This window comes from Haliotis rubra, unplaced genomic scaffold (genome assembly GCF_003918875.1).
Source record: "Haliotis rubra isolate DU_JTF1 unplaced genomic scaffold, ASM391887v1 Scf636, whole genome shotgun sequence".
Classification (NCBI taxonomy): domain Eukaryota; kingdom Metazoa; phylum Mollusca; class Gastropoda; order Lepetellida; family Haliotidae; genus Haliotis; species Haliotis rubra.
In genome coordinates this window covers 253,280-325,368 of record NW_025767342.1, presented here as the reverse complement: position 1 = coordinate 325,368, position 72,089 = coordinate 253,280, and the positions used below count along the sequence as shown (strand labels likewise).

General features: G+C 42.4%; 1 protein-coding gene and 2 long non-coding RNA genes across 3 annotated transcripts; all 3 read right to left on the bottom strand.

Moving 5' to 3' along the window:
• Positions 1–35,143: 35,143 nt before the first annotated feature.
• Positions 35,144–43,793, bottom strand: LOC124256703. The gene is made up of 3 exons (XR_006893049.1): positions 43,577–43,793; positions 43,114–43,140; positions 35,144–35,346 (listed from the first exon to the last, which is right to left on the bottom strand). It is a non-coding gene; the product is annotated as an uncharacterized LOC124256703 (long non-coding RNA).
• A 4,812-nt stretch (positions 43,794–48,605) lies between these two features.
• LOC124256698 (zinc finger protein 239-like) lies at positions 48,606–49,791 on the bottom strand. Its single transcript, XM_046690669.1, has one exon. It carries the CDS (start codon positions 49,783–49,785, stop codon positions 48,757–48,759), a length of 1,029 nt encoding a protein of 342 aa, XP_046546625.1. The 5' UTR covers positions 49,786–49,791; the 3' UTR covers positions 48,606–48,756.
• Positions 49,792–51,600: 1,809 nt separating this feature from the next.
• LOC124256702 lies at positions 51,601–55,621 on the bottom strand. The gene is made up of 4 exons (XR_006893048.1): positions 55,564–55,621; positions 53,618–53,674; positions 52,733–52,789; positions 51,601–51,611 (listed from the first exon to the last, which is right to left on the bottom strand). It is a non-coding gene; the product is annotated as an uncharacterized LOC124256702 (long non-coding RNA).
• Between the last annotated feature and the right edge of the window lie 16,468 nt (positions 55,622–72,089).

Below are 72,089 nucleotides of genomic sequence, written 5' to 3'. Positions count from 1 at the left end.
ACCAATTTAGGGAATCGAACCCGTGACGTGCGAACGCTTTAACAACTAGGCTACCCCATCACCCAGCTAAACGAATAGAAGGACTGACATTTTCAAGCGCTCTGTGAATTGCCTTCGTGACATATTCTGCAGTTTTACACATTGACCGTGACATCTGCAGCTGGCACATCTCTGACTCATACAGGGAAGTGAAAACCACAAAGGTTCAGATCACATGCGATCTATTCACGTTTCATGACCAATGAGCTGGAAACATGACTGACATGGGACATATCCGTGCATGCCTGTACATTCCTTCCCGTATGACTGTACAAACTCACATTTCAGAAATAGTGAGTAAGTTGGGTTTTACGCAGCTTCTAGCAATATTCCTGCAATATCACCACCCAATCCGGTTAGTCGCTTCTTACGACAAGCATGGGTTGCTGAAGACCAATTCTAACGGGTACTTCTTAACAAGGACTTTTAAAGCAAACACAGGTGTTACAATTTTCTAACTCAGCTCATAAGTGAATTAGCGGGTTTATTGTAACTTTTAGCAATATTCCATCAACATCACGGCGGGGGACACAAGAAATGGGCTTCACACATTGTACCAATTTAGGGAATCGAACCCGTGACGTGCGAACGCTTTAACAACTAGGCTACCCTCCATCCCCATTTCAGATATAGAACACATGATCCAACATATGAAACATGTGTTATCATCACACTCTTATTACATCTATGTATGATCCTTTGTTGGTTTGTCACAGACGCATGGTTTCGTATGCAAAGGCATGGAAAGTACACACTGTTCAGCATAATGCGTCTGTCTACCTGGGTTGCACGGCCGTGGTTGACCACTGCAATGGTTCTCACAAAATGTTTGTATGCAGGAGTATAGAAGATCAATATTGCAACATAGAGGAATCGTGTGCTCACAATGCTCAGCTGTCGTGTAGGGTTAAATCAATGAGACAAGTTTAATAAATTAATTTCGTCCAGACTGTAATATTAGAATTGAATCAAAGTTAAACCACCTGGTGGGTTATAATTCACACCAATACCCCCGTCTACGAACGCGTGCGTGGGCGAGAGAGAAAGTTCACTTACGTGTCTACTGATCTTTCAGTACATCGGTGTACTGTGTTTCAGTGTATTTATGTACAAGGTTTCAGGCTCTTCGTGCACTATGTCGCAGTCAATTGACCTAGGCGCCTTTGTACAAAATAACCTTAGCACTAAGACTACCTAAAGTCTATGTTAAAGTACGGGAGTTACGATCACCTTAGAGCTAAGACTACCTGAAGTGTGTGTTAAGGTATGGGAGTTACGGTCACCTTAGCGCTAAGACTACCTGGAGTGTGTGTTAAGGTATGGGAGTTACGGTCACCTTAGTGCTAAGATCGCTTTGTACAACGGCACCCTCGGCTGACACTGCTACACAAATCATTAACACAGCACATTTTCGTGATCAAACCAGTCTTTACTGTGAGAGGCTAGTCTGGCTGTGCTCAGACATCGTCCTGGGATATTTTCCAAAGGGTGACAGAACGTCCGCGGTTGTAGTGATGTTAACTACTACACAAGAGCACTTGTGGATGTAGCTTGGAATGTAGTTTTGGTTCTTGGCGCAAATGTAGGTGAGAATGTTCGTCTGATTGTGGCTGGGGATGCGGGGTCTATTTTTGGCTGTAGTTATTAAGAATGTAGTAGTTGGTTGAAGCTGTGAACGTAACAGTGATGTTCATGACGGTTGAAGAAATGAAGGCATGTTGTAGAGGTTGAAACTGAATGTTATCAGCCATTGTCACCTTGGATGTATACTAAGGGGTAAACTCATCTCTATCAGTCTGCATCATCACCTTCCTAGATATCCCAGTCCACAACATCGTCTTCCTACTTCTCCCAGTTCACATCATCACCTTCCTAGCTATCCCAATACACAACATCGCCTTCCTACTTCTCCCAGTTCACATCATCACCTTCCTAGCTATCCCAATACACAACATCGCCTTCCTACTCCCAGTTCACATCATCACCTTCCTAGCTATCCCAGTCCACAACATCGTCTTCCTACTTCTCCCAGTTCACACCATCATCTTCCTAGCTATCCCAGTCCACATATCATCACCTTCCTAGCTATCGTAGTCTACATCATCACCTTCCTAGCTATCCCAGTCCACATCATCACCTTCCTAGCTATCCCACTCTACATCATCACCTTCAAAGCTATCCCAGTCTACATCGTCACCTTTCTAGCTATCCCAGTCCAAATCATCACCTTACTAGATATCCCAGTCTACATCGTTACCTTCCTAGCTATCCCAGTCTACATCGTCACCTTCCTAGCTATCCCAGTCTACATCATCACCTTCCTAGCTATCCCAGTCTACATCATCACCTTTCTAGCTATCCCAGTCTACATCATCACCTTCCTAGCTATCCCAGTCTACATCATCACCTTCCTAGCTATCCCAGTCTACATCATCACCTTCCTAGCTATCCCAGTCTACATCATCACCTTCCTAGCTCTCCCAGTCTACATCGTCACCTTCCTAGCTATCCCAGTCTACATCGTCACCTTCCTAGCTATCCCAGTCTACATCATCACCTTTCTAGCTATCCCAGTCTACATCATCACCTTCCTAGCAATCCCAGTCTACATCGTCACCTTCCTAGCTATCCCAGTCTACATCATCACCTTCCTAGCTATCACAGTCCACATCATCACCTTTCTAGCTATCCCAGTCTACATCATCACCTTCATAGCTATCCCAGTCTACATCGTCACCTTCCTAGCTATCCCAGTCTACATCATCACCTTCCTAGCTATCCCAGTCCATACCATCACCTTCCCAGCTATGCCAGTCTACATCATCACCTTCCTAGCTCTCCGAGTCTACATCGTCACCTTCCTAGCTATCCCAGTCTACATCATCACCTTTCTAGCTCTCCCAGTCCACATCATCACCTTCCTAGCTATCCCAGTCTACATCATCACCTTCCTAGATATCCCAGTCTATATCATCACCTTCCTAGCTATCCCAGTTCACATCATCACCTTTCTAGCTATCCCAGTCTACATCATCACCTTCCTAGCTATCCCAGTCTACATCGTCACCTTCCTAGCTATCCCAGTCTACATCATCACCTTTCTAGCTCTCCCAGTCCACATCGTCACCTTCCTAGCAATCCCAGTCCACATCATCACCTTCTTAGCTATCCCAGTCTATATCATCACCTTCCTAGCTATCCCAGTTCACATCATCACCTTTCTAGCTATCCCAGTCTACATCATCACCTTCCTAGCTATCCCAGTCTACATCATCACCTTCCTAGCTATCCCAGTCTACATCATCACCTTCCTAGCAATCCCTGTCCACATCATCACCTTCTTAGCTATCCCAGTCTACATCGTCACCTTCCTAGCTGTAGCAGTCCACATCATCACCTTCCTAGCTATCCCACTCTACATCATCACCTTCCTAGCTATTACACTCTACATCATCACATTCCTAGCTATCCCAGTCCACATCATCACCATCCTAGCTCTAGCAGTCTACATCATCACCATCCTAGCTCTAGCAGTCCACATCATCACCTTCCTAGCAATCCCTGTCCACATCATCACCTTCCTAGCTATCCCAGTCTACATCATCACCTTCATAGCTATCCCACTCTACATCATCACCTTCATAGCTATCCCAGTTCACATCATCACCTTCCTAGCTATCCCAGTCCATCCCATCACCTTCCCAGCTATCCCAGTCTACATCGTCACCTTCCTAGCTATCCCAGTCTACATCGTCACCTTCCTAGCTGTAGCAGTCCACATCATCACCTTCCTAGCTATCCCACTCTACATCATCACCTTCCTAGCTATCCCAGTCTACATCATCACCTTCCTAGCTATCCCAGTCCACATCATCACCATCCTAGCTATCCCAGTCTACATTGTCACCTTCCTAGCTCTCCCAGTTCACATCATCACCTTCCTAGCTATCCCAGTCTACATCATCACCTTCCTAGCTATCCCAGTCCACATAATCACCTTCCTAGCTCTAGCAGTCCACATCACCACCTTCCTAGCAATCCCAGTCCACATCATCACCTTCCTAGCTATCCCAGTCCACATAATCACCTTCCTAGCTGTAGCAGTCCACATCATCACCTTCCTAGCTATCCCAGTCTACATCATCACCTTCCTAGCTCTCCAAGTCCACATCATCACCTTCCTAGCTATCCCAGTCCAAATCATCACCATCCTAGCTCTAGCAGTCCACATCATCACCTTCTTAGCTATCCCAGTCCACATAATCACCTTGTTAGCTCTAGCAGTCCACATCATCAGCTTCCTAGCAATCCCTGTCCACATCATCACCTTCCTAGCTATCCCAGTCTACATCATCACCTTCATAGCTATCCCACTCTACATCATCACTTTCCCAGCTATCCCAGACCACATCATCACCTTCATAGCTATCCCAGTCTACATCGTCACCTTCCTAGCTATCCCAGTCTACATCATCACCTTCATAGCTCTCCAAGTCCACATCATCACCTTCCTAGCTATCCCAGTCGACATCATCACCTACCTAGCTATCCCAGTCCATCCCATCACCTTCCCAGCTATGCCAGTCTACATCATCACCTTCCTAGCTCTCCCAGTCTACATCGTCACCTTCCTAGCTATCCCAGTCTACATCATCACCTTCCTAGCTCTCCCATTCTACAGCATCACCTGCCCAGCTAACCCAGTCTACATCATCACCTTCCTAGCTATCCCAGTCTACATCATCACCTTCCTAGCTCTCCCAGTCCATACCATCACCTTCCCAGCTATCCCAGTCTACATCGTCACCTTCCCAGCTCTCCCAGTCCTTACCATCACCTTCCTAGCTATCCCAGTCTACATCGTCACCTTTCTAGCTCTCCCAGTCTACATCATCACCTTCCCAGCTATCCCAGCCTACATCATCACCTTCTCAACATGAAACAAAAAAACAATGAAATTAATGAAGTTTGTCATGTTGACTGATCTCCGTAAGGAACTCTATACTTCATTAGCATACATGCAAAGTTTCCCATGCCAGTCATTGCTCAGTTGCCGGCCACTCCACCCTAGCTGGAAATCTATTGTGAAAGCTTTTGAAATGGCTGTATATGTGGCTATACACTTAGAGAGCGTATGAATACCTGGCAGCAAGGAGTTGTAGATAACATGGAGTCTGCCCATGGGAACAGATTTCATCATAAAGGAACTACATAGTCATTTGCAGTTTACCATACGTAGACACCGACACCTTGTGATCCCTATTGACCCCAAGCTGACATTGAAGCCGTCATGTGATAGAGCAGCACAGTTTACACATTGCACAAATATAGAGATAAGGTGAAGTGAAATTCGGTTTAACGTCGTGCTTGAGAATATTTCGTTCATATGACGACGTGCATGCGTGTGTATGTGTATTTGCAGCTTCTTGTACTAGCCCAGACTGAAGCTGGTTTTATAGTGCTAGCTCACTGAGATACCATGCCACATACCCCACTCAGACACATTATATGACTCCGAGCCGATCAGTCCTTGTTGTACCCATTAATGCCGAGTGCCAGGCAGGGACCAACAAGTACTATATTTTAACGTCTTTTGGTATGTCTTGGTCGGGGATCGAACCCGCGACCTTCCGCTCTCTGGGCGGGAGCTCTAACCACTACACCACGGCGGCGGTCTCAAATATAGAGATGGGCATGGACACGGACAAAAATGTAATATCTATTGCTCTAAACTCCCAACCAAAAAATTAGTTCCTGTTATATGTGTAAACAGCGGCGGACACAGCTTTTTGAGAATGGGATGGGGTGATGGTGGGGGTGGTATTGGGGGCACAGTTCATTTTCACCCAATTTCAAGAGAGTTTTAATGGTCATTTACTAAACTTTCAGATATCCTCAAACCTATGTACTCGGCTATGGGCGTGCCAGCACACTCGTCCTTCATCTTACCTAGGACCTTTTTATTTACCGTGCTGTGTATGGCATGGTCCTTGGGGTAGTCACTGGTGTCGTACAAATCGAGGTGTTTTTTCATGTCCTCGTACACGTCCTTGGTTCGAATCTCCATCAGCAGGGAATCTGTGTCAGTGTGCAGCACTTCACACCTGTCGTCGTACTGTTTCTTCAGCTCGTTGTAGTAAAAGTCGTACATCAGGTGTTTGGATAAATCGAGGATGCTCATGCCCACGTAAACAGGCCGGTTGAATTTTATGTGGCTTTTCTTCATGTGTAGGGCAACTAGGTCATCAGTGAATATCTTGCTACGGTTGAATGCCGGACTGGCTATCAGCCTCCTGAGCTTGTCTTCCTCATTCGACTGAACCAGCTTCACGGTCACGCGTTTCCTCAGGTTCTCCATAGTCTTACCAAACACCGAGTTGTTCATGAGCTTGTAGAGGTTTTTCTCAAAGTCACTGGTGGCAAGCTTTTTTTAGGTCTGTGTTCATTCTGATGGATGGCTCCATCAATGGGCTCTGGTTGAACACGAGCACCCTGTGTATTTTGGTCAGCCTCATACCCAACGACATGTACAGCTGAAGGTTGCGATAGTGAATGATGTACTTGGTCTTATTCATTAAGTTGGGCACGAGTTTTTCAACGTCTGCCACTCGCCCACCTAACAAGTTATGTTGGTACTCAGACATCCAGTCTGGGTTAACCCTCATACGTTCGGGGGCCAGGGGGTAGCTGTTGTGTGATGTGTTTAATGCCTTGGGGTATTCTAAGTCAACCTCGAGGATATAACCTTTGTTCGAATCGTCAGCGATGCTCATAACATCAACCTCGTGCGATGCCCATTCGAATACCCCTGTGGGTAGATACTGGCTCATGGCCCAGCCGTACAGGTTGTTGGCATCGAGGTAGAGAATATGATTGGTTGGCTTGCTCGGGTCATAGCCCTTCACGTATTGATTATTTGCTTTCGCGTATCATTTGGTTGCCATGGAAATCCCACCTCGCAAGCCTTTCTCAATGAATAGGTGCATGTCGTAATCTGTGAGCGATTCCAACTTAACTCCGGTCTTTTTCAGCAAGGCATCCCACGACAGACCTGGGCTGGTGTAGTACCATGCAGGGTCGAGTTGATACTGCTTGAAACATGTCCGCCTAAACGTCTCAAATACGTCGGCTAACAGCAGTACATCTGTCCTCAAGTACAGGTTGTGGTAGTCACCCAGATTCTTAGAGCCCACTTTATTCCATACGTTAATAGCGTGCGAGTAATCGTCTTGGGATATTGCCGAGTCGGTCAGATTGCTGTAAAATTCTCTGATGGGGGGTAATCTGGTCTCGGCGAACTTGGCCCAGCCATCCATGTACTCATAGGGGTACACACCCTTCCTCATCAGTAGGGGTCTAGTCTCGGCGTCGGTGTATTGATCGATGATAGGGAAGGTATCGTTGGCCTTGACCAGACTGTCGAGTGACGACAGGAGGAACTGAACCGAGTCGATGAACCTCAGGCTGTTTAAGCTGAAGGAGATGTATCTCTCCATGTTGTTGGGGATGCACGTCAGGTTGCCGTCGACTTCCCGCGATGGCATGAATGATCAAGTGTGAGTCGTACCCTCTCAAGTTGTGAAAGACCACGGGAATGTTTATTGTCTTGGGGTTGATTCTGAGCTTGAGGTTGCACGCGCTGTGAGCAGCGCCTCCATACTTACCGGTTACGTGGCAGTGATCTCTCACTGAATCACCGTTAGATGGTGAGTCACGCACGTGGCAGTTAGTGCTACAGGCGTGGGCTAGCCGGTCGGCTTTCAGTGTAGTGATACTTTTCACCTAGTTGGATCATGAATATATTGATAACGCGGCGACCCTCCTCCCCCCAACACTGGGCTGATCCTGTGCACGATCGTTTTGTTGCCTTCATGCCCTAAGACGTTATAAGCTAGATTATTCTGTTTTTCTACTTTAGTGATCTGGGATATGGGGGTTGGTTCATCTATACCATCCCAGTTGAGCCCGTCGTCTTGGGGATAGCTAGAAAGCCTGTCCGAATTAGTGTCAGCTGGAAACAAGGCTGACCTGGTAGCTACCCTCAGGCAATCGTCTCCTCTATTCTTGTCGTTGGTCATGGCATGTTTTTTGCTATAGTAGGGGGGCAAGTCTAGGTATGATCCGCCTCTGAACGGCACGTAGTTAGCTATGTCTAGATAGACATTATCGATTTTATCTACAGCCTACCCGGACCCCAAGTGTGTATAGCGTTCTAGGTATTCTCGTATCTGCTGAAAACTGGTATCGATTGATGCGTCTATGGTCTCTGTGTGAGTCACGATTTCTTGTTTACCTCGGAAGTAAGGCTGAACGTACTCAGTGACCCCAGAGGGGATTCCCCCTACCTGCTTATCGAGTGACATTTTCACTGTGATCTGAAACTTTATACTTCCCAGATTGTTTAGTTCCTGGTTGACTTTATCAGCCATCAGAGGCTTGATATCTGTGATGTCTATGTTCCTATCAACATGCATGCGCCAGCCTCTCAAATAGTTGCCTACAGCGCGCTCAGTGGGTATGAACTGTAGGTCAATAGCTCTATTCTGCCGTAATAGTTCTACAAGCTGTGGCTTCCTCATACGGGAATAACCACCTAAACCCAAATTGCGTACTTCGGCTTTTAATTGTTTTACAGTGGGAGGTTTTGCTACGGGGTCATGTGATGACAATGCGACTAGCCCGGCTCTCCCCAGGTGGGAATAACCCGTGAACCCAAGCTCTTTTGCTCGGACTTTTAATTGTTTTACCGTAGGAGGGACTTGCAGGCCTAGTAGCCGCAACAAGGCTGATTTCCTCATCCTAGAGTAACCAATCACACCCCTCTGGCTTGCGATCTGCTTGAGTTCACGAATAGTAGTCATAGTTGCATACACACCTAAGTATATCAATCTCTAATTGGACCGCCGGCAAGGGAGGTAACTCCTCCAACCTTGATAAAAAATAGTGAGGCGCTCATAAAATCAGAGGGTTATATCCTCTCCGTCACCCCAATCAGCTATACTTAGATGGGCCGTTTCGATCCAGTACTTACACTGGTGGATATAGTATTCCTTGAAGTTGTGTAGGTATTCCTGTATACTTGTAAAACAATTTATCTGGTATTGAGTCGTGATACCCCGCCCGCATGTGAAGGGGAGAGTATACTTAACACCCTCCTTAATCCATGCCACTTCCAATGTGACCTGAAATCTGAAGCGTCCCAATAAGTTCAGTTCATTTTTTAGTATGTTTTTGACCAGAGATTCGATGTACCTGGGCTCAATTTCCACAAACATAGTTATACCTAGGTGTTCACAGTCTCTAATTGGGGACTTATCCTGAGGAGGCACCTACGTTCTTTTATGTAGGCCTTTTTATTCTCGTAGATGAGATGATGTCTGACTACGTTTGCTCCGTGAGCTTTGCATAGGCAGTAGTGCCCTTTAACCCCTATACCACACACAGAACACATGTAGTTAGGGCTTCCCATGTGGAAACAACAGTACCCCTCAGTCCTGCATCTCCTACCACAGGCTTCTTTCTTCCCCATAAGTATGTATTCGCATCGGTACGGAGCAGGTCTCATCTTTGGCATACTTATATGAGTACTTAGCTTTGCTAAGCATTTGCTAAGCTAAAACACCCACGGGTTGATCGGTCTTGAGCACGAGCTTAGCATGTTTAGTTTCAGCTAGCTGTTTCTTCACACGTTCCCTATCATGTTTGCTCATCACATCGTTCTCTCTCAAACACTCCTTGAACGAATCCCTGTCCTTGCAGTGAAATAAGGCCACCCATCGCGTCTGCTCCCTGAGGTCTTTCAACACCGAGTAGAACTTCTGTGTTAGTACCTAGACACTGTGCTTTGCGTGCCAGCCAGAGAAGGCCAGGTATGATAGCATGTCTCTCTTTTTTGTTATCTCACGATTAGAGCTGCAGTCGTCCAGTATGAACAGCGTCGACTCCCCTTTAAATTTCCCGTGACCCAAGGTCTTTCCGTGTACGTTCTATTCATGCTGCAGAGTAGGGCACATGATAACGATGTTGTCGAACACATCCCTGTAGTACCCCTCCAACATATCCAACACGAAAACGGTCTTCCCACAACCAGTCTGCCCACACACTATGGCGCAGTGTGGGTCGCGGGGCAAATCAATAATGGCCTGCACGATCAGCTTGGCACGAATCTCCCATTGTCTATATTAAGTTGCGCGTCCATAATAACGTACAGATATAATTTCAACTTGCCAGCGGGTTGAGCCTTCTTGGTAATCTGGATTGTTATCCCCTCGCTGCCGTTGTCTATGCGGCGACCGCTACCGTGCAGTTTATCGTCATCCGTGGATCGCATGTCCAACCACAGCGCGTACTTGGTGGTCAGGTATTCACCGATCTGCACGGAGGATAGGTCCAGGTCTTTGGTTATGTATGGGTGTTGTTTGATGGCCGGTAGCTTTTTTATCTCATCCCACTGCTGGTATGCCCTCATACCATGACTGAACAGCTGGTTGGGCACGCCCTCGATGGTCACTTCCACCTTTTCAATCTCGGGGTTGAAAAACTTCTCGCTGTCCCTCCGGAACGGCTCGTAATCCTCCACGGGGACGACCAGGATGCCTTTCATCGATCGCGCCGGCACGTTCAGGTTGATATTCCACACAGTGTCGCTCTTATCCCGCACGACTGATCTATGCCTCAGTATGCGATCGTACAGGATGGCCACCTTCCCAGAGTACTGGCTTCGAACCTGCCTGGCCAGCTCCGGGCTAGTGACCATGTCGAACTCCAGAGAGATGTTGTCTATGGTGTAACTGGCCTCATCACCGTTCGGCGTACGCACTACTTTGCTGTAGTCGTTAAACGTTAGCTCGTATTCAAGCCTATCACCCAGCGCGGCCTGGTAAAATGGCGCGTGTCCCGTGAGCAACTCGAAGTCGAGCGGCACGCAGAACCTGTTCCCGTACGCTTGGGCGATGGCCTTTTCACCGTCCGATATCTTGTCTAGCTGGTCTTGCGTGAAGCCATATCCCATGCGCAACCGGGTCGATTTGCTGATACCTTGGTACACGTCATTGACGCGTTCTCCCTCGCTTTTCCAGAGGTCCCCGTAGCAGTGAAACACGTCGCTGTCGTCGATGCTCAGCACCTCGTTACCGCTGATCTTGATGGTGGTTTTCTTGATGATGGCTCGACCTACGTTCCGCACTAGCTCGCGTTTGTCGTTGTCGGAGGTCAGCGTGAGGTTGAACGCCAGTCGAACCGTGCCTGGTACAATGAGGTCATTCTCGCCAAGGTTTGGGAATCTAACCAGCAGCGTTTGGTTCTGGTCTATCTTGCTGGGATTGTTGGTGATGGTCACCGACTGGCGCACGGCTCTGACGCCTAGAGGCTCTCTTGATCTTCGAAAAGGATCTAGTTTTCTACCATACATTGTTATATAAATGAAAATATATAAGTTTTAATACTAAATAATGGCTGAAGGCGGTTATGAGTACATCCCTATGGATGATATGTGGGATGATAGTGCCCAGGCATTCGAGGGGGGTGACACCGTATTCACGCAAGGCAACAAACTCGTGAAGCAGGCCGTTAACGGGTTTGGCTTAAAAGGGGATAAAAATTACGTAGAGCCGTGGGGGCGAGACTATTCCAAGTTTTTTTTGTCGATGGCAAGGGCACGCTGCGATTGAGGGCTCACCCGGAGATCGATCTCATGAATAAGCGCACGAGAGAACCGCTTGCCTTATCAACACTCGGCAGTCGCCATGGGGGTGACTTTATCCGCGATGAACTAGGCTTCATAGATTACGGTGGCGCACGGCCTAAAGCCCTTCCCCAGGAGGCCGTTCAAGATCTGCAAGACGTCAGGGGCGCCACATCGGATCAAGACATGACTGATAACATTGAAAAGCTGTTGGCCACCTACCATAACAAACCCTTACCCGGGTTCGAATTTACCGTTCGGGAACTGCGGGGGCTGGACAAGGCCATGCAAACCATTCGCGGACATCTCGTGAACAACACGGCCAAACTGGACGCGATAGACGACCACATCGCCCATGAAAAGGTCAAACTCGGTGAAACGGAGGACGAGTCTCTGAAAGCCACCATCGAGGAACGAATACGTAATTTGGAAGAGGAAAGGAAGACCCGGCTGGAAACGGCATCCTCCTTCCGAGACCAGCTTCGATCCCAGATCAGCCGTACGCGGGAAACCGTTGATCGAGTCCTCTACCAGGACACCACGTTAGCTGACAGGATCCGAATCCTGTTCCGGGAGCAAGGGATCACCATCGCCAGCATTCTGACTGCATTGGGCTTCATCATATCAACCCTGGTGGTGTCATTGACAGGGGGTACCCCCACGCCTGCCGGCGGCAGTGGCACACCAACACCCACAGGTGGGCGTCAAAGACTGGATAAAAAACACCTGAAATCCCTCGGGGAGGCCCTGGCTAAACTGGCTGGTAAGGCCGCCGAAGCCCTGCCCGGCATCCTGGGTAGCATCGTCTCGTGGCTGCTGAGCGCTCTGGCTAAAACTGCCACGTGGCTCAGTCAAAACCTGTGGGCAGCCATCGTCGCCGTGGCGGGTTTGGTGTACGTAGCGGCTAAGGAATTTTTAACCAAATAAGTCCCAACCCGACCGCTACCCGCCAACCACCAGGGCTGTTTTACGATCGATGTGCTGCTGATTGGACGCCTGTGCACGTGTGGGGGTGACCCCACAGGGGGTGTGGGTTGAACCCTAGGCTCCGGGGGTGGCGCCACTATACCCGTTTCACCGGTCGTGGGTGGTGGGACGTGGGGGGTGTTAACATCGGGGTTGACGCCCAACTTTTGGTCCGCCGTGGCTATGACTATTTCGTTGTTGTAGCCCACCACTTTTTTTACTCTCAGTTGCATATCGCTCGGAGCCATGTACAGCCCCACGTCGAAGACGTAGTCGACTTTCGACCTGGCGTATTCCAACACGTCTTGGTAGCGTTTGATGGCACTCGGGAGATCAACTGGAGAATTGATAGCATCCTCAACGTTAACAACGAACTGTTTCTGAGCGTCGTAAGCAGTCCCCTTACCGAGGATGTTGGAACGCGTTTGCGTCTGCGCACCCAACAGCGCCCACACGTACGTTCGAATCGAGTCGTTCAACCTGATTACACCGGCACGAGTAAACCCTCTCGACGTGTCCAACATGAACTTTTTCCAGTCATCCGCTGCCCCCTGCTCGAACCTCCAGACTCGGTAATCCTTGCTGTTGTCGAAAGCCATGTAACGGTCATCCCACTCGTTCGTTGTGAGGTGATGATACGACTTGTAACCCCATTCTTTCATCTTCTCGCTGGCATCCACGAGGGGCATGTTGTGAACGATGGGGATACCCAACCCGTGGTTCGGTCCCGGCAAACGCCAATCCGTCTTCGGGTTTAGTTCGAATTCGTTGCAAATACGTTCGTAGGCCCGTCTATCGTACTGGTTGTTTACTGCGTTCCATGCCTTGTCCTGTGGGAGCGGGCGCTGATCTCATTGAGGATACGTCTGACCTGGTAGTACACGTGGAACGTGAACACAGACTGACTCAGCGGTCCACGCCGAGTGTCGGTCAATGTCACACCACACCCCGTTGTAGCGCACCACACGGCGAAGTTGAGTTGATTCTGCCAGAACTGCATCGGGTTGTTGAACCAAGCATGAACTACCTTAGCGTTAGTCACCGAAAACCTATACCGGCCGAACACATCTATGAACTGGGCGTCGAAATACATCCCATCAGCGACCACGATCTTCATGTGGGGGAAATCTATGTCCAGTTTAGGGTAAAACACTCCAGGGGAGTACATTTTAAAACTATTATATAATGAGCATATATACTCTAACATGTACATAACACTTCCAGGAATAACGAGCGGCGAGGCCGTTCAGCTGACGCACGCGATCGATAATACGTCGGGTCAACTCGAAGTCGCACTCTGCGATATCACCTACCTACCGCAATGGACTAACATCAACGCCAGCAACAATAAGCTGTTCGTCAGTGGGGCTCGCAGCCAGATAACTGACGGCTACTACAGCGTGTGCTCACTAAGCGACGAGGTCTTCAAGCCCCTGGGAGCCGAACTCAAGATGAACGACTCAAACGGCACAGTGGTGTTAATCAACAACGGAAGAAACTCCTTGAGGCTCGGTCGACCATTGGCGAGGACACTAGGTATGTCGCCTGACGAGATAAAACCAACAACTACCGTCACAGGCATGAAGTTACCCGACCTAGTACCGTACCGAGAGCTGTACATTCATCTCGGCCAGGTGAGCACAACGTACAACATTCAAGGGGGTCACCCTTCCACTATACTGAGAGCAGTGCCGGTGAAAACGGAGAAATACAACGACGGTAGAACCGAGTCGTTTTCACCGCGGCAGTATAAGAGGTTGACTCAGGGCAACATCCCTGAGCTGATAATATCGGTGTTAGATATAAATCATAATCCCGTGAATATAGGATACCTCAGCATAACGCTTCACATAAAATGACCAGCGCACAAGGGCCGGGTTGAAAAAAATGCATCAATGTGGGGATCTCCGACCTCGGGGACACACGCGGATTCGACGCTCCCCGGAGTAGATGGTAAATTGTACGCCTTGCAACTGAAAAACAACATTTACAAACGCGTTGAAGTCCCCTCCGGTGGAGCCCTAGGTGATATAGTAGATACCTCAAGAGCGGTCGTCAACACTCGGTACACCCTAGTCAACACCGGTGATGATAAATGGATAATATACCCATCGTTCGGGGGCAAACTGTTCGACTTAGACGATGTTGAGAGCACTACCGTCGCCCGAAACAAACCATATACGCTCGTCTTCACCGAAGATGACAAGTGGGTGTTGTTACCCGCTAAAGGCGACTGGTTTCTCAATATTAAGCTCGGCTCCCCCTACGTGTTCACGGATAACAAAGACAACTACCTAAACAAAGTCGTGAACAACGGAACCCTGCTCGTGGCTTACGTCCCGACTCAGAGACGTAGCGTAGTCATCAGTTCAGTCGCCAGTATGGCAGCCCACATGCTATCGAGTAAACCGGGAGTGCAAGACGTGACATTGCAGTTGGTGTCTGAATTCGCTGGCGTGGTCCACGTCCTGGCGAGCCTACCGGATAACGCCACTCTGATCATCAAAGTCTACCTAGGGGAACCATACCGGGATGAGGTCAAAATCGTGAAGGGGATCAAACTCGGGTGGGTGAAACGACACCAGTATCACGTTTGCACCGTTTACGTATGGGTGGGTGTCAACTCCAAAACCAGTCTGCAGGGAGTCACCGTGATCGTGGAAGACACAATATCACTAACCAAGATCTTCCTACCCGACAACATACACTTCATGGGGGTGAAGTTAACCCCTGAACTATTATCAGAAAACCAGTTGGAAACTATATCGTAATAGTATTATAACAATGGCTTGGCTTCGCCCCAACATCGCGCTTAATCGCGACATAGGAGACTTAGAAGGGTTCGACTTTCCCATCCGGGGCAACGCCGCGTATGCCCTGTACTTTGACAGATACGTGTATAGGCCGATGCCTATGGTAGACTTAAAGGAACCCAAATGGTTGGTCAACTCGACCCTCACCGCACCTTACATCTCTTTAAACGAACGTGGATATGTCACCGAAATTAGGAACAACGGCTTCATGCTCACGTCTTTCATTCCAAGTTATGATGGGGTGATAAGTTAGTTTCATCCATGGAGTCAGAGCTAAGGGCCGACTCCCCCGATACCATGACTATGGAACCAGGCTCCACACTCATCAAAGACATCTCGCTTACTCCCAGTTTTGATCCCAATATTAATAATTTAAGCCTGCAACTTTTACCCGGTGTGATACTACATTGGCACAAGCATTTCGCAACACTGTGTTGCAGCATCGTCATACGATTAAACCACCAACGGACATTGATGACACCCTTAATAGCAGGGCTGAATGTTAGCATAGATCAGATGGCACCTATTGACTTTTCCCGTATGTTCCTAAACAAGAATCTAAACCTTTTAGGCCTCAAGTACATTGATCAGCTAATAACTGAAGCTCAATAAAAAAATATTTCACCAAATATATTATAGGCACACAGAATGGGTCTATACCCAGTCGTAGAGGAAGTCGCGAAGACACTGGAAACCGTAGACGGGTTCCGCTTGAGACAGTTATGTGATGTAAAACGCCAACTAGAACAAGACCGCGACACACGGAAAGCACTATGTAAAGAAGTACCATAGAGCTTTCAATATCGTGGATGGGGCTTATACTGCCCTTATGACAACCAGCATGGGGCTAGGGGCGGCAGGTGTTGGGTTGTTAGCTACCATCGTGGCCACATCTATAGTTCTAGGCATTGAAATAACAGCTGGGGTGGCAGGGGTGTTAGGGTTGGTGCTTAAGTTTGCATCCCGCAGACTGCATCGTAAGGCATTGAAACATGACGAGATCAGGGTTCTGGCCGAAGTAAAGCTGAACACGGTAAGTGAGCGTATTTCCACGGCACTCAGTGACAGTAAGATCTCAGAAGAGGAGTTTCGTTCAATCCTCTCTGAACTCACAAAATATAACAAAATGAAACAAGAGATTCGATCCAAGTCTCGTAAGTCTGCTATCAGCGAGGACGAGAAAAAAAAGTACATAGAACAGGGGATACAAAAAGCCCGGCAAGCCTTCATTACGAACACCAAAGAGATCATAGGCAATTCACATTAAACTGTTTCATCGAGGTCAACGTGACATAGAGGCACGTGGAGCTATTATAGACAGAGCCCAGCTTTGGATGATGCAATCCCAGGATAGACCCGTTAAACCGAGATACTTCAGCTAAGTCACTGGTAGCTCAGTCAGTTGAGTGGTGCGGCTGTAAGGTATACATGCGGGGGTTAGTATCCCGCTGGTGTCTCAACTTTTTATAAGTCGGGAAATTAACGTGGGCTCAAAAGTAGTAGATGCAATGGTAGCAAAATCTAAGGGCCTGACAAAAACTTTATTTGTGAAATAAGGCTTTGCAGAGGCTTTTGTTGGACTTGATCCAGGACTATCATTGTATATACTACTACTTTAAATGAGTTACCATTACGTTCACTAAAACCTCTCAAGACAATTACCTTACAAGTCTGGTGCATGTTACCAGTAACCTGATTCACTTCTCTTCACTTGATGTACCTTTCTCATGTGAAAAGCTAATAAACATGTATGACCTGGCCTGACAGTTATCTTCCTGTCCCAGTTATTAAATGCAGTGATGGATATGACCAAACATCCTGTGTTCTAAGTAACAAGGCTGTCTGTATCAAACATGCAGTTGATCAGACAAACAACTGTCAGTTGTGTCTTTGTTGAAATACGGGTCACTTAAATGTCAGTTTAAACCAAACGGCCTTGGCATTTATCCCCCAGACTGTTTTTTATTACACTGAATGTGTGTTTTTCAGTTTGGTGGGCAACTCAACGCGATCCATGAATACATGCGACTTGGCTGGATCAGTATGGGAGCTATGAAATGTGTTATGATGGTGTGAGAGTGGAGCGTGGTGGATGTGAGTCTTTAGTAATGCGTTATGGTGGTGTATGTGTGGAGCATGGTGGATGTGAGTTTGAAAGAATGTGTTATGGCGGAGTGTGAGTGGAGCGTGGTAGGTGTGAGTCTGTAGGAATGTGTTATGGTAGTGTGTGTGTATGTGTGCAGCGTGGCGGATGTGAGTCTGCAGGAATGTGTTATGGTGGAGTGTGTGTGGAGCGTGGTGGATGTGAGTCTGTAGGAATGTGTTGTGGTGGTGTATGTGTGGAGCGTTGTGGATGTGAGTTTGAAGGAATGTGTTATGGTGGAGTGTGAGTGGAGCGTGGTAGGTGTGAGTCTGTTGGAATGTGTTATGGTAGTGTGTGTATGTTTGGAGCGTGGCGGATGTGAGTCTGCAGGAATGTGTTATGGTGGAGTGTGTGGAGCATGGTGGATGTGAGTCTGTAGGAATGTGTTATGGTGGTGTATGTGTGGAGCGTGGTGGATGTGAGTTTGAAGGAATGTGTTATGGTGGAGTGTGAGTGGAGCGTGGTAGGTGTGAGTCTGTTGGAATGTGTTATGGTAGTGTGTGTATGTGTGGAGCGTGGCGGATGTGAGTCTGCAGGAATGTGTTATGGTGGTGTGTGAGAGTGGAGCGTGGTAGATGTGAGTCTGTAGGAATGTGTTATGGTGGAGTGTGTGTGGAGCGAGGTGGATGTGAGTCTGTTGGAATGTGTTATGGTGGTGTATGTGTGGAGCGTGGTGGATGTGAGTTTGAAGGAATGTGTTATGGTGGAGTGTGAGTGGAGCGTGGTGGATGTGAGTCTGTAGGAATGTGTTATGGTAGTGTGTGTATGTGTGGAGCGTGGTGGATGTGAGTCTGCAGGAATGTGTTATGGTGGTGTATGTGTGGAGCGTGGTGGATGTGAGTCTGCAGGAATGTGTTATGGTGGTATGTGAGAGTGGAGCGTGGTGGATGCGGGTCTGTAGGAATGTGTTATGGTGGAGTGTGTGTGGAGCGTGGTAGGTGTGAGTCTGTTGGAATGTGTTATGGTAGTTTCTGTATGTGTGGAGCGTGGCGGATGTGAGTCTGCAGGAATGTGTTATGGTGGAGTGTTTGTGGAGCATGGTGGAAGTGAGTCTGCGGGAATGTGTTATGGTGGTCTCTGTGTGTGTGGAGCGTGGTTGATGTGAGTTTGAAGGAATGTGTTATGGTAGTGTGTGTATGTGTGGAGCGTGGTGGATGTGAGACTGCAGGAATGTGTTATGGTGGAGTGTTTGTGGAGCGTGGTGGATGTGAGTCTGCAGGAATGTGTTAAGGTGATCTGGGTGTGTGTGGAGCGTGGTTGATGTGAGTCTGTATTAATGTGTTAGGGTAGTGTGTGTATGTGTGGAGCGTGGTGGATGTGAGTCTGTAGGAATGTGTTATGGTGGAGTGTGTGTGGAGCGTGGGGGGTGCGAGTTTGAAGGAATGTGTTATGGTGGTGTGTGAGAGTGGAGCGTGGTGGATGAGAGTCTGTAGGAATGTGTTATGGTGGTGTGTGAGAGTGGAGGGTGTGAGTCTGTAGGAATATGTTATGGTGGTAAGTGAGATTGGAGCGTGGTGCATGTCGGTCTGTATGAATGTGTTATTGTGGTGTGTGAGAGTGGAGCGTGGTGAATGTGAGTCTGCAGGAATGTGTTATGGTGATATGTGAGAGTGGAGCGTGGTGGATGTGAGTCTGTAGGAATGTGTTATGGTGGAGTATGAGTGGAGCGTGGTGGATGAGAATCTGTAGGAATGTGTTATGGTGGTATGTGAGAGTGGAGCGTGGTTGATGTGAGTTTGAAGGAATGTGTTATGGTGGAGTGTGTGTGGAGCGTGTGTGGAGCGTGGTGGATGTGAGTTTGAAGTAATGTGTTATGGTGGTATGTGAGATTTGAGCGTGGTAGGTGTGAGTCTGCAGGAATGTGTTATGGTGATATGTGAGAGTGGAGCGTGGTGGATGTGAGTCTGTAGGAATGTGTTATGGTGGAGTATGAGTGGAGCGTGGTGGATGAGAATCTGTAGGAATGTGTTATGGTGGTATGTGAGAGTGGAGCGTGGTTGATGTGAGTTTGAAGGAATGTGTTATGGTGGAGTGTGTGTGGAGCGTGTGTGGAGCGTGGTGGATGTGAGTTTGAAGTAATGTGTTATGGTGGTATGTGAGAGTTGAGCGTGGTAGGTGTGAGTCTGTAGTAATGTGTTATGGTATTGTGTGTATGTGTGGAGCATGGTGGATGTGAGTCTGCAGGAATGTGTTATGGTGGTATGTGAGAGTGGAGCGTGGTTGATGCGAGTCTGTAGTAATGTGTTATGATGGAGTGGGTGTGGAGCATGGTGGATGTGAGTCTGTAGGAATGTGTTATGATGGTGTATGTGTGGAGCGTGGTGAATGTGAGTTTGAAGGAATGTGTTATGGTGGAGTGTGAGTGGAGCGTGGTGGATGTGAGTCTGTAGGAATGTGTTATGGTGGTGTATGTGTGGAGCGTGGTGGATGTGAGTCTGTAGGAGTGTGTTATGGTGGTGTATGTGTGGAGTGTGGTTGATGTGAGTCTGCAGGAATGTGTTATGGTTGTATGTGAGAGTGGAGCGTGGTGGATGCGGGTCTGTAGGAATGTGTTATGGTGGAGTGTGTGTGGAGCGTGGTAGGTGTGAGTCTGTTGGAATGTGTTATGGTAGTTTCTGTATGTGTGGAGCGTTGTGGATGTGAGTCTGCAGGAATGTGTTATGGTGGTATGTGAGAGTGGAGTATGGTGGATGTGAGTCTGTAGGAATGTGTTATGGTGGTGTGTGAGAGTGGAGCGTGATTGTTGTGAGTCTGTAGGAATGTGTTATGGTGGTGTATGTGTAGAGCGTGGTGGATGTGAGTTTGAAGGAATGTGTTATGGTGGAGTGTGAGTGGAGCGTGGTAGGTGTGAGTCTGTTGGAATGTGTTATGGTAGTGTGTGTATGTGTGGAGCGTGGTGGATATGAGTCTGCAGGAATGTGTTATGGTGGGGTGTGTTGAGCGTGGTGGATGTGAGTCTGCAGGAATGTGTTATGGTGGTCTGTGTGTGTGTGGAGCGTGGTTGATGTGAGTCTGTATTAATGTGTTAGGGTAGTATGTGTATGTGTGGAGCGTGGTGGATGTGAGTCTGTAGGAATGTGTTATGGTGGAGTGTTTGTGGAGCGTGGTGGATGCGAGTTTGAAGGAATGTGTTATGGTGGTGTGTGAGAGTGGAGCGTGGTGGATGTGAGTCTGTAGGAATGTGTTATGGTGGTGTGTGAGAGTGGAGGGTGTGAGTCTTTAGGAATGTGTTATGGTGGTAAGTGAGATTGGAGCGTGGTGGATGTGGGTCTGTAGGAATGTGTTATTGTGGTGTGTGAGAGTGGAGCGTGGTGGATGTGAGTCTGTAGGAATGTGTTATGGTGGAGTATGAGTGGAGCATGGTGGATGAGAATCTGTAGGAATGTGTTATGGTGGTATGTGAGAGTGGAGCGTTGTTGATGTGAGTTTGAAGGAATGTGTTATGGTGGAGTGTGTGTGGAGCGTGGTGGATGTGAGTTTGAAGTAATGTGTTATGGTGGTATGTGAGAGTGGAGCGTGGTTGATGTGAATTTGAAGGAATGTGTTATGGTGTAGTGTGTGTGGAGCGTGGTGGATGTGAGTTTGAAGTAATGTGTTATGGTGGTATGTGAGAGTGGAGCGTGGTAGGTGTGAGTCTGTAGTAATGTGTTATGGTATTGTGTGTATGTGTGGAGCATGGTGGATGTGAGTCTGCAGGAATGTGTTATAGTGGTATGTGAGAGTGGAGCGTGGTGGATGCGAGTCTGTAGTAATGTGTTAGGGTAGTGTGTGTATGTGTGGAGCGTGGTGGATGTGAGTCTGCAGGAATGTTTTATGGTGGTATGTGAGAGTGGAGCGTGGTGGATGTGAGTCTGAGAATACTGGTGGTAGTCAATCTGTAGGAATGAGAGAGCAGCGACTGTGTATCAAGAGGAATGTGCCGTGACACGTTTGTGGAGTCAGTTCCCTTCTGATCCCTACGGCCGCTTCCGTGGTGTAGTGGTTAGAGAGTCCGCCCGGAGAGCGGAAGGTCGCGGGTTCGATCCTCGACCGCGTCATACCAAAAGACGTTAAAATATTATACTTGTTGGTCCCTGCCTGGCGCTCGGCATTAATGGGTACAACAAGGACTGGTCGGCTCGGGGTCAGTATAATGTTTCCTAGTGGGTTATTCATGCTTCACTGCGGCATGGTATCTCAGTGGGCTAGGACTATAAAACCAGCTTCAGTCTGGACTTGTACAAGAAGCTGCACATACACATACACACGCATGCACGTCGTCATATAAGAGCGAAATATTCTCAAGCACGACGTTAAACCCAATTTCACCTCACCTCACCTCTGATCCCTACACAAGCATCAGCAGGGGGAAATAATTTATGCATGAACTCGATAAAACTTTTGTGAAGGTTGCCCACAAGGACATGCTAAAGGGCCGCATGGCTCATATTTCATGCTGCTCTCTCAAAGGTGTAAAATAAACTTAAAGCTGCTAAGGAAGAAAGACAGCAGGCCAAAGAAGGCCTATGTAAACCTCATTGTAACAATACATTATTCACGTGAATTCATTGCAGTGATGTAAATCATGTCAGAGTCATAAATCATGGACTTGTCAATTCGAGTCTGCAGCTGCATGCTTTCCTCCTTATATCACTTCCTTTGAGATTTTATGGTCCAGTGTGACTGGCTCTTGGTTCAAGTAGGCACGCATCAATGTTTTAACAGGTTACATTGAATGATCAGATCCCACAGTACTGTGTAGGTGAAATGGACTGGGTTGTCTTGGTCTCACCATACACACAATGGAAATATCACGTTTCACTCTGTTGTCAAGGTTTCACCATAATAAGATGAAAAATAACACGTAGCATTGTGTAGACAAGGTTTCACAATACTGAGAACTGGAATAACAGGTTTTACCGTGTAGACAAGGTTTACCAATACTGGGAACTGGAATAACAGGTTTTACCGTGTTGACAAGGTTTCACAATACTGAGAACTGGAATAACAGGTTTTACCGTGTAGACAAGGTTTCACAATACTGAGAACTGGAATAACAGTTCTTACCGTGTAGACAAGGTTTCACAATGCTGAGAACTGGAATAACAGGTTTTACCGTGTAGACAAGGTTTCACAATACTGAGAACTGGAATAACAGTTCTTACCGTGTAGACAAGGTTTCACAATGCTGAGAACTGGAATAACAAGTTTTACCGTGTAGACAAGGTTTCACAATATTGAGAAATGGAATAACAGGTTTTACTGTGTAGACAAGGTTTCACAATACTAAGAACTGGAATAACAGTTCTTACCGTGTAGACAAGGTTTCACAATACTGAGAACTGGAATAACAGTTCTTACCGTGTAGACAAGGTTTCACAATACTGAGAACTGGAATAACAGTTCTTACCGTGTAGACAAGGTTTCACAATACTGAGAACTGGAATAACAGGTTTTACTATGTAGACAAGGTTTCACAATATTGAGAACTGGAATAACAGGTTTTACTGTGTAGAGAAGGTTTCACAATACTGAGAACCGGAATAACAGGTTTTACCGTGTTGACAAGGTTTCACAATACTGAGAACTGGAATAACAGGTTTTACTGGGTAGACAAGGTCTCACTACACTGAGAAGGGAAATAACATGTTTTACCGTGTAGACAAGGTCTCACCACACTGAGAAGGGGATTATGAGGTTTTACTGTGTAGACAAGGTCTCACCATACTGAGAAGGGAAATAATAGGTTTTACTGTGTAAACTAGGTCTCACCATACTAAGAAGGGAAATAACAGGTTTTACCGTGTAGACAAGGTCTCGCCATACTGAGAAGGGAATTATAGGTTTTACTGTGTAGACAAGGTCTCACCATACTGAGACGGGAAATACCAGGTTTTACTGTGTAGACAAGGTCTCACCATACTGAGAAGGGAAATAACAGGTTTTAGCATGTAGAAAAGGTCTCACCATACTGAGAAGGGAAATATAGGTTTTCCCCTGTAGACAAGGTCTCACCATACTGACAAGTGAAATACCAGGTTTTACTGTGTAGACAAGGCCTCACCATACTGAGAAGTGAAATAACAGGTTTTACTGTGTAGACAAGGTCTCACCATACTGAGAAGGGAAATATAGGTCTTCCCCTGTAGACAAAGTCTCACCATACTGAGAAGGGAAATATAGGTTTTCCCCTGTAGACAAGGTCTCACAATACTGAGAAGGGAAATATCAGGTTTTATATTGTAGACAATGTCTCACTACACTGAGAAGGGAAATAACAGGTTTTACTGTGTAGACAAGGTCTCGCCTACTGAGAATGGAAATATCAGGTTTTACATTGAAGACAAGGTCTCACTACACTGAGAAGGGAAATAACATGTTTTACCGTGTAGACAAGGTCTCACCACACTGAGAAGGGGATTATGAGGTTTTACTGTGTAGACAAGGTCTCACCATACTGAGAAGGGAAATAACAGGTTTAACTGAGTAAACAAGGTCTCACCATACTAAGAAGGGAAATAACAGGTTTTACTGTGTAGACAAGGTCTCGTCATACTGAGAAGGGAATTATAGGTTTTACTGTGTAGACAAGGTCTCACCATACTGAGACGGGAAATACCAGGTTTACCTGTGTAAACTAGGTCTCACCATACTAAGAAGGGAAATAACAGGTTTTACCGTGTAGACAAGGTCTCGCCATACTGAGAAGGGAATTATAGGTTTTACTGTGTAGACAAGGTCTCACCATACTGAGACGGGAAATACCAGGTTTTACTGTGTAGACAAGGTCTCACCATACTGAGAAGGGAAATAACAGGTTTTAGCATGTAGAAAAGGTCTCACCATACTGAGAAGGGAAATATAGGTTTTCCCCTGTAGACAAGGTCTCACCATACTGACAAGTGAAATACCAGGTTTTACTGTGTAGACAAGGTCTCACCATACTGAGAAGGGAAATATAGGTCTTCCCCTGTAGACAAAGTCTCACCATACTGAGAAGGGAAATATAGGTTTTCCCCTGTAGACAAGGTCTCACAATACTGAGAAGGGAAATATCAGGTTTTATATTGTAGACAATGTCTCACTACACTGAGAAGGGAGATAACAGGTTTTACTGTGTAGACAAGGTCTTGCCTACTGAGAATGGAAATATCAGGTTTTACATTGAAGACAAGGTCTCACTACGCTGAGAAGGGAAATAACATGTTTTACCGTGTAGACAAGGTCTCACCACACTGAGAAGGGGATTATGAGGTTTTACTGTGTAGACAAGGTCTCACCATACTGAGAAGGGAAATAACAGGTTTAACTGAGTAAACAAGGTCTCACCATACTAAGAAGGGAAATAACAGGTTTTACCGTGTAGACAAGGTCTCGTCATACTGAGAAGGGAATTATAGGTTTTACTGTTTAGACAAGGTCTCACCATACTGAGTCGGGAAATAACAGGTTTTAACGTGTAGACAAGGTCTCACCATGCTGAGACGGGAAATAACAGGTTTTAACGTGTAGACAAGGTCTCACCATACTGAGAAGGGAAATATTGGTCTTCCCCTGTAGACAAGGTCTCACCATACTGAGAAGGGAAATAACAGGTTTTACCGTGTAGACAAGGTCTAACAATACTGAGAAGGGAAATACCAAGTTTTACTGTGTAGACAAGGTCTCACCATACTGAGAAGGGAAATATCAGGTTTTATATTGCAGACAATGTCTCACTACACTGAGAAGGGAAATAACAGGTTTTACTGTGTAGACAAGGTCTCGCCATACTGAGAAGGGAAATATCAGGTTTTACATTGAAAACAAGGTCTCACCATACTGAGAAGGGAAATAACAGGTTTTATATTGTAGACAATGTATCACTACACTGAGAATGGAAATAACAGGTTTTTCTGTGTAGTCAAGAATCTCACCATGCTGAGACGTTGAATAACAGGTTTTACTTCCTAGTCAAGAATCTCACCATACTGACAAGGGAAATAACATGTTTTAATGTGTAGTCAAGAATCGCACCATACTGAGTAAGGAAGTAATGGGTTTCATGGACTACCCTACAATTTTAACACTGACATCCTCTAATGCAAGTCTTATTTGTTGAAGCCAATGCCCAATTCACATCTCAAGTGCAGAATGGCTGTTCGCGTTCAGTTTACCAAAGGTTTTGCTGAAAGTATGCCACCATTATCCCAGCTGAATAAAACTGCAGAGTGTTTGAAACGAGGGTGGAGAGCACACCATGAAAAAACACTCAGGAAGAGGCCTTCATACATAGTGCTTTGTAAGCTGAGGAAGTACTCTGCCTGAGACTATCCCGGGCAATACCTACGCCAACATGTTTGATCAGCAGCACACTGGTAAATTTGCATAACAGTATTATCAAAAATAAGTTCTACATTTTTATACCACCCAACAAGAAAATACCTTCTGCTATTAAAATTATGTTAAGCTTCTAAGTGTCTTTTTTTAATGTCACACAGTAAAGTAAAACAAACTTCTACAAGTGTACTCTGTAAAATACCCTGGGCCCCGTTTCGCAAAGCTATCGTAGCGCTACGACTGTCGTAAGTCTATATTACATGGCCTAGATTTTCGAAGCTCTCTTAACGCTAAGATAGTCGTTCGTGCCATACATTAACATTAACTTACGATTATGTCAGCGCATAGAGACCTTCGAAAATCTAGGCCCTGTATAAGAGTTGCGACAGTCGTAACGCTACGACTGTCGTACGTCTATGTCACAAAATAGGTGTTACGACAGTTTTAGCGCTACGACTGTCGTACGCCTATGTTACAGTATAGGAGTTACGGCAGTTTTAGCACTACGACTGTGTCGTACGTCTATGTTACAAAATAAGAGTTACGACAGTTTTAGCGCTACGATAGCTTTGTGACACGGGGCCCTGGATACTGGGTGTACCTTCTAAAATTACTGAAGCATGAGCAAATATCCAACATGTAGAGTAGAAACCGACTTTAAGCTACATTACCCCAAATAATGCCGTTTCTTGAAAAAAATAGCGGCAGGTGATAGCTGATGAAAGGAACGTCTTGGGCAATATTCGAAAATGTACCCTTTAACTTTCAGCATTGAATGAAATAGTTCCCGCCATTTGAGCAACCCAGGTGTCAAGCCCAGGTAGAAATTTGAAAACAGCCTTTCATGTCCCAACAAGGAAACATTATACTACTTCAAACAGTGTTTGTATGCTTTGAAGGTACTCAATACTATCGTATTATATTGGGGACGTCACAGAAAACGAATTTGTGGAATAACTCATGATAACTTTGAGAGCCTTCAGAGAGTTATTGTAAGCCTTTCATTAGCTGGGCCTAGATTTTCGAAGCTCTCTTAGCGCTAAGATAGTCGTAAGTGCCATACATTAACATTAACTTACGACTATCTTAGCGCTAAGAGAGCTTCGAAAATCTAGGCCCTGGTGCCAATATTATTTTGGGATGGTGCATAGGGCTCAAGTTACTTTATGGGCAAAAACAGCATCTCTCATATATACTGGACAAAATATGTTAGGGATGTTGGTATTTTTATGATTGATACTTTATCGGTGTGTCAGTGAATACATAGGTCATAATTCATAATTTCAAAATTTACATATATCCCTAACTATTTTTGTCCAGTATACAATACTTCATTATGAACATTGAGAACTTTATCCCTTTGATAAAATATTCGATAGAGTAAGTATATGACAAATTATACCATGTGACACAACATTGCTGGGTCAGGAGGGCTACAATAATCAGATCAAGTTTTCCACTGTACACCTTGTGAAAATATGAATAATTTATTTTTGTGTTAATATACAGAAAATATGCATTTCTTAAACCATTCCTTAAAGACATTAAGCTTTACCTTACCCAGTCAACAGTTCATATACACCTCATGAGAGAGGCACTTTGTTCTCCTATGTATCTTGCATGAATTGTTGCACCTGCCTGGTTCAAGTAGGTGACAATAGACAGGTAAGAAATCGCTGTGACATGACTAGGCTGCGCCATATGCAAGAAAATATGCAGCCCACATACCAGCTGTTGTATTCCGATGATATTTCACATGTTTGGTGCAGCTGCACAGGCCGCACGTGCAGTAACACATTACAAGTCCATAGGCCACCATCAATGACGTCACGTCGCGTGGCACCTGCATGAGCGTTTGATTGTCTCCAATACTTGCTATGTTCACACCTCTATTTATGTACGAAGACACTATCTGAATATCTTTATATTTTCTGTGTGCACAGTTTCTTTATGTGGCCAGTATACTATGTACAGCTTATACATGACTAACAACTAAACGATGTAATCATTATTTGTCTTTGTAAGGTAGGTCGGGGTAGCCTAGTAGTTAAAGGGTTCGCTCAACACGCCTAAGACCAGGGTTCGATTCCTCACACGGGTACAATGTGTGAAGCCCATTTCTTATGTCCACCGCTGTGATATTGCTGGAATATTGCCAAAAGCAGCCTAAAACTAAACTCACTCACTCACTTTGTAAGGGAGAGGTGTTCACATAAACTCAAAACTTGTTTACCAATCCCTATTCAAGTTTGTTTGAATAAAGAAATGTTCAAACCAGATGGATGGTGGTGACCAGTGTGTGTCGACAAGAAGTAACACGTCACAGGACTGTGTTCAAAGTATATATTACAGAATAAATCTGCATTATAACAATCCTACAAACATCAGCATGCACCCACTGCACAATATAGCTTACTTCGTAGCTTTTTATGATAAAGTCTACTTTATAGCACAGGTTACTTACCCCTAAGGGGCGGTCGGGTAGCCTTGTGGTAAAAGCGTTCACGCTCATCATGCCTTAGACAGGGTTCGATTCCTTAGATTATTCATACATATCTGTGTCTGTGTCTGTGTCTGTGTGTGTGTGTGTGTGTGTGTGTGTGTGTGTGTGTGTGTGTGTGTGTGTGTGTGTAAATTAAGTTGAAAGTTATTGTTAGACTTAAATGAACCAAATAAGACTGACCTGTCCACATATCGTATCTACTACTGTCAGATTTCAGATTTAAAAACTTACCACACTGTCACATCATACTATCAAATGAAATTGACCAACGTTTCAATCTCTACCGTCCACCACACCCTACAACATCACACCATATTGAACTGCATCACACCACATTGCCCCACACCCCAAATCACATCACACCATATTGCACTGCATCACACTACATCACACCACATTTTACCACACATCACATCACACCACACCATATTGCACTGCATCACACCACATTGCACCACACCACACCCTACACCACATCACATCACACTACAACTCACAACATTGCACCACACCCCACACCATATTGCACTGCATCACACTACATCACACCACATTTTACCACACATCACATCACACCACACCATATTGCACTGCATCACACCACATTGCACCACACCACACCCTACACCACATCACATCACACCACAACTCACAACATCACACCACATCCCACACCACATCACACCATATCACACTGCACACAAACAGAAACTAACACTTAGTCTCTGAATATACATAATATTAACGGTAACAAATAAATCCACATAAATTGAAAAGGAGCCCCAGTGAGATGGGAGATTCTGAACCTGGGGACATCTAGACCTTGCTTTGTTTACTGCTTTAGCATTGCAGGGAGGGCTAGGCAGTACGGAACATGATGTGGCTCAGGGACTGTGAGACAGACTACATTGCAGGGAGGGCTAGGCAGTAGGGAACAAGATGTGGTTCAGGGACTGTCAGACAGACTACATTGCAGGGAGGCCTAGGCAGTAGGGAAAATGATGTGGTTCAGGGACTGTCAGACAGACTACATTGCAGGGAGGGCTGGGTAGTAGGGAACATGATGTGGTTCAGGGACTGTCAGACAGACTAAAATACACACAACATGGCCCTCCCTGAAAAGATGATGGCTCTAATATCTAAGGCTAAGGTTGAAGTGACAGACAAAATGTATGTCCTTGAACATAATCCGCTGGGCAAACACGCAGGTGAGTCATTTATCTTGAGATGAGATAAGCTTTAAGATTTTAAACGCAAACAGGACAAGGCAGCTGCCGTACCTGGGAAACTACTTCTTTTATCACGAGTGATGAATTACGATCATTGATCATGTACAGCTTTGACGTCGTACCTGCTCCGTGGTGACATTTCATTACATCTCTGTTTACAATAACTCATGGTGGTTTTACTTTTCTCAAATGTTTTTAAACACTTATTTCTCTCTTCAGTCAGCATTTCTGAATAAAAAATAGCTTTCACACTGTAATGTGAATTGAACTGAACAAAGTTGTGAACAAGTTAACACATTGTGAGCTCTCATTCCAGCAGGTGAGGCTGCTAGACTTGCACGTCTCTAAGGTAATACAAAATACTTTAAATGATAATTTCGAAAAGAATATGAATAAAAAAACCCACATGGTTCCTCTAACAGATCCATCATAATTGACTATTTGTAACGTTATTTACTGCCTATAATATGACTCGGTGTTTGGTACACAAATTACTATTTATTGCAACACATGTTCATTGTCTATGTGTAACTCCAATGTATATGGGCCGGAGGCCTCTTGTACAATAAACATCTTTGACTTGACTTGACTGGCGTCCCCTAATCTCGTCTTGCCTCTTTACATGATAGAATTGCTATACATGTACATCCATTAGTTTTCAGCATAGCCTTGGAGCAAGGCTAGTGAGGTCACATTCTGTCAAACTTAACCATACATTTTTTATGCAAATGCATATTCTACTTTGATTGTGTCATTTACAATTTGAAGAAATAAACGTTGGTGAAGGGTGTTTCATTTTAGACTTGCAGTATGGATAGATCACCGAGCAACCCCCAAAAAATGATTAACAAGCATTGTCACTAAGGTGACACAATCCCCGCCGCAAGTTATCAAGTCAAACTTAAAAAGTAATGAAAGTGAAGGTTGAAATTTAAGGTAAAGTTAAATGTCAACAAAAACGTGACCAGTCAACCTTTCTTAAAATCTTGCTCTGTAGTTGGTCAAACACACAAATATTTTTAAGACTCACATTGACCTTGACATGAATGTCTTAGTGTATGAAATATGCAAAAATAGTAATAAAGAAATTGCTTATTGCAAAACATTCAAGGGAAGTCTTGAAAGTCTATGAAGAAAATCCAGTGAACTGTTCTTGAGATATCTCGTTGACAATCTTTACATGCAGGTTAACATGCTGAAATCTTGAACATTAGGTGAAGGTCACCATAATCGACTGGGCCCTGTGCCTTCCCTAGATAAAGGTTGGTGTTGTATATGAAGAAAATCCAGTGAACGGTTCTTGAGATATCTTGCTGACAAGGGTAAAACGTTAAAGTACCCTTGTGACCTTGAAATGAAGGTCAAGGTCACCAAAATCTGACTGGTACCTTCCTGTTACTTTGATGAACCTAGGTACCAAATATGAAAAAAATCCAGTACATGGTTCTTAAGATATTCCAAATCGGACGTACGTACGAACGGAGCCTAATACTATATCCCTCGCTTCGCGCTAAACGCACGGCGGGGATCATGAAGACAAATTCAGTGCTTATAGCGAAAAGGGGATACTTAATATTTTTTTAAAGCAGCTCATGGCTGTGATACTTGTAGTATTACTAAGTTTACTATAGTTCAAGACAATGATACATTTATTATTTGTACTGCAGCCTAGGGCAGCGATTTTGATATTACAACAGACATACTTGTATGGGGACCTAAATCTAAAAGAGCCTAAATTGACATAAATTGATGTATATATACTTCTATCAGTTCTCTTTTTGCTTGTGATAGCGTGTGACGCCGATACTCCTGTTATCCGTCTGTGACGGCAAATACTCCTGTTATCCGTCTGTGACGGCAAATACTCCTGTTATCCGTCTGTGACGGCAAATACTCCTGTTATCCATCTGTGACGGCAAATACTCCTGTTATCTGTCTGTGACGGCAATACTCCTGTTATCCATCTGTGACGGCAATACTCCTGTTATCTGTCTGTGACGGCAATACTCCTCTGATCAGTCTGTGACGGCAAATACTCCTGTTATCCGTCTGTGACGGCAATACTCCTGTGATCCGTCTGTGACGGCAATACTCCTGTTATCCATCTGTGACGGCAATACTCCTGTTATCTGTCTGTGACGGCAATACTCCTGTGATCCGTCTGTGACGGCAAATACTCCTGTTATCCGTCTGTGACGGCAATACTCCTGTGATCCGTCTGTGACGGCAATACTCCTGTTATCCATCTGTGACGGCAATACTCCTGTTATCTGTCTGTGACGGCAATACTCCTGTGATCCGTCTGTGACGGCAAATACTCCTGTTATCCGTCTGTGACGGCCATACTCCTGTTATCCATCTATGACGGCAATACTCCTGTTATCCATCTGTGATGGCAATGCTCCTGTTATCTGTCTGTGATGGCAATACTCCTGTTATCTGTCTGTGATGGCAATACTCCTGTTATCCGTTATTTGTTTGTTATCATTAACTATTGTATTCCTTTTCTACATCTCATGGTAGTGACACTTTTAATTTAAAAATATTTGTCTACAATATTCATTCTTTTATTATTTTTCTGTGTACTTATGACAGTTCATGATAGTGATATTACTATAGTTTCTTTGTTTACTATAGCTGCTATTCATTCTTTTATTATCTTTCTGTGTACTTATGACAGGTCATGATACTGATATTACTTTAGTTTGTTTACTATAGCTCATCACAATGATACATTTACATTTTTTTGTTACTATTGTAATATAGCTCATAGTTTCGATTTTGATATTACAACAGACACTTGTAGGGGGGGCTAAATCTAAAAAGAACCTAAATTAACATAAATTTACATAACTTACATGATGAACATGCTTACAATGAAGACATATTTTTTGTCTTACTGAATAATGTGTCTGGGAGATTGGTTCTTCATACCTGTAGCTAGTATTTATCTACAAGACTTTTTAAAAGATAAATAGAAAATGGGGCATGTTCTACTGGGAGACTGGTTCTTATCTTTGAAGGGTGGGTGAGTGGGTGAGTGGGTGAGTGGGTGGGTGAGTGAGTGAGTGAGTGAGTGAGTTTAGCTTTACACCACACTCAGCAATATTCCAGCTATAAGGCGGTGGTCTGTAAATAATCTGGACCAGACAATCCAATGATCAACAGCATGAGCATCAATTTGCGTAATTGGGAACCGATGACATGTGTCAACCAAGTCAGCGAGACTGAACACCCGAACCTGTTAGTCGCCTCTTACGACAAGCATGGGTTACCAGAGATCAATATTCTAACACGGACCTTCACGGGTGGTAGGAAGTATGAGGGGGATATTTACATATATTAGACACAACAAAGAAAACATGTTTAACAATGTTGAGGAATGAATATGTAATACAAACATGAAGAGGCCAATGATATAATAAAACAACATGAATTTGCATTACATATTCATTCCTCAACATTGTTAAACATGTTTTCTTTGTAGTGCCTGATATATGTATACATATATACCCCCCTGATACTACCTACTATTTACCTGATGAAGGAGCATGCATACCCCCCGAAACGTCGTGTTATTCACAATAAAGAAGTTGACATCCATAAATCTTTCTTTTTTTAAGACTGGTTCTTGTAATCTTTATCTACAAGCTATCACTGAATTGAATTTTTAATTTGTATTTTCCTAGTACTTGAATATCAACATATCACTTGTTGAGGATCTATAATTAATACTGAAAATGCATATAAATGTCATGCCATGAAATGCAAGCACATGTGCATACATGCCTGTACATTGCTATACCAGTGAAATAGTCTTAATGATTAATCACCTGGAACTCTGACGCAGGTAAAAACTTGCTCCAACAAGAATTACAACACCCTAAAATCACGTCACTTAATGATGTAATTAATGATCAATTCAAGCCTGAAGCCATAGCTGTGACCCAGACTGTGACGAGCCAGATAAATCAGGAACGCCTGATCTGACCAGGAGTTGGGTAAATTAGAAATTCATTAAACAGTCTCCTGGCCCAGACTAGCCAATCAGCAGACATGGAGATGAGTGTGGCTTCAGATTCCACCAGCAGATCTGTGACGCATGACATTAAAAGATAACATTGACCCTCGAATCTGACATTCAGTCTAACCAATCGATGTATGCATTGTTGATATCGACTACTTCACAGAGAAACAGGCCAGCATATGTCACTGTAAACATCCTGTTCAGGAAATTCTGTAAACTATACTACCCATCAAAAGTTTAGACTCACTTAAAGCATTCACTATGTTATGTGTACATATGTGGTTCCATCGAAGATGAATTTCTCACCTAACTTGGGGAACCAACTGCAAACCTTATGCAGATGAATTGTACAAGGATCATGCATCAAATTGCTGAAAAGCATGTGCAAATACCGTGCATGTGAACAGCTGTGTTTTGGTGTAAAGTTTTGTTAAGAATTTGCCAATTTTCACTGAGTTTCATCATTTATTGAACTCATCACCATAATCTTTTCAACGTTACAAATTTGTTTTACAATACATCAGTTCATGTGTAAATGGTACCATTAAACAGTATGGAATATTTTGCAAAATCTATTTTAGAACAGTTGACTAAAGTAAGTGGCTACATTTACACTAGTGAGTCTAAACTTTTGATGGGTAGTATATAAATACACCATTATTTTATGGTGCTATTTAGTGTAAGTTATCTTATCATTACCAGTTAAGTTATCATAGCATATGGTCATATCACACAAGCCGTGTGTGTGCATCTGACTGAGTGAGTTTGGTTTTACGCCGCTTATAGCAATATTCCAGCAACATCACGGCAGGGGACACCAGAAATGGGCTTCACACATTGTACCCATGTGGGGATTCGAACCTGCGTCTTCGGCGTGACGAGCTAACGCTTTAACCATTAGGCTACCCCACCGCCTTGTGTGGATCTGAACTTGTATGGGGAGTCTAAACTGAAGTATTAGCATTATGTCATTCAAATAAAGGTGATGACACCTTTATAGATATGAAACAGATTAAGGCTATTTATGAAACTATGTAGACCTAACTTTTGTTGAAAAGTATGTCTGGGAGATTGGTTTTTATAACCTTACACTAGTATTTATCCAAAAGCATCAAAGGTCATATTACATTAGTATTTATCTAAAAACATGTAAGGACACGTCATAATTGTAGCCTTTGTGGTGGTGGTGGTGGTGAAATTGGGTTTAACGTCGTGCTTGAGAATATTTTGCTCATATGACGACATGCATGCGTGTGTATGTGTATGTGCGGCTGCTTGTACTAGCCCAGACTGAAGCTGGTTTTATAGTGCTAGCCCACTGAGATACCATCATCACCATAACCATCACCATCACTGATTTCCTTAAATCTCATCTCTTTCCTTTCAAACTCAAATATAACTCATCATAACAAAATATATATCTTCGCTAACATTCTCTTTATTAAGTCATCTAATGTTCTGAAAGCTAAGTTGTCAATAACAAAGACAGATTAAAGTCAGCCCCAAACAGGAAGACATATGCACATACTTCCTTCAAGTAGTATTCAGTCAACATTTTCACTCAAACTAAGTCACCATTTTCCTCTGTCAGTTCATCATGTCAGTCAGTCATTCCTCTTCTTTCAGATCTCACTTGAACTGGTTACTGTCAAAAATAAATAACTAAATATATCGTACATTTGAAAATAACTCACTACAAAGTGGTACAAATGTTTTTGAGGAATGACAATTCATAACAAAAGCCTCCAATATTCTGAGCATTGAACAAAAGCCCTCTAGCAGTTTCCACCTACGTTCATCCTCTATTGTTTGAGTGTCAGGCAACAGATGGCCACGTTTGCCATAATCGATGGTTGACAGTTGTACACACAAAAATATACTTCCCATCAAAAGTTTAGACTCACTGAAAACACTCACTATATATTATGTATATATATGGTTACATCGAAGATTGATTCCTCCATTAACAAGGGGGAATCAACTGCAAACCGTATGCAGATGAATTGCAAGAGGATCATGCATCAAATTGCTGTAAATCATGGGCAAATATCATGCATGTGAACAGTTGCATTTTGGTTAAAGTTTTGTAAATAATTTGCCTATTTTCATTGAGTTTTATCATTTCTAGAACTCATGACAATAATCTTTTCAACTGAAAAGTGAGTGAGTGAGTGAGCGAGCAAGCGTCTTTGGTGTGACAAACACTTTAACCACATAGATTTCAATCTCTACTTTCCTTCAATATGTTGACAAAGGCAGTGACACCTGCACTTGAGCAAATGGTGAATAACAAAATATTGTCCTGCTTGCAAAAACAAAGACAACCTCACATTTTTTCTTCCTTTTTGTCCTTGCAGCATGCAAACTTCATTACATGGTTAGGGAAGTAAAAACAAAAAGTAACATATTGGCATGTAGCCAACAAACAACAAGCATGGGGAAAGTGTTGATTTTAAAAACAATTTACATGATTTCCTGTTGTTTGGTTCCTTGTCAGTATGTCACTAGAGCTTCGATGATGATATCCTTGTCTATGGATGATTATTTACATCCTTTTAAAATTTTGTCAGCCTGATCACAGGACACCAGAAAGATCTGTATATATGTTACCATGAAAGGGAATGAAACCCAAACTTGGCCTGACAAGCAAGTGCTTCTACCACCCAGCCATAGGCGGATCCAGAGGGGGGTGAAAGTTTGTTAAATGACCATTGACACTCGGGTGAAAATGAAGTGTGCACCCCTCATTTCCTCAATAGTGTGAACTCCCCTTTTTTCAAAAAGCTGTATCTGCCCCTGCCAGCTACCCTGCTGTGGCCTCTCAGGGGCTGTGACATGATAGACCGATGAGAAATTACCTGATCTAGTAACCATGGACACCAATATTGTACTCTTAGTTACAGATTTTACAGAATGAGGCCGAAGAAAGAGAAATGCTATCAGGATTGATTTGAGATTAAATTCAGAAGAAACAGATAAAATGTTTTAAAAATGATAGAAAAGTAGTGATAAATGAGTGTCAACATGATGTTTCAGTCAGAGTTCTGGCCTGAATGTTGATGGTGGTATCGAACACCTGCTACCCATGCTGGGAATCAAACCTGGGTCAGCAGCTGGACAAGCCGAGCTCTTACCATTAAGCTACCACGCACACTATGTCTCAGTCTCCATGTTCAGGTGATACCTTCCCCACTTTGTCACAGTAAAAAAAATGTATGTGATCTTGGTATTAATCAATGGATTATCAACATTTGCATTCTAATATTTTGTCTAAATGTAATTAATTATCCCAGATTCACATCCAACTGCTCTGCGCAGACACAACAGTCCCTGAGCCAGTACAACATGTCTATATCACATGTATGTATCCCACATGTCCGTACATGTTCCTGAGCCACATTATTTTCCCCACTGCCTAGCACTTCCCTGCAATGTAGTCTGTCTTACAATCCATGAGCCACATTATTTTCCCTATAACCTAGCCTCCCTGCAATGTAGTCTGTCTTACCATCCATGAACCCTCCCTGCATTGTAGAGTATCTCACAGTCCCTGAACCACATTATTTCCCCTACTGCCTAGCCCTCCCTGCAATGTAGTCTGTCTCACAGTCCCTGAACCACATTATTTCCCCTACTGCCTCGCCCTCCCTGCAATGTAGTCCGCCTCACAGTCCCTGAACCACATTATTTTCCCTACTGCTTAGCCCTCCCTGCAATGTAGTCTGTCGCACAGTCCCTGAACCACATTTTTTCCCTACTGCCTCGCCCTCCCTGCAATGTAGAGTATCTCAGTCCCTGAACCACATGATTTTTCCTTCTGCCTAGCCCTCCCTGCAATGTAGCCTGTCTCACAGTCCCCGAACCACATTATTTTCCCTACTGCCTAGCCCTCCCTGCAATGCTGAAGTCCTAAATGACACAAGTTTAGATTTCTTCTGAATTTGCCATCTCACTGGGGCTCCTTTTCTATTTATATAGGATTATTTATTACTATCAAAATTATGCATATTCAGAGACTAAACGTTACTCTGTATGTGCACTCGTGGATAGACACACTGGGAAAGGGTGAGACAACTGAAAATATTGGCATTTTGCATCACGAGTTGTCTACCGTGATCAGTGTTGGTCTCATGTTGTTTGTGCAACAGGATCAATATACAGGGAAGTGAATGTAATCAAAACACCAGGATTAAGCTGAGGTTAGTGACCTTAGAAAACCTCCAAGGCCGACACAAATGGTGTTGACACAGATGGTGTCCTCCAACCACCCAATCTCAAAACCCACTCTCAAACATTAAGTCCCAGAAAACAACCGATTCATTTCAAAACTATAGATCTGTAAAAACATACAGAGCAAGATTCAAAAGGTGCCATAAAGAATCCCTAATGACAGCTGCTCGTAACTATGGTAACCAATATACTGCAGATTTAATAATCCATACAAATGTGGACTATCGATCAGGTCACCTTGACCGAATGCTGCCATATGGTTTCTGGCAACTGTATCGTTACGACTAGCAATTAGCACGTAAATATGTAGCAATTCTATATTTTCCCCAATATGCTAAAATGTAATTCTTCGTTAGCATCCCAAAATGCAGATATTACCTTGAATACTGCCAAATAATTGTTCTATGCAGTCGAAAGAAGGAAATTACTTTTGTCACAGTAACATTGTATATGCTGTACAGCTTTCATCGGTCTCATTATATTTCATATCTGCTCCGATGAGGTATATAATATACACTTGTCTGCTCCGATGAGGTATTATAATATACACTGGTCTGCTCCGATGAGGTATTATAATATACAGTGGTCTGCTCCGATGAGGTATTATAATATACACTGGTCTGCTCCGATGAGGTATTATAATATACACTGGTCTGCTACAGTTGGTTGGTTTGTTGTTTACTGTCCCACTCAGCAATATTCCAGCTTTTTGGCGGAGGTCTGCACATACTTGAGTCTGGACCAGACAATCTAATGATCAACAACATGATCTACGCTATTGGGGTATGATGTCATGTGTCAACCTGGTGGGAGTCGAGTTTAGATACAGATTCTTCGAATTTGTATCGAAATGTCACTCATGAAATAAAAGACATTGTTATCCATAAAGGTTGTTCAATTTTGAACTACAAACTACAATATTAAATTTGGTAAAAGAAAGCTTCCACCATAAGACATGCTGGTAAACTCCCAGCACTGTATCAAGTACAAAACAAAAAATACTGTTAAAAATGAACATATGAAAAATTCAATAATAATACTTATATGTGGTAGCAGTTGGTGGGAGAAAAGTTTCGGTGCCGATTCTTGACAATGGTACAAGTCTGGACTAGACAATCCAATGATCAACAGCATCAGCATCGATCTGCACAATTGGGATATAATGACATGTGTCAACCAAAAGCCTGGTTGGAGTCGAGTTCCAATACATATTCTTGCCAATGTTACAAGAATCTGTAATCTGTTATACGAATGTCGCACACGAAATAACAGAAGTTGTTATCCATTAAGTTTGTCAATATTGCATATCATATGAAACTGTCCTTGTTGTTCAGGTGTCGTGTGGAAGCCTGGAGTCATGACTTGCTGGGCAATGTCCACATCAACCTACCGAGTCTAGGAAGATGTGGCTGGCTTCAATCCTGTCCTGACCAGAGATTCCTGCAGAATTCACTTGAGTGAGTAAGTTTAGTTTTACGCCACACTCAGCAACATTCCAGCTCTATTGTGGCGGTCTGTAAATAATCGAGTCTGGACCAGACAAGCCAGTGATTAACAGCATGAGCATCGATCTGCGCAATGGGAACAGATGACATGTGTCAGGCAAGTCAGTGAGCCTGACCACCCGATCCCGTTACAGACATCAATATTCTAACCCGGACCTTCACGGGTTGTTGTATAGAGAGAAAGATTGCACTACAAGTATCACAGAAATATAGCAAAGCATCTCTCTTGCCAATAGAATGACTGAAAGTAGGTACATGTATAAGCAGAGACCATATGGTATAAGAAATAACTTTTCAATAATCCTGTGGCATTGCACATTTTTAACTATATATTGTTGCTTAGATGAAGTACAGGGTTTCATGATTTGATTTAACATATAAATATATTGGAAATAATCTAAATTGACATACTTCATTTCACATGGTCATAAAATTCCAATCCTTTTTTAAAGATTCAAGTTTATTGTCATGATCTTGCAAAAGTTAGGTCACAAAACATGCAGTAAGTCAGGGTGACTCACAGTTTGTATAGCCAAGATGCAACTATGAGTTTGTGCTGGGGAAGGGGGAGACAATCTGAAAAATAACATGCAACAGTTACCTCCCTTTAAGTATGCGCCATATGCTCTTAACCTGTTTCAACAATTATAATATTTTTCACTGCTGTAAGAAGTAAAATAAGGAAAATATATCTGTATTGAAAATGATTATGATATTGCTGAAATGATTAGACCAGACCAATTTTATTTCTTGTTTTACGTAAAAAAAAGAAATGAATTTTTTTCTGCTCAAAAAATAAATCCTAATGTTTTATTGGTCAAAAATGTAAACTTACAAAAAAAAAATTAAATTGTGTTTTGCCCCATATACACTTCATATATTGCCAAAAGTAAAATAATTTTAGTAGTTAGAAGGCATATTACTACGACTGGTGATTTTTTATTTTTTTTATTTTTCCTACTGCCTTTAGGTTCTGAGGACAAAAACTCCGAAAAACAAGAAATAAAATTGATCTGGCCTTACATAAAAATACTTGAAAATATATATTATCTATGCCATTAATGGCCTTGCTAAAAAGTTCTGTGCCTGAATGCATCAAACTGTCAGTGAAGTAGATGGCGTAAATAATTTTCAACACATTCTAATCGAAAATCCAATTACCTGAAAACAATGCCTATATTCAGGGTGGCACATTGTCCTATAGTATGTTTCCCATGACAACTTTCTGATTATCAATCTTTTTACCCAGCCATACATGGTTGTGTGTTTGGTTTCTACTGCAGCATGGCGGGTACTGTCAGTATATGAAACAAGGCCTGTCCGACCGCCGAGACACGACTAGATTTCAGATGGATGGTCTAAATATACAGCTAGTCAGCCGGATGGTCTGGTAAAATTTTCAGATAACATGTTCCATACATCTGATTAAATTCGCCATATCCTCAATCAGTTTTTCAAATTGGGCATTACATTTCGACTTGACAATTACTGTCTGAACATTAAACTATCGTATCGCAACGCCAAAGCACTGTGTTGACATATATTATCACTAAAACAGCGACACTAAAAACTGACTTATTTTCTTTCAATTGTCTGGTATAGTAGGGTTAAATCCATTTTGGGCTGGTAACATTTTGAAGCTGCAAGTCCTGGTGTCTGGCTCGGTTTTCGGCTTATTTCATACAGTGGTTTCAAGGTTTTACCGAATCAGATTCCGTAGGTTAACATTAACAAGCACATCACTGAAGACTGAATGATCTGGCAGCTGTGATTGGAACATTTTGTGTAAGATTTTTGTGGGGGATTTTAAGTGTACATCCATCCAGCAGTTAGTGAGTGAGTTTGGTTTTACGCCGCTTTTAGCAATATTCCAGCAATATCACGGCGGGGGACACCAGAAATTGGCTTCACACAATATGCCCATGTCGGGATTCGAACCCGGGTCTTCGGCGTGACGAGCCAACGCTTTAACCACTAGGCTACCCCGCTGCCCCTCATCCAGTAGTTAATGCTGAACATATTTTTCTATATTTACTGCTGTCTTCTCAAAGATGATAACTTACACTGAATGTGACCACTGGTTTTCAAGTTGGTGACATTTTGTGCCAAAGTGGCGCTGGTCTGTTAAGCGTCTTGTACTTGGCTGCACTGAATGCTAAACCCATGGATTAAAGAGTAATTCTATCCTTTAGGGTAAGTCAAAATAAACAGACAGTAAGGATGCAGCCTGTGAGGGGGACAATGTGTCAGTTTATTTATATTATCTTAGGAATTGTCATTTAAACTATTAATTACTACCTTTGAGACTTGTGCAAGTGCAATTGGAAAAGTAACTGGTTGGGGTAGTCATTTACCTGTGAGGATCTGGGTTAGAACTGGTCTTCAGCAACCGCACTTGTCATGGCGACTAACGGGATCGGCTGTTTAGACTGACTTGGTTGACACATGTCACCGTATCCCAACAGCATAGATTGATGCACATGCTCCAGACTCAATTAGTTTCAGACCGCCGCCATACAGCTGGAATATTGCGGAGTATGGTGTACAAACCAACAAACCAAGGTAGTCATTTATTTATTTTTATTTCTGCTTTAAGGCCAGACTATGCACAGATGAAAATGGTTATTTGTTTAAAAAATATACCATTATTATACAGTGTGCGGAATAGCCACTGGCCCACTAGCCTGTGGCTAGTAAAAATCCAGTCTTGCCAGTAAATCTCAAGTCACTGGCATGACTGGCTGAATTTTCATGGAATCATTTTGTCAATATATCCCTTTCTCTGACTTGTTAAGTTATACACTTTTAAGTCATGCAAGGTTATGGCCTGGTTAAAATGTTCATGACCACATTCCAATTACGGGCTAGTGAAATATTTTGTGGGCTAGTAACTTTCAGGCATAGCTAGCCCCAAATTCGGAAACTATTTTGCACACTGTTACTATAGAAGTCCATGGGAAAATATTTGGTTTTGAGTAACTTGTACAGTGGGTAAGGGGGAGGTAATCTGATAAATAACTTACTTAGTTGCCTCCCTTGTCTTCATGAGAGCCCCCATGCAACAGGTAAAGTCAGCTGTTACAAAGGACTAAATATCACGTTAAAAAAAACAGATTTAGTTACTAGAGGAATGTACAGCAAATAAGCGCAAAAACCTTACACAATATTATCCAATCACAGCTGCCAAATTTCTAAATCTGCGTTTTAATGTTCTCAGCCACAGTGGTTCAAATTCCAACATATTAAGGACTGACTTTAGGGAGCGTTCATAATTTATGGCTGGGGGGAAGGGGGGGGGAAATGATGATGATTTTAAGGGAGGGTCACCCATTTTGTTCTTGGGAGGTACTGGGGGGTCATCAATTTGATACACATGTTCTAGAGGGGGGGGGAGCAATTTTTTACATAAAAATATTTCAAAATTATGCTTTAAAAATATGGGAAGGAGGGGTCATGGATTTTGTACATGACATGCAGGGGGGGGTCACTTACTTTGTACATGCTCCTCCATAAAAATCATCACCACCCCTCCAGCCATAAATTATGAACAGTCCCTTAGTGTAAAACTATGTAAAGTGCTGCTTTTGTTAAAGAATGTGAACGCAATATGCATGAACATGTTTAAAAGGTAAGAAAGCAATAAGGAAAAGATAGCAAAGAGGTTTAACCAAACTCACCTTCAAACTCTTTTAGAGTCTCAGAAACTACATATACACAATAAATACACTGTTAATGCAGAACACAAAAACTGATACTCGCAGCAACAGGGTTTAATGTATTGATATTTAAGGAGTTAGAGTTCATAATAAATGGCTGCTGCTGAGGACTTGATGAATCCTATTGCGTTCACTTGAAGAGTAAAGTTGCTGATGAGCTGACGAGGTTCAGAAAACTACAACAAACAATAGCTTTCGATGAAATTCACAAAATGTACAAATTTCATAGCACATAACATTCAATGTTTCATTCGAATGATATGTGAATACATTGAAATTGCAAAAGTAACAACTACAAATTTACAAATAATTGTGTGAAATATATTAACAATTTTTGCACAACCAATTAACATTTTGGCATCTATACAATTTCATTGTAATTTTGAGATAGTACAACCTAGCAGTGAAATGGTAATGTACTCACATATGTGTCTTTACATAGTTCAGCTTACAGTCAGCTGGGTGACAACCAGGCAGGATGGAGGTCCAATACACACTGGCAAGCATGTGCTCCAAAATGCATGAGCTTTGAAGAGGTCATGATGTGACCTGTGAACTTTGACATCACACATGAAGGTGAAGGCCACAGGATAACGGAAATTTACTGGGCCACATTGTTTACACTTTTGACTGATAAGGATTTAAATGGAAATGAACTTTAGATATTAATTGTTTTAATTATTGGACCACCATGGATAAAATACTTAAAACCAATTGTCACAACTTAGTAAACAATTTAATTTGAAAGAATTTGTACACTGAAATAAATGTAAAGAAATCTTGCGTTTACATACACAATAAGGTGCAATTGCAGACATTTTCTGTTTTATGACACCAAATTATAAATAGTTGTTCGGCCAGGCACTTTCACAGAATGGATTGAGCGAGAAGTGTGAGTGAGTATGGTTTTATGCTATTTAGTAATACTCCAGCAACATCACGTCTGGGGACACTAGAAATGGGCTTTACACATTGTACCCACGTGGGATATCGAACCCGGTCTTTGCCTACCCCACTAAAATATTTAATGGTTTTGGAGTTCTTCTCTGGAAATGTTTATACCACTGGGATAACAATACTAAATAATACACAAGATTATTCAATTACATTCAGTTTGGATCTTTTAATAAAGACAAATTTGTCTCATCAATAATCAACCTAAACACAGGTTTCTGATGAAATATTTTCAAGTTAATATCAGAAATACATTCAAAAGTCAGCTAATAAGGATCTTGATTAGTGACCGTTCATAATTTATCGCTAGAGGTGGTGATGATGATTTTTATGGAGAAGAATGTACAATGTGAATGAGTGACCCCTCTGAATGTCATGTAAAACAATCAATGACCCCCCACCTTCCCATAATTTTTAAGCATAATTTTAAAATATTTTTATGCACAAAATTGCTGACCTCCACTAGTACATGTGTACAAAATTTATGAACTGCCCCCTCTCCAGAACAAAATGGCTGACCCCCTTATATCCTCATCACGCCCCCTAGCCATTTATTATGAACGGTCCCATACATTTTCAAATAAGCAAATTCTTCATCAACATTTGAAACACATTCTTAAAATAAGCAAATTCTTGGAGTCTTTGAAGGGCATTTAGAAGTGATACACATAAAGGCAAGAGTTTTATGGATGACAGCTTCTTTATTGTGAAGGGTCACGACGTTTCGAAGTAAGTCCTTACTCCCACATCAGGTGAAAGGAGTAAGGAGGAGTAAGAACATACCTCGAAACGTCGTGACCCTCACAATAAAGAAGTCGTCATCCATAAACTGACTGACTGAGTTTTGGTTTTACGCCGCTTTTAGCAATATTTCAGCAACATCACGGCGGGGGACACCAGAAAAATGGGCTTCACACATTGTACCCATGTGGGGATTCGAACCCGGGTTTTCGGCGTGACGGGCCAACGCTTTAACCGTCCATCGACAGTTTGACTTAGTGAGTATTGTCTACACCGCTTTCAGCAATATTCCAGCAACATCACATCAGGGAATTCCAGAAATGGGCTTCACACAATGTACCCATGTGGGGAATCGAACCCAGGTCATCGGCGTGACGAGTGGATGCTTTAACCATTAGGCTACCCCACCGGCCCTGTGGGTGCAAGAGGATTCTGGTTAAGACTGACTGACTGACTGACTGACTGACTGAGTTTGGTTTTTTACGCCGCTTTTAGCAATATTCCAGCAACATCACGGCGGGGGGACACCAGAAATGGGCTTCACACAATGTACCCATGTGGGGATTCGAACCCAGGTCTTCGGCGTGACGAGCCAACGCTTGAACCATTAGGCTACCCCACCGCCCCCTTCTGGTTAAGAAGGAACTGACGATGTTTGTAGGAGTCAACAACATGATCCATCATGTCAGTGACATCTGTGTCATCTTAATTCATGGTAAGGCCAGACCAGTTTTATTTCTTGTTTTATGGATTTTTGTCTTCAGAAAACCTAAAGGCAGGAGGGAAAATATATAAAATAAAAAAAAATCACCTGTCAAAGTAATATTCCTTTTAAATACTAAAAGTATTTTACTTTTGGCAATTTATGAAGTGTATATGGGGCAAAACACAATAAAACAAATTGTTGTAAGTTTACATTTTTGACCAATAAAACATTAGGATTTTCATTTTTGAGTTGAGTTCTTATTTTTTTTCTTATTCTTGAAAAAATACGATCCGTAAAACAAGAAATAAAATTGGTCTGGGGTAAGGCTCGATGTTCACAAGTCTCTAACTGGATCTATCTACAAACCTCAATGAATGATGCAGTACACAACTAAACATACTCTCACCTGAACCCATATCCCAATGTTTGTGATTTGAACAAAATTAAAGATCTACTAGCAAGAGGTACACAGTATTCTAACAGTTGTGATTTGAAAAATACTGAGTTACTGTCTGGCTAAAAAATGGCCAACAAGCTTGACGGATCTACAATGTTTTGAACAAGAGTAAACATCTGCTCAGCAAGAGGTCAGTTGTACACAATATTCCAACATTTGTGATTTGAAATATTGAGTATCTGTCTGGCTAAGAAATGGCCGACAAGCTCGATGGATCAACAATGTATAACAGATTTGGTTGTACTACGTTCCTCCATCAGTGTGGAGCTTATACACGTATACTGCATTACAAATGAAGTCACGACCAATGAATCAAGCCATACTTTCTCTTGACAGGACTGACTGACTGACTGAGTTTGGTTTTACGTCGCTTTTAGCAATATTCCAGCAACTTCACAGCGGGGGACACCAGAAATGGGCTTCACACAATGTACCAATGTGGGGATTCGAACCCGGGTCTTCGGCGTGGCGAGCCAATGCCACTAGGCTACCCCACCGACCCCCTCTGACAGGAACACCAGCAGGTGCTTGGGCCAATGAGCACCCAGAGCCGAGCACAGAAATGGTCATATTTCTTATATGGATCAGCAAGTCCAAAATAAAGCTAGTTTTTTAGTCCTATCCCACTGACACATAATGACACAGTTTAACATACATACTCCACTAGAACACAGAACTGTCAGTGGATTACTGTATCACAAAGCTTCACACAACATATTCTTACAGAAGTCTATATCACATACATCCATACACATAATCACCATATCAAGAGTCTCTTGATCACAGCTTTAAAGGTCTAATTCAAAGGAACCACATATACTACTCACACTTTGCTAAGGATCCCAAACATTCACAACTTCACTTAAACATAGATTCATAATTTGCAATTGTATCCATTTAAAAATGGATAAATGTAACTGGATAAATGTAAGGGAAATTCACAGAAACAAACATTAATGTCAGACTTTTTCCAGAAGCGAGTTCATCTTTTTGTATTAATAAGATTCAAGGTGGCGGCATGTACAAGTATATCTATCGATTGCCGATAGATTTTGTTCATGGATTTTAAGAGGTAAATGTATTTTGTATTTTATTATGCTAGTATTGAAATGTGTTCTCATTTGTATAATGTTTGTTTCCATTATCCATTATTATCCATTATCTATGTCACCTAATGTATTGTTTTGCTATACGTATTTAGATATGATGTGCTGAATAAAGGAATTGTTCAATATTGAATCATCTTTTTTTCTACCCTTATAGACATACCTATGTCTCGAATACATCGATAAGCCGAATCTTTTACTTGGTCCCCAGCGATTCGACTCATCGGGATTTGACTGTATATGGTAACCCCTCTTTAGGCAGACAGTCGCTTTAATCTAACTTGGATCGTCACGCCGAAGACCCGGGTTCGAATCCCCACATGGGCACAATGTGTTAAGCCCAATTCTGGTGTCCCCCGCCGTGATGTTGCTGGACTATTGCTAAAAGCGGCGTAAAACCAAACTCAGTCAGTCAGTTTAATCTAACCTTATGCACTTGGTACATGAGAAACCATAAAAATGGTTTTCATGGCACCAATCAACCAGTTTGCAAATCATGGAACGAGTCATTGACAAGTACGCCACACCTGTCAATAGCAGGTATGGGATCCACAAGATTAAATGACATACTGAAATCCATGTTCACAATAAGCTTAGATATTTAAACCAAATTTGATCCCACATCATATTTTTCTGTTGAATCCATGATTTGATCCTTAGCAAAGTGTGCATAGTATATATTGCCCATATACACAACACATATTGCCCAGATGAAGTGTCTGTGGATAAGAACATCACAAAGTTAGACAGGAAATATTCTCTGTGTAGCATGTATTACCCCCTCCCCTGGCACATACGCCTCGTATCAACTGTTTGTCTGAGACAACAGCAGCTGCGTTATGGTGTTGGATGTGGACAGGGATTTGTTCTGAATGGGTCCAGTTTCTGTCTGCCTCCTTTTGACAGTGTCCGTCTTCCATGAAGAAGTGGTGGGTCCTGTCAATGGCCGTTTCAGGTTCTTATTCACACTAGGTGGAGCCAACTCACTAGGGGGCAATTGGTTAGGCTGTGTCGTGATCACCTTTGTGTAAACTGCCGCCTTCTGGATGTGTTGCTTATGTGAGGGATGCACAGCTTTACCAAAATTAACAGGTTCACTTAACTCAAGGATAACACTACCCAGACTGCCTTTGACTGGATTCATGCGGGCATCAGGATTTGAATCCTGTGTGCTTAACGGAACTGAGGTCTTTTGATCATTCTGGTCCTCAAGTATCGATCCATCACCTACTGCTGTACTTGGAGCAGATGTGGTCTTTGATTCAGCACCTTGACGGGCAGAGCAGAGCAGAGGTCATCACATGAGCTCCTGCCAAGAGACTGGAACCACTGGCTACTGCTGTTTTTGAGGCCCCAGCCCCTGCAGACACAACAGTTGATCCATCAGCAACTGTTGTCCTTGGAGCTAATAATGATACAAGTTTCGGTTTCTGTTTGGCTTCTTTAACTTGGCATCTATCTGGTACTCCCTGTGTTTGCAACAAGTTGGTTTTCAGAGCCGATGACAGCATAAATGGAACAAGCTTACGCTCAAGATCACCTTCATCTCCGGAGTCGTTGGATGTGACCTCCTGCTTGACCTCCAAGACCTCAGGAATGTCCTCCTGCTCATCCTGCTCGTCCTCCTCCCCGCTTAACTTTCACTCCTGATGTGTGCGGACATGGCGGTAATGGCTGCCATAGTTGTTGAACTGTTTTTCACAGAATGTACACTTGTAAGGTTTCTCCCCAGTGTGGATTCGCATGTGAACACGATAGTGACATGAGGCTGTGAACGTCTTTCCACAGATGTTACAGGTGAATGGACGGTCACTTGTGTGAGTCCTCATGTGCACTGTGAGTGAGTTGGAATACAGGAAGCTCTTAGCACAGATGTCACACTTAAACTTTCGTTCACCAACATGGGTGAGCTTGTATCTTCCAAGTATCGATGGCGATGAATATGCTTTGAAACATATAGAACATTTAAATGGCCGCTCCCCAGTGTGGGATCGCAGATGATCCTTTAGTGTGGTAGAAAGGGCAAAGGCTTTCCCACACTGATCACATCCAAATGGCTTCTCCCCAGTGTGTGTCCTCATGTGTCGCTCCAACTCCGATGGCGAATAAAAATTCTTCTCACAAAGCACACACTTGTTCGGTGTCATTTGCTTATGAACATAACGAACATGGACAGCCTTCCGATTCTTGGAACGGAACACCAAATCACACTGCTCACAGGGATAAGCCTCTGCTACTGGCATCAACGCAGGGTCCACTTTGGCCACCAGCTCCGTCAAACCCTTCCCAGACTCCCGCATATGACAGTGCATGTGTTTACGCAGGCTTGAGGCCTGCTTGAATTGTGAGCCACAGACAATACACATCGTGACATTCCCCTGTTTCTGTACTTGGTGCGTCTGCATATGTCCTAAGAGTTGCGAGGATTGCAGAAAAGTGTCCTTGCATATAGGACAACCATATGATTTGTCCGTAGAACTGGATTGAAGAGCGTTCTTACGTTCCAAAGCCACTTTCATAGAGAAGGACAAGCTGCCTCCAATTAGGTTGTTCAACTGATGCATCTTCTTAGAGTGGGTTTTCACATGAACAATGAGTGCTTCGGGGCTTTTAAATGTATTGCTGCATATCCCAAACTCATACAGCGAAGGTGGTCCAAGCTTGGGCATGACCACTTCCTGTTCCAGCGATCCTTGACATTTCACCACATGAAACATAAACAATTGGTTATGCTTTGTCCCAGTCTGCTGTTGTATCAGCGATTGTAATTTTATCACAGTCTGAGGCTTAGGTACCAAACTGTTCAGTTTCACCACTGTTTGGTCGCTGTTGGGTCGCTTCTTGCAGTTTCACCATTGGTTCTTTTTCCACAGCTTTCAGTTTCACCATCATTTGCTGTTGTGTTTCTGCTTGAAGTTTCACCACTGATTGCTGTTGGGTTGCTTCTTGCAGTTTCACCATCGGTTGTTTTTCCACAGCTTTCAGTTTCACCATCATTTGCTGTTGTGGTGCTGCTTGCAGTTTCACCATTGGTTGCTGTTGGGTTGCTTCTTGCAGTTTCACGATTGGTTGTTTTTCCACAGCTTTCAGTTTCACCATCATTTGCAGTGGTCTTGCTGCTTGATGTTTCACCACTGGTTGCTGTGGTGCCACTGTTTTCAGTTTCACCATCGGTTGTTGTTGGGTCACTGCTTGAGGTTTCACCACAGGTTGCTGCTGAGCCAGGGCTTTCAGTTTCACCATCGGTTGCTGTTGTGCCGAGGATCTGTATCCTCGGCTGCTCGTGTCTCATAACCAGAGACTGTTCATTGGTCACAGACAAGCTTGACTCCACAGTTTGGGGTTTTGGTTGTATCTTGATCCATGGTTGTTTCGCGGTAAATTGTTCTACTGCTGGCTGCGGTGTTTCCTGTTGTTTTTTTTTCCTTAGGTTGTAGCTTTTCAGTTGGTGGCTCTGCTTTCACAGGTTCTTGCATTAACCCCAGTCGTTGATGTTTTGCTAATTGTCGTTTTGCTAAAAGCTGTTGTTTAACTGTTTTCAGTTTTGCTATAGGTTGCTGTTTTTCAGATTGCTGTTTTGCCAGTTCTCCCTGTTGTCGTATTATTTTCAGTTTTGCAACAAGTTGTTGTTTTACTGATTTTTCTTCAGTCAAAGAATACTGCTGTGGTACTTGTTGTTCTTCAATAACAGGTTTCAGTGATCCTACAGTACCAAGACTTACAAGCTGTTATTGGGTCTCAGGTGGTTGTCTCTCATGTTCATCAAATATATCCTGCGATGATTTGTGAATGTACACCATATTTCCAACTGCGGTCTGAGAGAGTTCCTCATCACTAACAGGTTCCTGCTTCACCTGTACACTGTCCAACTCATCACCTCCATCCCCACAGCTCATTGCCAGCATCCATTCAGGCTCTACACCATTCGCCATTAATGTGATTCCTGTTTCTGGATCTGCAGGTTCAACCTTTACTTCTGTCTTGACATCTTCGTCAGTGTCCCTGCCACCTAACACAGACTGACATCCGTGCACACTCTCCATACATTCCTCCGGTTCTTTCTTAACGGTAACCATGGGAACCATCATTGTCCATTTGGTTGCGTCACTTCCCATGAAGCCAAAACCAGGCATGATGATCTCAGATGGGTTTACAACGCCATGTCCACCTGGATCTGACTCTATGGTATTATGTCTACTGCCATCCGCATCCTTTTCTCCATCATCATCGTCGTCGTCGTCGTCGCCATCATCATCATCATCATCACCACCGTCGTCATCGTTCCTTGTAATAATGAATGAATCACTGGCAACAACAGTGTTTTCTGCTCCAGATTCTGTCTTGATAACAGTTTTACCATCACTGCCTATCACATACACCTCGCAGGTCTTTGTGCAAGTGTCAATTTTCTTCTGCATTGTGACTCAGATGTAGAATCAGGATTCAGATCATGTTTGACTGCAGTTCCTACTTCAATGTCTGAAATGGGAATACCCTGAAAGAAAATGTGAAAATGTGAAATGTCCCAAATTGAGAAGAAGATATGTACATTAGCAGTTCATGCTGTATAAGTTATAATTAAGATCTGATTGAATTATTATATTTTACCCAACTCAGGTCAATTTCAGTAAAAGATGTATAGCATCATTTTGACAAAAAGACAGATGAAGAACAATCTTCATCTTTACTTGAAACAATACGCCATGTTCATCCATTTTTATTATGTTCATCAAGGTTCATCCTTGCAAACATTCTTGCTGAATGTGAATCATTTGTTACCAACAGAAAGTGTTTGTAGCGCTCTTAGTGGCATTGTAGCTGTGCAGACTTCAGCCATCTTTGAAAGTGGCGTACCTTCAAACATATTGTCCTTGTGACGTAAAGTTTAACTCACTCACTCACTCACTCATGTTGGATCAAAAACAATATGTCCATCCATCTTAACAAACACCCTACCTCTCAACAATTTTGTCTAAGAATGAATAAACAATGTTTCAAGAGTTGTCTCCCTTTATGTTGTGTCTGTTGTCATTAAATGCCACACTCAGTGACATTCCAGCTATGTAACACATTGAATTTCACAAAAATCAGCTGATTGTCCAAGTCTCAAATACAGGCCAGGCCAGACATACAGCAGACACTCCCTCCACTGACCCACCCTCCCTGTTCTAATGGTAAAAGTGTCCACTCGTCATGCTGAAGACCAGGGTTTGACTTCACCCACATGGGTACAATGTGTGAAGCTCATTTCTGGTGTCCCTTGCTGTGATACTGCTGGAATATTGCTAAAAGCAACGTAAAACCACACTCAGTGACATTCCAGCTATGTAACACATTGAATTTCTCAAAAATCAGCTGACTGTCCAAGTCTCAAATACAGGCCAGGCCAGACCAGACATACACCAGACACTCTTTCCACTGACCCACCCTCCCTGTTCTAATGGTAAAAGTGTCCACTCGTCATGCTGAAGACCAGGGTTTGACTTCACCCACATGGGTACAATGTGTGAAGCCCATTTCTGGTGTCCCTTGCTGTGATACTGCTGGAATATTGCTAAAAGCAACGTAAAACCACACTCAGTACTCACTCACACACTCACACACTCACTCACTTACCATTTCGACAGATTGACTGTCATTCTTTGATGCCAACATAGCACTGTCCTTGGTTCACTGAAACACACAAACCAAACCATTGCAGGTAGAAAAACTATCAAACCTATTTCCATTTGAAATACAGGGTTTGACATTAAGGTACCTCTGAAGAACATTGTCTATAGTTTGTCTGCAGTGAAAACGTACCGATGAATTTCACTCTAAACAAAAAGGCAACTCAAATAAAGTGAAATTAAGATTGCGAATCCTCATAATTTTACCCTGCCAATTGAACATTCAAATCTCAGAATTTTATTCAACTTAAGATAAAAGTAGTTTAATAAACGATTGTATTTTCAAATCGCTATTATTGGTTTGTATTACAAGGGGGTATGCACTTTAAATGAAACATTGAGAACAAGTAGTGTTGGTTAACGCTCATCATGTACCGCACGCACATTTGTTTCACTGTTCCATCTACTTTTGTTCATAAAAATCTTGACAACATCATCTATTATAGTGAGCATAATAGAGACTGTTATCAATCTTATTTATGTGTAAACAACTATAAAAGCTACTCTTTAATGAAGTAAATGTTAAGATCCACTAGACCAGGGCCTAGTAGTAAAAACATTTTAACATCGAAAACTGTATCCAAGTCTCAAATACAGGCGAGACCAGACATACAGCAGACACTCCTTCCGCTGACCCACCATCCCTGTCCTTACCATTTCCTGGGGGTGGGGTAGCCTAATGGTAAAAGTGTCCACTCGTCATGCTGACGACCCGGGTTCGATTTCACCCACATGGGCACAATGTGTGAAGCCCATTTCTGGTGTCCCTCACTGTGATATTGCTGGAATATTGCTAAAAGCAGCGTAAAACCACACTCACTCACTCACTAACCATTGCCACAGATTGACTGTCATTCTTTGATGCCAACATAGCAGTGTCCTTGGTTCCCTGAAACACACAACCAAACCATTGCAGGTGGAAAAACTATCAAAACTATTTCCATTTTTAAATACAGGGTTCAACATTAAGGCACGTCCGAACGACACTGTCTTGTAAATACAGTTGAGCACCGTTGTCTCGATATACATGGGACCAAGAAAATATATCGAGTTATCCGAACTTCGAGACATCAAACCAGAGCATACCATCACATATCACTATGAAAGTAAACAATTCCGCAATTTAGAAACAACTCACTCAACAATCACATGTTAGTCACGTGATTACACAAAACCCTCATTGGATTCGCAGTATGTTTAGATTCAAACAATAATCCGTTATCAGTAGTGTTTAGTCATAACAATGAGTACTTCCTAATTAATTCCTTCTTAATTAATCCTAATTGAATAACAAACAAGTGACACCTTTAACTCAATTAGCCCCCATTAGTTTACTCTACCGCATCCTTTTGATTCATGCCACACCGTTTGTAAACGTCTGTAAACTACCTCAGTTCAGTGGGATGCTTGCCCATGAAAGGTAAGTGATTATCAAGTTTCTTTGCAAATATAGAGTCAAAAGGGTAATTTTGCTTGTTGGGACCATTACATTTTATCGAGATATCCGAAATATCACGACATCCATATCAAGTTAAAAGAGCTTGAATAATGATAAATTATGAATGATTTTGCTGGGACCGAGATGTTATATCGGGACAACCGAGATATCGAGTTATCAGAGTTCAACACAACGGTGCTCAACTTTAGTAGGGATGCCACGATACATCGATACTTTTTCTGAGACTATACAATTATCGATACATTCAAAACTGCATCGATATTTAGTTTGGAAAGTATCAGTTTAAATATGTTTAGGTATCGTTTACATTTTGCAATTGTATCATGTTTTTTAATGCTGGGAAGGTTGTAAGTGATTATTTTTCATGCACAAAGGTGGGAAATTAGAACTTTTTAATCTCTAAGAATAGAAAATGTTGATCTTTTCATGGACAATTGTGAAATATGTAATATTAATGTTAAAATGTAAATTTACACAATAATGCCGTGAAAATAGGTATCGTGTCTGGTGCGTCCAACTAGTTGTGTAGATATTTAATGAACGATGTTTCAAATCACCGTATTTGTTCATTTTCTTCTTAAAAATCTTGTACAGCATCATCTATTATGAGCATTTTAGAAACTGTTATCAAGCTTATTAAAGAGCAAAAAGATTATAAAAGCTACTCTTAAATGAAAAACGTCCTTCAGAGAAATCAAACGCTCAGGAATACAGTATTCATAATGAACAAAAGAAAACATAAAATATCACACAGTTTTGTGTTGAATATTATACAATTAAAGACTCTTGTAGAGGTCGATATCGGTTTTCATTGACCTTATAAAAACCGATATCGACCTCTACAAGAGTCTATAATTGTTTTATTATAGAATGAAAGAGAAACGGGTTTTAACATAAACTTTTAATGCACACATTGTGCCATCTATCCGAGTGATCTGATTGGCTGAAAAGCGGGGGAAGCCCCTTCTTACGGGATTCCTTGTCTATTTCTAGTAACCCAAGTCAATATCGTAATTTATCAGAAAACTCAAGTCAATATCGTGTTTTGTAGTCAATCATGTGACGGTATTTTGACTAATCGTGGTACAGGAAAAATACTACCTATATAATAAAGTTTGTTATAAACCTGCTGATAACAAGAATAACCTTGTTTTGTCTTCCAACAGTATGGTCTAGTTGACATTAAGTCAGGTCTAGTAAATGTTAAGACCCACTAGACCAGGTCTAGTAGTAAAACATCTTAACATTGAAAACTGTATCCAAGTCTCATTGCTGGAAAGTTGCTAAAAGCGTAAAACCACACTCACTCACTCACTTACCATTTCCACAGATTGACTGTCATTCTTTGATGCCAATATAACACTGTCCTTGGTTCCCTGAAACACACAAACCAAACCATTGCAGGTAGAAAAACTACCAAATCTATTAGGATTTAAACTAGCTGTCAGGAGACCTAGATATTCTATGTAATTGATGGCTTAAATGAATAACTGATGTGAATAACTTACAAGGATCACTTGAGTGAGTGAGTGAGTTAAGTTTTACGTGGCTTTTAGCAATATTCCAGCAATATCACAGCACGGGGCACCAGAAATGTGCTTCACAGGTGCGCAAGCTCCACATGTGAAATTGAAATTTCACTACACATGCTTGTTGATTACCTAGCTGTTCTACCAACAAGTGGTCCCCCACCCCACCTCCTCGTAACAAATAGCTCATTTGTTAAACAACTTTTTTTATTCCTGTGTCCAAAATTATGTAACAAATCATCAGAGTTGGTCTGTCAATTTCATGTCACTGTGCAAAATTCGGTTTTAGTTGCCTTTATTAGATTGTGTGTCAGTGACCATTTCATCGGTCTCAAATGGAATCAAATGGTCTGTAATTGTGCTGTATTTTTCACACATTTTGACAAAATGTTGTGTTTTCTGAACTTTCTGTAATAGTGTATCACTAACTCCAGTGTAAGGATGTTCCCCGCCTTCGGTCTAAAGCTGTTCCTTCTTTAACGACCAATAACACTACATCACAAGAATGTTTAATTGTGATTCATATATCTTAATAAGGTGACATCAGGAGTTGGTTGTCATGCTCGCTGACTTGGTTGACACAATGTCAGTGTATGAAATAGCGTCTGCCCGGCGGCCCGCTGCTTGCTAGTTAAATGGCGGGATTACAACTTTATTTTATAGCCAGCCCTATGGGCCAATACATTTTCCAAGGATATATATTTGACTATCTCATTGACTATGGGAAATATTTCGAAAATAATTTACAATTGTGGTAGCTAGACGACGCCTGTATAGGTCATGATCAATCAAACCATGCTGACTGACTGAGTTTGTTTTTACACTGCTTTTAGCAATATTCCAGCAACATCATGGCGGGGGACACCAGAAATGGGCTTCACACATTGTACTCATGTGGGGATTCGAACCCGGGTCTTCGGCGTGACGAGCCAACGCTTTAACCTCTAGGCTACCCCACCGCCCCCAACCAAACCATAACTTCCACAGATCAGCCTACCTATTTATCTAACACTAAATGTGATTGGTCTAGAGAATGCTTTCAGCTAATGAACAATGTTGAAACAATCACACTTCTTCCAATATTTATTTATTCATTGATTACATTATTTTAACACCTTATCTCAGGTTCCTATTTTTAACACAGGACTGGTTACATGTTAATAGGGCCAGCAACATGTTTTAGTTATCAGCCATGTGTGCTTCCTGAGTATTTAGGAGTTTCATACACTGAAAATGTGTCATGTCATTGTATCCCAGGTGACCCGTGAAGATCCGGGGTAGAATAGGTCTTCAGCAACCCATCCGCTAGCCATAAAAGGCGACTATCTTGTCGTAAGAGGCGACTAACGGGATCGGGTGGTCAGTTTCGCTGACTTGGTTGACAGATGTCATCGGTTACCAAATTGTGCAGATCGATGCTCATGCTGTTGATCACTGGATTGTCTGGTCCAGACTTGATTATTTACAGCCCTCCGCCATATAGCTGGGATATTGCTGAGTGAGGCGTAAAACTAAACTCACTCACTCGTATCCCAGGTGGATAGATCGATGCTCATGCTGTTGATCACTGGATTGTCTGGTCCAGACCCGATTATTTACAGACTGCTGCCATATAGCTGGAATATTATTGAGTACGGTGCTACACAACAAACTAACTAACCTTCATCTAAAGCTCTTACTGACCACAAATGCAGAGACTGTGGGTGGATAAGCATGCTTTTTGCATGTTTTTAAATCATTTTGGAAGTAAAGTGAGTTTATTTGTAAATAGCTAAAAAACACAACAAATTAGGGAACCAAATGTCCGGAAACACAGCATACCATAATAGAAACACTTGATAAACATAAAAAACAAGACAAAGTCATCAATATCCCCCGCAATGGCAAAATACTATTCATGATTATGTCTACGAGTTATGATTCTGTCAAATATTGAGGTGTGTACATAGAAAAGTGGAAGGCAAAAGGCACCAGTGCACCACCAGATCTATGTATGTGCCAAGTTTGGTGAAGAAACATTGAACGGTTTTAGAGTTCTGCTCCGGAAAAGTGCACTACCACTAATTTCTGTTTTAGTCAAACTTGTTGCCATGGAAATGCCAAAAATATTTTATTCAGAATTCCAAAACTACCAAAAAGGAACCAGTACACCACTAGACCAATTTATGTGTCAAGTTTGGTGAAGAAATAGTGAACGGTTTTAGAGTTCTGCTCCGGAAAAGAGCACTACCACCAATTTCAGGCTAAGTGAAACTTGTTGCCACGGAAAAGCCAACAATATTTTATTCAGAATTCCAAAACTACCAAAAGGCACCAGTACACCACCAGATCTATCCATGTGCCAAGTTTGGTGAAGAAATAGTGAACGGTTTTAGAGTTCTGCTCCGGAAAAGACAAATGTGCACGGACGGACGCACGCCCGAACGGAGTCCATTTTATTAACCCGCCCCCGCCCCCATTCGCCAATACTGTTTGAACTTTTACCTCGAAAATGTTTGTAATCGAGCGTTTTATAATGCTATTTTCTGTACAATCGCTTCTAAATCGAAGATGCCATTATTCACAACAGGGAGTAAACAGTTGCTGATAATAGCGTTTTTGTCAATATTCCAAAATGTCATCTTGCGGAAATATAAGCTAATCATGTTAATATTAGCCATGTCATCAGAAACCCCTAAGCGTATATATTGCAGGTCGAATATCTGTTTTATGTGGAAGAACTTTTTCAAGCGCACTGGCAATTTCATCAGACATGCCGAACCTTAAATAGTTGCCGTTGTCTGATTGGTTAGATCCGTCCATCAGTCTCGAGTTGGATTTGACAGTCATGTTTAGCTGACGTGCCCTTCTACTAGGGTTTGTTAGACTCAGTATGGCAGGGTAACGAATAATACTGAGCCTGAGTCAAACTAAGTCAAGTCAAACAGGGATGATACAAACAACTCTTTCAGAAAAAGAGATGAATCTTAAGCAATAGCTGGCGTTTGTTCCACAATATTTCACTTTGGAAATGAAGCAAATATCACAAAGCTAGTCTTTATCAACATCATATATTTTAAAACAATCATCAAACAAACAACAACTTGTGATAAAAATACATAAACTACTTTGAATCATGAGGCTCTATCATTTCGGTAGGGTAGCCTTGTGGTTAAAGTTGCTTGTCATGCCGAAGACCAGGGTTCGATTCCATACGTGGGTAGAATGTGTGAAGCCCATTTCTGGTGTCCGCTGCCGTGATCTTGCTGGAATATTGCTAACAGTGGCGTAGAACTAACCTCACTCACTCACTCTATCATTTCAGCAAGCACAAATATTTGATTTTAACAGATGCTATGAAAATTAGCAATATCATTAAAACCACCCACCAAGTTTGCTGAAGAAAATAAGTCTGGTGGACAGAGAATTCAAAGTTACTCATTGGAGGACAATCCCTAACATCTTATTTATGACTGAGAACACTGATCCAAAAGCATCTATCAGCTTAGAATCCTATTTATTCATGATCAGCACTCTATAAATGTCTTAAAAAGTCAAGCTTAAAAAAAATTATGAAATAGAGATACAGTCACGGGCGAAAACATGTGCACACCTACAATTATATTAGGCGATGTTGGCACCCATTTTGATTTTCAATTTTGATGGTCAAAAACACCTTTTTTAGCTTGGTATCCTAATGTTTCGTCATCAGCACCCTCTAAATAGTTAAAATAGCCTGTATACCAAATCCTACTAAAAAATGTCTCTTGCATTACATATATCCACAATCGGTCCTAGTCTATTAAAGGACGTTCCATCTTATCTATGACTGACAACACTGATCTTACCCTTGTAATCTCTGCACGCACTTGGTCTTGCCGATGAGTACATTTAAACGTCCCCTGATACAGCCGCTGGTGCACCTTCAGACCCGCCATGTTGTTGAATTTGATCCCACAATCCTCACACCTGACCATGGGCGATGTTTTCTGTGAACTCACAGCCATCTGCGTTGGCTGGCCTTTCTTCGGATGTTCTCTCTTCAGATGCAGCATGTAATCAAGCTTAGTGGCAAATGGGTCCGAGAAGGTTGACAAACACAGGGTTCTGGTCTGACGCACACATCTTGTGTTCCTTCTGGGCGTGGCACATGAAGGATGCAAAGTCAGACGGAACACAAACAGATGTAAGATTTGTGGCAGCTGAGATGGTGAACCATATCCTCCTTCTGTAGCAGGACCAGATGGCATAGGGAACACATGTGGACCCGCACTTTTCCCGGGGCATTGGAGGAGGAGGAGCACATCATGAAGCTTCCTGAACTACAATCCTTCTGAGTGCTGTCAGAAGCCAGAAGAGATTCACCGAAACTAACACCACTTACAACACGTGCTGGACTTTCCCGTTTCACCAGGAAATCACTACCTGTGTTACTGTCAGTGTCCAAAAGAGTTGTCCTTTCCCCAAAGTTGGAAAGACAAGGTGGTCCATTTTCCCCATTGATGTTTGAAGCACTAGGTCCATTTTCCCTATTGCTCTTTGAAGCACAAAGACGATTTTCCCCTTTGATATTTATAATACTGGGTTCATTTTCCCCACTGATGTTTGAGGCACTAGGTCCATTTTCCCCGCTGATGTTTGAGGCACTAGGTCCGTTTTCCCCACTGATGTTTGAAGCACTAGGTCCATTTTCCCCACTGATATTTGAAGCACTAGGTCCATTTTCCCCACTGATGTTTGAAGCACTAGGTCCGTTTTCCCCACTGATGTTTGAAGCACTAGGTCCATTTTCCCCACTGATATTTGAAACACTAGGTCCGTTTTCCCCACTGATGTTTGAGGCACTAGGTCCGTTTTCCCCACTGATGTTTGAGGCACTAGGTCCATTTTCCCCACTGATATTTGAAGCACTGGGTCTGTTTTCCCTGCTGCAATTTACAACATCAGGTCCATTTTCCCTTTCCATGTCTAAAACAGTTGGTCCATTTTCCTCATTGCTATTTGAAGCACTGTGTTCTTTTTTCACTGTATCGTCTGACAGACTAGGTCCATTTTCCTTTGTGCAATTTTAAACAGTTGGTCCATTTCCTCTAATGCAATTAACTTTTCCAGAGTCAACCCCACTTTCTTTAGTTTCAACCACAGAATCAGTATCATCCATATTTCCATCAAAAAAGAGAGGGAAAGTGGCGTTAATGTCTTCTTCATCAACCATAACACACTTGTCAAGCTGCCTGACAAAAGTCCGGTCCCTCAACCTGACCAATGATGTGTGACCTTGACACGACCTGTGGTTCCACAATCGCACATCATGTTCCTCAACCTGTGTGTACTCACTCCTATGTCTGGTGTGCGGTATGCCTGAAGATGTCAACTTCCCACAGGAACAGAGATTCAGGGAAACATCACTGGCCCCTGTACTAGCCACTTTGTGTGTGTCACTTTTGCAGGTGCTCTCACTCATGCCTTCACTTTCCGCTCTATTTCTCACTGAAAGGTTCTTGCGATACACTGTTCTTAAGATCTTATGGGTCATTGTAAAAAATGACAAAATCATTTTCATTCCTAAATATTCTTCCACACTGTGTGCAAGAGCAGCAGCCTTCTAGCCCCTCCCGAAATACCTTAACCATGGCACCTTCTTTGTCACATCGTATACCCTTCGCTGAGGAAGGATCAATGCTACTTGTTGCCCCAGACGCATTTACTTCATTCATGGATACAGCAACGTCCCGAGCACCTCCATCAACTGCAGGATCTACTCCAACAATGCTGCTGTTTTGAGTTGTGTTTCTGTCACCAACCTGGTCTGTGTCAGTCTTTGTCAAACAATTGTCATCCTCCATTTCAAGGTCACATGCCTTTTCTTCAATGTCAAGGGTCAACATGTTTTCAATTTTACTATATTTACTCTTTGATTTGCCAGACTGTTTTCTGACAACTCTGAAGAAGGAATCACGCCCCACCACATACTGTATATTGCTTGCCTTTGAAGCAGAGCAGAACTCGGACCTGTGAGGCATTCTGAGGACAAGATTCATGGTGCCATCTTCCCCAGCATCAGCTGTTTCTGAGCTTGAACACGAGTTAGAGTCCATCTCTATAGGATAAGAAGAATCGGACTCAGCATTATTTTTATCACCTTTAACCGCAGCCCCCATAGACGTACAGCATCTTTTATATCCACCTGACACTGCATCCTTTGTCAATCCACGGAAACTGCCATCTGTTTTAGGTAACTGCCTCAACATCAGACAATTGTCCTTATCTTCATATTTAGTGTTGTTCTCAGTTGAACTAACCATGTCCTTTTCATGCGTACAGTGGCGGTCACTAAAACTGACCTTTTCATGCTGCAGGTGACATGGACATGAACTGGCCCCTATATCTTGGTGTTCAGTGTGGCTCTCTGAGCTCATCTGCACAGATACTGCGTCTCTACAAGTCAGCTCTTTGCTCAGTGCCCTCTCTGTTGACTCCTTCTCCTGGTCCAAGATCATGCCTTTATTTGATTTCCTTTTCAAATCAATATCAGGGTAGTTGGCCTGTGTGGTTTTTGTATGAGTCAGTTTCTGTGTATGCCCAGAAACCTCATCAACCATCATACCTTCTGACATGCCGGCTTCTACCTCTTCTGTTCTCATTAGTTCTCTAAGAGCCTTAGGGTGTTTCTTCTGAACATGTCTCTTGAAATCCAGAATGTCAACAAATAAAGAATAACAAACACATTTGTAAACAGTGACAGCATGTTTGTTGGAATTCAGTTTGGTGACCATGTTAGAATAAAATTGCTTTCGGTGCCATCTCTCCATGTGTCTCATGAAACAGTTATTGCTGGGGAACAAGATGCTACAGATCTTACAGCGGAACAAAGATGTACAGCAATCATTCGGGGATTCTACAGCTTGGTGGAGACTAATGTGAGCACTAAGATTATCCTCCCCCAAAACATGAGTGCCACAGACATTACACCAGTGGAAGTCCAGGGGTAGCTCCTTCACTGATACAACCTGATTATGTTCTTTGATGTGATTCATGAACATGGTAAACGATGAGAAACATTTAGAGCAGTTCAAACAAGGGAACCTTTTATCATCCAGCAAGCCTGGATCATTCTCAACATAACTCTCATCCCGTTCGTGAGTTATCATATGCATTGGTAAGTTTTCGCTTTGAACAGTACTTCCACATGTTGGACAGACACTTGTGCTTGGCTTCACAGCGTTGTGGACTTGCAGCAGATGCTCCCAATAAAGCTGGTGTCCATGGAAACCCATGTTGCATGAACCACACATGTGCCAGCCACACATCTCATTGAAGAGCCAGTGGTCTGCATTCTCCTCCTGGTCCTTCTGATGGTAGCAACAGCCTACTGCATACTGTTTCACAAGGCGAAGCTGTTCCTTACAAATCCTCTATATATTTCAACTCATTTCTTTCAATGTCTGTAGGAGTTGCACCTGGTGCCTCCTCACTACACATTCCTCTACTTGAAGATAGTTACAAATTACCTGATGAAGATGGAATCTTCTGTTCTATAACATGATTCTCCAGAAGATCACAAGGTTCGACCCTTGAAATTCCACAAACTAACTGTTCATTATCACTTCTAGATGAGAGTTTACAAGCAATATCATGGCTGCTTGTTAGAGGAAGATTCTCATGTTGTTTTACATGCTGTTCAAAGACATCACTGGAGACATCTGCTCCACACAAGTGACAGAGTTGAACTCGTGTATTTCTCAATGTACCATGAGCTGCATCAGGGACATCAGGATCTAAAGTTATCTCTTTATCATGTTTTTTTCATGTGCTCCTCAAAAGCTATATTTTCAATGTCTGCTCCACATATGTGGCACAAGGTAGACCCAGGGATCACTTCCTTGCATTCCACTGAAGCTTCTTGGTTAGAGTTCGGCAGAACAGTCTGAAGACTTGACCCATCCTTCTCCCTTTGTCCCTTGACACAGTCCGAAGTCACTCCTGTCAACTTTTCTCTGGCTTGTTTTGATGCAGTTCTTGTGTGTATACAATTCATAAGTCTTGACGAGTCCACAGCCGTTGTTATTGCTGAACTTGCATCAGAAGATTTGTGAGTTTTTACCTTGGATGATTTAGTATGTGAAGCTGAGCTGTCAAGATGAGAGACATGACGATTCTGGACGACACTTGTGTCCTCATGAAGTTTCATGTGTTCCATGATCCGGTTACCCTCAACACGGGCCCCACAGATCGGGCATTTGTACAAGGTGGAGTAACTATCTTATGGAACTTCATAAAGTGGTTCATATGCATGACTGGGTCACGGAAACCCATGTGACATATTGTACACATGTGCCAGCCCCGTCTCATACTCGAAACCTCCATTTCCAGTCCATTAATGAGCCTGAAGCAAATGCCGCACTGACAGACCAGGTGCCCATGTGCACATTTCTCAAGGGAATCAACCCTGGAAGTTGCCTTTGTCATCACACCTGTCATTGTTTTCATGTCTTCTTTATCATGGGATTCATCCCTGCTTCCTGTCTTTATCATGGTGTTTTTCTTTATCAGGAGATTCAACCCTGGTCCCTGTCCTTTTCTCTGCTTTTTCGTGGGGATTTGACCTTACTTCCTGTCTTTGTTGTCGTCTCTTCTTTATCATCCAATTCAACACTGCTTTCTTCTGCTTTTGTGCTCTCTTCTTTATCAAGGGATTCAATCATACTTCCTATCTTTATCATGGTCTCTCTTTTGTCGCTGGATTCAACCCTAAAGCCAGTTTCCATCTCTTGTTTCACATGAGATTCATCCCTACTTCCTGTCATCATAGTGGTTTCTTCAAGGGATTCAGAACTAATTCTGGTATTCATCTTTTCTTTATCACTTTCTGGTTTTGTCATGGTCTCTTCATTTACAAGGGATATAACCCTATTCCCTGCCTTTGAGGTACACTGTTGTTTCATGTCTGAAGTGGGATCATCTCCTAGCCCATGATCTGGACACTGGACACCAGACGTTGAAGCTGTTGATATTTTCTTTGCCGACTTTGGTTTGACCTGTTTCGCAATAACTTTCTCAACATTACACTGACCAGATGAGTTTCTGGACAATTTTTTCTTCAACCTGACACTTTCACGACGAGTCGGAAGTACCACCTTCCCATCATGTCTTGATGGACTGACATGTCCTTCGCTCTCCATCTTTCAATCAGAACACTGTCTATGCCTCATTCTCACAATTCTAAATCAGTGGCAGAGAGATAAGTGGTGTCATTTACTCTTGTTGCCATGGTAACCGCCGATGATCTCTAAAGCATTATGATGCCATTTCACCAAAGAGATATCTCCTGTGGATGTCAGTTTTGGATGATAACATATGGAACGGTTACTGACTTGGGATTCTCTTCCATCCATGTATCTCAACTAGAATGTTGATGCACTATCCATGTTGCTGTTGCTGTTGCCGTTGTACTGGGTATGGTGTACCACATGGCGATGAAGACCCAGCAGAAAGAAATTCTCCTCTCAATCATTCTCTTTCATTGATGTATTCAGACTGTTGCTTGTGGCTTTTTGGACAAATATTGGTTGATCGCTCAGAGCAGTGAAATTTTGCGAAATAATTCTACTGTGTGCAGTGCATCAAGCATACCAGTTTCAGACACTTGTAGACAGTTCCAGTTTACTGGACATCATGCCAAAGGATATTTATACCTTGGCACAACTAAACCAGTATCAACCTACAAAAGTTTCGAGTGAAAGCAGTAATGAAAGCAACATTGAAACTAATAAAATCTTGGATGTGATTCTGAACTGAAAGATGCAAATTCTCAATGCAAGAAACAGTCAACAGTAAATCTGAACCTGTTATGGTGAAAAGAAAATAAACAAAATGAATGGCTAATGAAGTGTGGGTGTCTGAAGTATGATTCCCAGATAAATACTACAACTTACAGCAACATACTTCCTGTATAACCAGCACATGTGAGTGAATTTAGTTTTAAGCCACACTCAGTGAGTGAGTGAGTTTAGTTTTACGCAGCACTCAGCAATTATTCCAGTTATATGGTGGCGGTCTGTAAATAATTGAGTCTGGACCAGACAATCCAGTGATAGAGCCTGAGCATCAATCTACAATATTAAGATACGATGACATGTGTCAACCAATTCAGCGAGTACTGACCACCCGTCCCTGTTAGTCGCCTCTTATGGCAAGCATGGGTTGCTCAAGATCAATTCTAACCCGGATCTTAACAGGTCACCAGCACATGTTGGTCCGACAAACAATGTAGACAGTATTTCAGATTTTAAGTAGGAAAGTCTGGGTATACATCATCTAAATATGGGACACATTGTCCAGACCAAAAAGAAACAGAGTAAAAACCCAGGGATAGAAATGCAATGTTTGCAAAGGGTGATAGGGCACCATACAGATACTTTAGGTGTGCCTTTGTGAATATAAGTGTGCCCCAACCTTTTGATGCTCCAATCAAACTTTAAACATCACAACACTTTTGCCATTTTACTTCATCGTTCAATCAATCAGTAAACATTATAAGCTGCGTATCCGGGTAAAATACGCATAGAAATTTCCAATTACGCATTGAAAAATAATTGTTGCGTACTAATTACGCACTTAAAATGTTAGATACGCAAAAGTTTACAACAAATGCGTACAGAATATATTTATAAAAATCGCTTGTGTAATGAAAAAGACATTGATTGCTATCAAGTTGTACTGTTAGTATAGGACAAGTGTTGTACTGTCAATATAGGATGAGTGATTTTTTATGAAATCATTTACATTATGTTTTAGTTGGTATTGATTAGGTATGACATAAGGCAGAACATACCTGCTTAGTAAACTTACTCAATGACTCAATACTTAGGCGAGTAAAATGACTGAAATACGCACATATTTGAAAGCAGTGGGTAACGGAAAATGAAATACCCACTCAACATTCATAACAACCACTCCAAAAAATTACAGTGGGTACAGTACCCACATGTGCTAAATCTTATCTGGAGCACTGATCATGTAAACCTGTAAACTTGGGAGCTGGATTTCCTGTTCAGCTACATTTGTCCTGGACCCATAAACTAACTCACAAACTAAGTTATCATGCTTTCACACAAGCAACCAAATATAATATGGCTATTATTGAGATCATTTTATTGATCTAGAAATAATTGAGTTTGGGCAATAAGTGTTGAACCCATGAAGGTCCTGGTTGGAATACTGATCTTCTGTAACCCATGCATCTTGTAAGAGGCGACTAACGGGATCAGGTGGTCAGACTCGCTGACTTGGTTGACCCATATCATTGGTTCCTAATTGTCCAGATCAATGCTCATGCTGTTGATCACTGGATTGTCTGGTCCAGTCTCGATTATTTACAGACCGCTGCTATAAAGCTCAAATATTGCTGAGTGCGGCGTAAAACTAAACTCACTCACTCAAAAGGAAGTAGACCAACACAAATTTACAACAGAAATATTATGTACCCACTGTGAAATGACATTTAAAAAATTTGCTAACTTATCAAAATGATTCTCCCAGTTGGCACACTTTAATTTGGGTAACCTGGTTGTTAAAACATTCACCTTAAAGACCTGGGTTCGATTCCAAACATGGGTTCAATTTCTGGTGTCCCCTAAGTGATATTGATGGAATATTGTTAAAAGCAACATAAAACTACACAAAGTCACTTATAATCTGAACAAAGACTTTCCCAATTCCTCAGAATACATGACATTAAGAACATTCCAACCAATCTAAAATTGAACTACATCATGATCTTGTCCCAGAGTCCCTTACGGAGAACTTTGGAAACTAGACTAACAGCTAGTCTCTGAAATGAACATATATAAAAAAAACAGCTCATAGTAAACAAAATAAAATATAATGAGACTGACTGACTGAGTTTGGTTTTACGCCGCTTTTAGCAATATTTCAGCAACATCATGGCGGGGCACACCAGAAATGGGCTTCACACATTATACCCATGTAGGGATTCGAACCCGGGTCTTCGGCGAGACGAACCAACGCTTTAACCACTAGGCTACCCCACCACCCCAAATATAATGAGAAGGAGCCTTGAGACATTCTTCATTTTCAGAAGCTGTGGAAATCTAGACGTACCACATTTTCTAAACTTATGTGGGCTTTCTTGGATATATTTGCTTCAGGGTCTGTATGACAGACTATTTGGAAACCTGATTAATCCCTGATCTAAATTCCAAAGGGTCCAGATATATATATCTATGACCCATGGCATACTGTTGTAAAATAGAATTATTGCCGTGCAATTTCAAGAAATAAATTAAACAGTCAAACTTTCAAACAAATCTTACCCTTGCACTTATTTTCATTGACAAGAATTTCTTCTGTACAGTCTGTACTGAAAGTATAATGACTTTACAAAATATAATCAAAACGATGTGTCTACAAAAACCCTACTACCACTAATGTCATTTTTTTTAAAAATATATCAATGAAATCAACAAAAACGACCCCTGTAATGTCGCGCTGACATCTTGTCTAACTGCGACAATCACACCGCTCAGGTCACACAGCACGTGATCACGTGGCGCAGCAACTTGGCAATAAATAAGTCAGGGTGGCTTCAGAATACAATTAACTTATGCTTTATCAACCCAACAAGACAGTTGCTAGTTTAGTAACACGGACAATGTATAAATCTGCCAGTCAATAAGTTGTACGTGTTTTATGTGACAACCTGCCATCGCGTGAAGTTGGATCTACTTTCCTGGGCACTTTGAGTCAGTTGTTGTTATGTTCGTGCAGCACCCGAGGATCAGAAACTAGCGTCAAACTGACGATCGCTCTGTTGATTAATGAATAAAAATTAATAAGTATATTTCAGAGCATAAAAGCATTTTAATTACCTGACTGCAATTGCTTGATACTTCGTAGTTGCTCACAAACGCTTCCTATTACTACATGCAGGACATGCATGCACCTTGCAGCCATGTCCGATTGTACGCGCTGCCTTCAAAGGGAGGTAACTCAAGCGTATTTTAATGTCTATAAATAGAAACATTCACTCGTTGTTAGAGTAGAAACGCAGCTCTAAATTTATAGGTCATGTCTCCGCAGTTATTCGAGCCCGTACACGGTCACAGGCAGTTATTTTAAATAACAAACTCAACGTTTCATTTCTTAAAAGCGTGTATGACCTCCAGAAGCGTGATTATTGCGATGTGATTGAGACCGCACGTGCAGCTAGTCGAGGTCACGTGTTGTAACTACTGTGTCTATCTCATTTGATGAGATATGTTTTCGTATACAAAACATTCAAAAATATTCAAATAAACTGAAAAGATAACCAATTGGTATTTCAAAATTGCGTACAAAGATGACGACAAGGGCAGATCCATATAATTCTAGCCTTGTATGTAGGCACAACCTTTGGTTTACGGTCGAAACGGCGTTGAATAACTATGGATTACAAAATATTGTCTTGCATGAGGTTGCTTGGGATTCAATAAAGCTTGGCGGACTATGTAACTGCCAATTGTATGTGCGTGTGCGTGTGTGTTGGGGGTGGGGAATCGCATGCGTGTGCGCACACCAGTCAAGTGAACAAGTATATTTCGTTCAGAGACATTGCATAGTGACTCCGAGCTAATCAGTCTTGTTTTATTCTCTTTTCGACAAGTGTCAGACGAGGGGAACAACACCTACAGTCCGTTTGGCTCAAAAGCGGACCGATGAATTGCAATCTAACTCGAAAACTAATAAACATAACATAGTCAATGAAACGCTGATCATAATCAAAACATCATACCCACTCTGTGAGGTTTTTGCAGAATTTTTGTCCTACAAATAATAAAGTTGTTTAACAAACTATCATTAACATGTTTGTTACGAGGGAGGAGTACAGAGAAAGGGACAGCCAGGTGTTCGATAAAAGCACGTTCACAGACAAAGTTATTTATTCATTAACCTGTGCTGTGCCGTCTCCATACGTTCTCGAACACCTGGCTCGAAATTGGCCTGTTGAGAGAGAATTTTGCCTTAGAACACACAGAATGTGCACATACATGTTCTCACTCATATTAACCACTAATGTCCATGATCGGCGCAAGCGCAAACTATTAGAGTCTTTAACAATAAGACAAATACAACCGCAGCTGAACAGGGATCAAGGAGTGTACCTCCCCCAGTGCCTAGGAAGTCAATTTGCTCATTACTGGCTTCTACCCACGTCTGCTAATCACTTGTATAAACTCTTCTCTTGTATAAACTATGATCATCATCTGTACATCTCACTCTTTCATCTCCCGTTTCTTATCCAATATATTGACCGCCTCCGTGGTGTAGTGGTTAGAACGTCCGCCCGGAGAGCGGAAGGTCGCGGGTTTGATCCCCGACCGCGTCATGCCAAAAGACGTTAAAATATGGTACTTGTTGGTCCCTGCCTGGCGCTCGGCATTAACGGGTACAACAAGGACTGGTCGGCTCGGAGTCAGTATAATGTGTCTGAGTGGGGTATTCATGCTTCACTGCGGCATGGTATCTCAGTGGGCTAGCACTATAAAATCAGCTTCAGTCTGGGCTAGTACAAGCAGCCGCACATACACAGACACACGCATGCACGTCGTCATATGAGCGAAATATTCTCATGCACGACGTTAAACCCAATTTCACCTCACCTCACGTCCAATTTATTGTATATACATGCAACACTGGCTTCTTGTACATTTAGTATATATATACTCATTGATGTATCTTGTTTGTTACAATTCACCAGACGAAGGTGCAAGGAATGGCCCAGAAACGTTGTGATATACAATAAAGAAGAAGTTGTCATCCATAATATATGCGTTAATTACTTGAACACCAGCTTCTAAATGCCCCTCAAGAACCTACATGTATGTACTCTACCCTGTTTACAGTACAACCACAAGTTATGTAAGTTAACTAATCGGCGACTGAGGAATCTGCATTGTATTTTTTTATGACAATGAACTAAGAAAGAAAAATTTGTTAGCTGACTCGGAAGTTTACCAAAGAAGTAAAGCACTACGCTTTCATAGTTAGTGAGTTAAAATGTTACGTCACATCAGCAATATTTCAGCCATATCGTGACGCCCGTTTTATAAAATTGCTTGACAAATGTGGTCATGGGTTCGAATCCCGTATAATGTACATATATCCAGAGAGACTATATAACGTTGTAGATTATCCCTGATATATCTTGGTTTGTCAGCACCAATTAATGTGTTTAAAATATTATTGTCAACATAAACAAAGATCAAGACATAAATCTCATCAACCAAACGTTAACCTTGTTTCTAAAAGTTCATTAAATGTAGATTTAACTACTGATATGTTGTCACTGATGTTATGTCACCCACAAACTTAACCGAAATTATCTTTCAGTATTTAAAAAGTAAAAAGAAACGAGAAATGTTTTTAACCTTTGAAGTCGCTCTCTATTTATTCAACATTCGTACCTAAAATAATTGATCTATCCGGTACATTAGGTAAATTTCAAAGTCGCGGCAAACCCAGCTCATTCATTCGGTTGCTTGAAAAGAAATCGTTTCTATTCGTTTTAGTTCATAATTCTGGTGATTTTAAAAAGCTATTCTGACAATCCTAAATTTTGATATTACCCACCATATGCCACAATATGCTGGCTTCCGGTCGTGTTGAACCTCAAGATGAATCTGTGTGAATCTGGTGTGAGATCAGTAGTTTTTGCACAGTCGCGACGCTATTTTGGCTCATCTTCTGGTCGGCAGGGGAAGAAAACCCGTGTCCCGTTTGACAGACGTTTCCCAGTGACAGCTAAGCACGTGAATCGCCATGTCAAGGGTGGCAGCGTGGAGATGGAGAAAGCTGTGGCAAAACACGGTACATGCAAATAGGCTGGAAAAGATCGTACAATCATGCATCACGTACTGTTACAGACACGAGATCAGTATCGGTTTTGTAGTTACATATTGGGCAAACCAGGTTATCGATATACATCAAGGAGATCGATAATCGTCAACTAAATATCGATCGGTTATCAATAAATATCGAAGAAATATCTTTACCCTGAAATGCCTATAACTAGTAAAAGGTCTGAAATAAATCCACACATTTCACTTCACAAATGAGAAGTGCATGACATATTAATCCATGGATAACTAACATAAAAGTCGTCTAGTCATATGACTGACCTTGGTATAGTGCAAAGTCGTCTAGTTATATGTTGGACTAACATAACAACATACTAAATATGATTGAAAAGCACCAAATAAGATGCAACCGGGTTACATCAGCGCTGTTCATTGGCATGTTCATTGGCATGGGTCTTCAGTCCTTAGGATTTTGAGCGT

What these genes read in the sequence shown, in the direction of transcription:
- LOC124256698 (XM_046690669.1), bottom strand. Translation starts at nt 49,785, where the DNA reads ATGCCCAAGCTTGGACCACCTTCGCTGTATGAGTTTGGGATATGCAGC.